Source organism: Amblyomma maculatum, unplaced genomic scaffold (assembly GCF_055883805.1).
Source record: "Amblyomma maculatum isolate TAMU_Amacu unplaced genomic scaffold, ASM5588380v1 scaffold_13, whole genome shotgun sequence".
Taxonomy (NCBI): Eukaryota; Metazoa; Arthropoda; class Arachnida; order Ixodida; family Ixodidae; genus Amblyomma; species Amblyomma maculatum.
In genome coordinates this window covers 38,187,907-38,255,255 of record NW_028146738.1, presented here as the reverse complement: position 1 = coordinate 38,255,255, position 67,349 = coordinate 38,187,907, and the positions used below count along the sequence as shown (strand labels likewise).

The following is a 67,349-nucleotide window of genomic DNA, read 5'->3' as shown; positions in this document are numbered from 1 at the left end:
GCTGGCGGTAACACAGGACGTTCCACGTCCGCCGCTATGGTTGAGGGTAGCGCTGGTGAACACTCTCAAGGTTCGTATACAGAGAACATTAATACCCAAGAAAGTAGCAGGGGGGACAGCGGCCGATGTAGCTCAGTTGGAAGAGCTCCGGACGCGATATTCGGAGGTCGTGGGTTCGGTCCCCACCATCGGCACGTTGTTCTTTCTTCTACTTTGTGTTTAATTATCTTTCCCTTAAGCAGATTACATTACTAATTTCTGTGATTATCCAAGTAAACATTAAAAAAAATACAATACCCAATGCTTTCCTCGGCCTCTCCGCCTGTTGACTTCTTTCCTTCAAGTATTATATCGAGCACCCTCATTTCCCCTTCATTTATCTGCTTGTAGCTTACGGGGGTCTCGGTTCTGGCAGTCTAGAGGTCATACATAGGTAGTGTAAGAGGGTTCTAGCACAGCTTTCGCCCTCGCTCTTGATCACGTTCTACGTGACGCTGGCGGTAACACAGGACGTTCCACGTCCGTCGCTTTAGTTGAGGGTAGCGCTGGTGAACACTCTCAAGGTTCGTATACAGAGAACATTAATACCCAAGAAAGTAGCAGGGGGGACAGCGGCCGATGTAGCTCACTTGGAAGAGCACCGGACGCGATATTCGGAGGTCGTGGGTTCGGTCCCCACCATCGGCACGTTGGTCCTTCTTCTTTGTGTTTAATTTTCTTTCCCTTAAGCAGATTACATTACTAATTTCTGTGATTATCCAAGTAAACATGAAAAAAAATACAATACCCAATGCTTTCCTCGGCCTCTCCGCCTGTTGACTTCTTTCCTTCAAGTATTATATCGAGCACCCTCATTTCCCCTTCATTTATCCTCTCTCTCTCTCTCTCTCTCTCTCTCTATATATATATATATATATATATATATATATATATATATATATATTAGCAGCAGTCCTTCGGCCGCAATTCACAGTACTCTTGAGTGTTAACTGCATATAAATTAACTCTTGCTTGCTGAAAAGAGTGTTGCACACAAAAGAATGGCCACTCACACTTCTTTACATACTGACAGCTTGTTTAACCAAGGTTCTTTCAGCTTATTTCTCGGGTAGAAATGGAAGCATACGCCGGATTCTGTGGCGTATACAGAGCAGTAACGGTCATGCCAACTGCGTAAATAAACTACAGCAACCACAGCGACGATGGAATAAAAAAGTGTGCGATGCTGGCTCTCGTTAAGAAAAAAAATGGATACAATAGAGATATTTAGCTTTCAAAACGCACGAATTCAATCCAGCGCCTGCTTCAATCCAGAGACGCCGCAGGGGATGGTACCGGAAATTTCGACCGCCTGCGGTTCTTTATCGAGCGCTGCCATCGCACAGCACAGGGCGCCTTGCTTTTCGCCTCCGCAGAAAAGCGGCGACCGCGGCGCGAATTCGATCCCGCATCCAGTCGAGCGCCCAACCACTACGATATATACATATACCAGTGTTCCAGCTAACTTGAACCAAGAATTAAAAAAAATAAGTATTTGAGACAGCCCAGCGAAACCAGTTGTATACAGCGGCCAGCCGCCTTGCGCACCACAAGCAATTTTTTTTCGGTAATAATTGATTTGTTCATTAGAGTCATCTAATTCACTTAATATTGATTTTTGCATTTCAAGAATGTGCCAGGTAGTGATAATAGCACGTGGTCTCCGTCATCCCTTCACGAGAGCGGCGAGAAAAACAGGGACGATTAAAACTGTTGCAGGGAGAAGGTTCGTTTGTGGGGCTTAACGTCCCAAAGCGACTCTGGCTATGAGAGACGCCGTAGTTGAGGGCTACGGAAATTTCGACCACCTGGGGTTCTTTAACGTGCACTGACATCGCACAGCATACGGGCGCCTTGCTTTTCGCCTCCATCGAAAAACGGCCGCCGAGGCCTGGATTCGATCCCGCGTCCTTGGGAACAGCAGTCGAGCGCCGTAACCACTGCGCCTCCCCGGCGGGGCTGTTGTAGGGACAAGGGTGTTATAACGTCTGCGTTGCGAGTTGTTCCGAGAGTGACCGTCGGACATGCCATGAGTCAATTGCTTCCCTATAGTGCTTCATTATTGCATGAAGAATCGCCATCATGAGAGATTCCACCTTGAGGGCAACGCTCTGTGTGCGCGCGTACGTGCGTGCGTGCGCGCGCTTGTATGTGCCTGTGGGGTCCATTGATAATATGGGAAAGCAAGCGGCATATGTTCGTCTCTGATACCTCCTGCGCGTTTACGAGCCTTAAACATTCGGTGTTCGAACATTTGCATGGCGATCCTGTGTTGGCTGCGTATTGGCCCAATGGCGGCTGCATACACTCGCTTCTTGCCTTCCGGCCCTCGAAAACCGAGTAGTGGACATAGCCTCTGGTGACGTCCAGTCCAGAGTTCCACTCCTATTCGTGGCCTTCTTCCGGCGCCATGATATTTACCTGCTTCCTGCGCGATTGGGAAGAAGAAGGCGTCCCTTTAATCAGCCGTAATTCACGTTTACATTAGCTGCTTTCATTTTCACTATACTGACGCTGACGTTCGTATTTTTATTAGTTAATGCTTGATTTTATTTTTGATAACAATTTCGACCCGCCGTAATAGCCAGTACAGCACATTAAGACTGAAAGTTGCCAATTACCACAGGTGTTTGACTTCTCAATAGCACCGTTTTCACCGCTTGATGTGCTTCATTGTAATCTGTGCACTAAAATAGGCAAATTTCCTCGTCAAAACGTTTTTTTAATAATCCCCCCTCTTATGCATTTACGTTTTGCCGCTCAACCTGGCTTTTTAGGCTTTCTATTCACCAGTACTATATATTCATTGCAGCTTGATACCATACGCACCACGAAACTCTGTTCATATACGTGGTATGAATTATTGCATGGTATGATGCATGTGCGTTTTAGATGTGCCAGAACAGATTGGGTTGTTAGGGATGCCATAGTGGACGCCAGAAGATTTAATTTGAAGGTCTAGGTTACGTTTACACGCACTGGCATGGGACGCTACATGGACAACTTGTGTATCACCTCTGTGGAGACAAGGCTTGGTGCCTCTGGGTTCGAGCCCACAACGCTGGTCTCATCTGTCGAAGGCTATAACCACTAACCTAACGCAGTGGGCCGATGTTGGCGCGATGCTCTCAAACAAGATTCATGTAGTGAGGTGTTCCGCATAGATAAGAATGCTTTAAAGCTACAGTAGGATGACTAGATGTAACAATGAGAATAGAATATATGAGTCTTCATATCAAAGGGCAGACTAGTCAAGCAATTTAATATCAGACCTATATATCACATGTATTGCAAGAATAGTGAAGCAGCAGTCGCAATGCCAAATGAGGTCTATAAACTACAGAGTCGATCACACTTGTTTACAGTGCTCGGTGGCCGTGAAGCAAAAATCCACAGGCTGGGGCGCTGGTATTTACTAGTAATACTTATGCTTTAGCGCGGTCTCAAAGTCATGAAAGCCGCCCATAGACACGTGCGTCGCCCTAAACAAAGCTGCTCGGTTAGGATTTGATTTGACTTGATCCTGATCACACTGTTCTATCGGTCTAGGCAAGTGTAATCGAACCTGTGCGTCTTTCCTGCATTTGAAATAGCTGAATAGTGTAATCTTTGACGGCAAATTATTGGAAATACTCGCATCCATCAATTATATTACCCGATCGCTGTAAATATGCATATGTAGTTAAAGTTAAACTTTGTAAGCGATGTTCTTTGTAAATCATGATGAGTGATACAAACGAGCTCTAAGGAAATAGTCATCTGATGATGCGTCTTTGAAGAGGTAGCCGTTTTTAATATGCACTAAGATTTAATGGTCGAATATAAAAACTATATAGGGAAACTCCCGTCCAGATGTCTAGTGTAGATGATCGCGATTTTGTGTTATATTCCTATTCAATATGTATATATTGTTACGTGCTTAGTACGCACAGGGGGGTTTATTTACAGAGGGATCGTTGGAAGCAGGACCGCGACTACAAACGTCCTTCTGACCCTCGTTCTTCTTCTTTCTCTACCGATCGTCTGACCATTCATCTTCTTCCGTCGATATGCGGTGGTGCGTGACATTTCCCTCCTCGCACACGAAGTACGTCGGGCGAGTTAAATAAATCATCTGGGATGGAACCGCTTGAGGCGGGCTACATGCATCGCCTGAGACTGGCGTGAGCGTCGACCACTTGAAGTTAGGCGTGCTATAACGTAGTTCAGGTTACTGATGCACTTTAACACAACAAACGGTCCAGTGTAGTGTGACAGCAGTTTCTGACAAAGACCACGCTTACGTAGAGGTGTTCACAACCGCACAATGTCACCAGGAATATAAGAAACGTTTTGGTGTCGCGCGTCGTAGCGATTCTTAGAACGCTCTTGCGTAGATAAAATTCGAATGCGGGCAAGCTGGCCAGCTTCTTCAGTTCTGCAGAGTGTGGTAGCAAGAGAAGGTTCATCATGTATGAAAAATGGCAGTATGTGTCGAGGCCACAGCGCGGCGAGCGAGCATAGAGAAGGTAGAAGGGGCTGTTGTCTCATATTGCGCTGAGTTGTATGCACGAGTAATGAACGGTAGAACGCCATCTCAGTTCTTATGATCTGCAGCGACGTACATAGCCAACATGGTGGTAAGCGTCCGATTAGTGCGTTCTACCACATCGTTTGTTTGGGGATGATATGGTCTGGAGTGGCGAAAACTGTGGGCGCCGAGGCGAAGATGTTCTTCGACAATGTCCGCTGTGAACAGGCATCTACGGTCACTGATGATAACTACAGGAGGGCCGTGCCGAAGAATGACCAATCTAAGTAAGAAATGAGATACTTCAGACGCAGTAGCGGATGGTATCGCGGCTGTCTCACAATAGCGGGTTAAATAATCTACACACACAAAAATCCATCAGTTTTTATTAGAAGAACGTGAGAAAGGTCCAAGAAGGTCAATGCCAACTTGCTAAAACGGGGCTATTGGAGGTGTGACTGGCCGCAGTTTTCCCGGTGGACTTGAAGTCGGCAGCTTAAAATACAGGCATTGCACACAGTGGCTACATATCGCTCGATAGTTGAACGCATCTTCGTCCAGTGAAATCGCTGCTGTCTGCGGTGGAGTGTTAGGGCCACTCCCTCATCATCATGCATCATTTCTAGAACTGTGATCCCTAGGATTTCCGGAACGACAAGACGCATGCCTGCTCCTCCAGAGCCGAAATTCTTCTTGTAAAGCAATCCTTCGCGAATGCAAAAAAAAAAAGGTGTTCTTCATAGGATCTTTTGCGAAATCAAAGAGGTTAATGTTTGGTCTTTGCATTGCCTGGTTCGGGAAACTTGAATATTGGGGAAGGTTTGTGAAAGTGGAACGACGGTGAAAGCATTCCCGTACGGATAGGAGCGGAAGCGCTGTATAGGGAAAACAACGGCGAGATATTCTTGCTCAGTAACCGTGTAATTTCTTTCGCACTTACTCGATGAGCGGCTGGCATATGGTATTACGTGCTGATCGCGGCCATGGCGTTGTATAAGTACAGCGACGATACCAATACCACTTGCTTCAGTGTGTACTTCAAATGGAGCTGATAGGCAGAAGTGGCGTAGGTTGGTACACGAAGTCGAATGAAATTTGAGATAACAGAAAGTTGCGTACCATTAGCTGGTCCAATTGAATGGTTCATCTTTGTGCAGCAGATACGTGAGTGGGTAAGCGATATCTGCAAATCTTGGTATAAAGCGTAGAAAGTACGAACGTAGACCAGATAAGCTCTGCAGCTCTTATTACTGATTGGGGCACCATAAAGCTTTTGACAGCTTCATTTTTCTTGGGATCTGGTCGAACATCTTCTTTGTCAACTAAGTGACCAAGGACAATTGTTCAGCGATCTCCAAAATAACACTTATTTTTGCTTTCGAGAAGTTTGCCATGAGGCATAGTGAAAAGAGAGCAGGCAGTAGGAGGAAGCTCGAAGAAGGAGTGCAAGCAGGTCTACCTTAGATAATCGCATAGGTTGCCGATAAGCTGATTGTTTAGCGTTCACTTCCTGTAGTCACAGTCAAGGTCCCACCGCAGGCCTACTTTCCGTAGGTAGCAGTGTCTCACGGATGCCGTAGCTGGGCAGGTATACAATAGATGCTTCACATCGCACAGTTCCGGTGAAGCACCACTTTGCCGTCACTCGAAAACGTTCGTCACGCCACCGATGACGCACAGATGGTGTCAGAGCCGCTACTCGGATCCGGCGCATAGATACCTCCTCCTGAGTGAGATTACGGGGGAGAGGTTACGAACACGGAGGAATTAGAGCGCGTCTTCGCTGGCGCAGAGATTCTTTCTCGGGAATATGGGACAGAAACAGGTCCGATTGAAGAGGGGAAGATGGCTGGATGTCTAATGTATCAAGGTGTGTCATTAAATGTCCACATGAATATTATGTAGATCATTAGCATGGCCGCGAATCAAGTGTGTACGCACAGGACAGGGGTATTTGTTTGCAGAGCTGGTGAATAGATTGTGCAATTTTGAATGTGTGCCGAACAGCCTTAAGCTGCTTAAGGGCGGCTAGGAAGTCAGTGCAAATATGAACAGTATGAAATGTGGCTTCGAGTGGGAGGGAACTAATTACACTGTGTGTCGCCTGAAGCTCCAATGCAAGGGGGGTGCATGTATCCACGATATACGCAGCGCGAGAGTTAAGATGACGATAGGTGGTACTGTACACAGCGGTAACTCCCTGCAGAGCTGTGAGTCATGTATTGGTATATATTATGCACCCTGGAGGCAAATGCGCGGCTGTTATCGGCGGCGAAGCAGTGGAGCGATTGTCTGTGAGTTCACAGTACGACGAAGGAGGAAAAGTCTGTAAGCGATGGGAGCTGAAGCGACATTTTCAGTGCTCTGCTTGTCTTACGCTGGTCGATGAGTTCAGCTAATGTATTAAGTTGAGCGTACTCTTGCAGAAGGTGTATGGGGGGTAAAACCATGGATATAGGTTATGGCGTGCATAGCCTCACGATTGATAGCTTCAAGAGAGTCCCATTGACGATGGGTGAGGCGCTGAAATTGTGCCTGGTACGCTATTCGCGCCTAAAGGATGGAGCGCACGAGCTGACAAGCAGTATCAGAACGCGCTCCGCCTGAGCGCATAGCTATGCGACGAATCAGACCAAGTGTAGCGTGAGCCGATTTACGGGTAGCGTTTAGCCAAGGTGTTCTAGTCCCAGATTTATGAAGAAGACGACCTATCACACGAACACCTTCCACTTGATGAAATTGAGAATTATGTACAGTAAAAGTGATGGGGGCTGCTTTCCGTAAGCCAGATTTGTTTCCAACTCGAATGAAACGTGATTTATTACACGATATGGACAGACCCAAAGCGGGGAGCTGAGATGTTAAAACATCCAGTGCATGCTGGAGCGTCGACTGTTGTACCGACGCATCTGGATGACAGGACCACAAGGCCACGTCGTCGGCATACGCAAGAATGCGTACAGAAGGCATGTTTTCTAGGGCTCGTACAAGAGGAATAAAAGCCACGCTAAATAATGTGGGGGCGAGAGCGGAGCCCTGGGGCCGAATTCAGTATAAGTCCAGCTCGTTCCATGCAATCAAACACGATATCCAGACGACTGTTGTGCTCACGAAATGTTTTGCCTAAAATTACAATGTCGTCCAAATACCATAAACAAATTTGCCACTTTAGTCCACGCAGGCATGTATCCATGAAACGCTCGAATGTGGTAAGCGCATTACGTAATCCGCATTTTGCGCGAGTTCTATGTGCATGCGAGAAGCCCCAGCGGCGACTGGTGGAAACATATTCGACGGCGTCGACGGCGTTTCTCGTCGCCTCCAGTGCACGGGAGCTGGCGGCACGGTGACCGTCGCAGGCTTGGCAAAGCGATGCAAACCACATCTGCAGCGTATGGTTGCCACTCTCGAGGCGTGCCGGGGTGCAAGACGAGGTTTTTCAGGTTCCCTTCGGCGAGCCACGACCAACAACTACGTGAAGCTTGAATTCGGGCTACCAACGTCAAGATGTGAATGGGCGACCTCAGCAACCGACTGCGTACTCTCGACTGTGCGAAAAACACTTTGTTAGAGGTATGTATGCATCCAAAGGAAATGTGCATGATGAAATGTACCTACTGAAGTTAGCACCAAGCCTGTAACCCAAAAGTGATAGCCGCAATAAGGATTTGCTAGGTGCGTGTTTGGTTTATGAGCGACGGGGACTGATCGCGATCTATTTTGTCATTTGTTTTCTTTACGTGCAAAGGGGCCGGGTAGCACAAGTCGGCTATGTGCGCTAGACCGTAATATGTAGCATGTGTTATCGCGACTACCACCTGAAGAAAAAAAATATACGACATTTGTTATGATGCACCGACGCGTTCGCGAGCCGAGTGGCTGAGCTGGTCATGAGGCTCATCACAACAAACACCGTATTTTTTTTTGTTAGTCAGGCGTCACTCACGATAAAACATGCTAAATATTACCGTCTAGCGCACACAGCCGCCTGTGATATCGGCGCTATCTGGCCCTTTCGCACATAAAACAAACAAACGACAAAATACATCGCCATCAGGCCCCGTCGCACATAAAGCAAACACGCACGGAACAAATCCTCATTGCAGCTATCACTGGTGCGTTACAGGCTGGGTGCGAACTCCGGAAGGTACTCTTCATCATGCCTATTTACTTTAGTGCATGCATACCTTTAGTATCTGTGTTTTTGCCGCTCGGAGCATATGACGCACTTGACACTCTTACACGACGCACAGTGCTACTCTTTTTTTCCTTACAAGCTCGCCTTCGTTCTCGCCAAAGCATTCGGATTTTGTTCCTTCGCTGTACGCAATCAGCTGCACTTTGTTAGGGACCTTGAAAGTCGTCGTCCTCGTCTAAACGTCTGCAACGGCACGGGAACCGCTGGGCGCAAATGAATCTTCTGGAGGATTCATGCTCGTTCACTTGCGGAGTGGATCGCTCTGGACGTAGAACAGCGTTGGTTCCTGATCGAGATGCGCATCCGATATCTAGGAGATGCGCATGTGTCACCATGGAGTCGTTGATTCCGCAGAAATCTCTGCGGAGGCAGAAAAGTTGATCTTTTCACAGCAGAATGACCATTTTCTGTGTATTGTGAACCTTTTCACCACTGCGACCATATCCGTTCTGGGGGCAGAAACCGGCTACAGCTCTGAATTATCCATTGCCAGAAAAATGCCGCGAGTTTTCTGCAGGTGTGCATTCTGGCCGGGACAATGCCCTGTTCAGGGGGTATGGGAGCTTCGTAGATGAAATACAAGCTGCACACAAGTAGATGACGCGAGGAGGAAGCGATGCCCATTGCACCATGCCGGTACCGCGGTAACCGCATTGTGCGCAGTAACTCAAGACACCCCGCGCATATGCGCCACTCGGACGTCACAGGAGACGATTCCACCGAGCTCTGCAGCATCAACAAACCCCTGAGTACTTGGCCCTTTTAAATTCCTCTCACTCTGCCTCTGCGCTATTATTTCGATTGTGTTTTTATAATAAATTTAAGTCGGTCATGAATCTGCAGGCTGAAAGAGTCTCATTCTGTCACGCTGAACATAGCCCGTGCCATGGCCCGCGCTACTCGCTTTTGCAATACGAAGACAGTATATGCATGCGCTTGAGTGGATTGTGAAAACGCTGAAACATTCCCCAACACTGCGTGAACATGAAACTGCAATCACTGTTACTAATTTCCGCCCCGAGGGCAAAAAAGGGGGAGCTTCCGCTTTCTACCTGCGTTGGCTTGCCTATTTCGCATGGTGCGCTTTCGTGTCGTCTGCTACACTGCTGTCCAATGTGTTTCCCATCGCTTCCCGCATGATGGCGCCACATTCTCCCGCAAAAGGCGGATTCGAAAGGCATAACATCTAATTCATAGAGACCATCTGGTGTTACGAATGCCGTTTTCTCTTTATCTGTAGTGTGGATGGGGATTTGCCAGTAGCCTGATCTCAAATCCAGAGAAGAAAAGTATGAAGCCGAGTGCAACAGTCTATTGCGTCATCTATACGTGGAAATGGGTAGACATCTTTCTTCGTTACTGTATTTAAGCGACGGTAGTCAACACAAAACCTCCATGTGTCATCGTTGTTTCTAACAAGAATAACTAGAGCTACCCAAGGACTAGAAAATTCTTGAATAATTCCACGCTTTAGCATCTCTTGAATTTGATCATCTATTACCTTACGCTCAGCTGCTGAGACTCGATAGGGCTGCTGACGTATCGGAGGTGCGGGCCCGGTGTTGATCGTGTGATGAATACGACTGGTAGGCAGCGGAGTTGAGTCGCCCTTGGCAAAGTCGAGCACTATCACGTGCTTCTGAAGTAGCTCCACTGGAATGTGACGCTCGGATGTAGAAAGAGACTTATTAATCGCTGCCTGAACTTGGGTCTTCATAACTGGGTGCACGTGCTGCTCTGTGATAGTGCTGTTTAACGCCGCAACAGAACCTGAGATGCCTTCTTTGAAACGGGCGAGCTTCAGGCCTCGAGGCAGCATAGCTGGCTCTTCAGAGCGGTTTACTGTCCACAGCTCAGTGCGGCCTCTAGTCACGGGAACGACGCAAAGAAGCACGAGGATTCTCTTCTAAGAGAGAGTTAGCGGTGGTTTTACTTCTTGCAGCTTCAAACGATTCGCGTTGATTGCGAATAGAGAAAACTCGCACGAGTGCTGTTGATACAGCTGGCAAAATTGTGTCTTCTTTCACCGCAAATCCTCCAAAATAAGGTGTCGAATCATCCACAAGAGCCGAAAGTAGATGAAAATTCAAAATAATCTTTTCCGTACGACAGTCTAAAGTTGCACCACACTCTTGCAGAAAATCAATTTTCAGAATCGCACCATGTGTTGACCGAGGCAGCACTTCGAATTCTGTTCTAAACTTTAGGCCACCAATAGCAACATCTGAAGCACACACACCAAGTGAAAAGAAAGGTTCACTGCCGACACCACGAAATAATGCACGGTAACCACTAAACCTTACTTTCCTACCTAAACGGTTCTTAAAACTCAAACCCGTAACTGATATTGTAGCTCCAGTGTCCACAAGAGACATTGTTCTCACACCATCAATAAACCGATCAAATTGGTTCTTTATATAATACGGGTAGAGGTATGAACGTCATCGACGCACTGGTGGCCTCACCTCCATCGGCCGCGCCTTCTAGTTTCTCGGATTCGGAGGGGAAGAAGGACGTCGCGGCGAAGGTGACTGCCGTTGGCGTTGGGGAGCGGCGTCACACAGATCAGATGCAGCTGATGAACTCCGCAAATGTGTCGAATGGTAAGTCTCCCAAGCGGACATAGTCTGGGATTGCTGCTGTTCGGTGTCCCGTCGTCCATGAATGTTCGCCGGGGGTCGGCACTCTTGAGCAAGGAAACGGCGGCGGCAATATCTAACGATGTGCAATGCGATGCCACACCTTTAACACACAGGTTGAGGGCGCCAGCTATCAGCATAAGAGTCTTGACTAACAAAGTTGCGACGTTGATTGTAGCCAGGCTCTCGCTGCTGGTAAACCCCGTCTTTAGGGTAGGCGGGCCTCCTTCCCGTCGTCTGGTGGGCATAACGTTGGGCAGAACTGCTACGATCGTCCATATCCAAAGCGCCTCTAGGTTGGAGCCACGGAGTAGAAAGCGCGGCGACATCTGCCTGCAGTGTACTACTGTGTCGCAGATATTCTTCACGGCAGATGGTGTCCCTGGACTTGGACAAGTCCTCAAGCACAATTTCTCGTATCATATCAGCCATTGGAAGGGGAAAACAGGCTTCAACACTGGCTACAGAGGTCAAATTGGCCACTCTTCCGAATTTAGTTGTGATTCGATGCAGCCTGAGAGCTTCAAGTGTTCTGCGATATTTTATAACGTCGGCGGTAGTGTTCGACGTTCTTTGCTCACTAGAAAATTATAAACATCGTCCGCTATTCCATTTAGGAGGTGACCGGCTTTGTCTTCTTCATGCATACTGGGATTCACTAGCTTGCATTGCTTTACAATAGCCTTGATGTATGCAATGCATGTTTCTCCGGATACTTTCGCCCGATGAAGCAATGTCTCTTCCGCACGCTTCTTCTTTGTAGGTTCGTCCCCAAATTTTTATTTATCTCGCTTGTAAAAGTTGAAGTGTAGTTAGTGAATCCTCATGATTGTCGAACCAGTCGAAGGAAGTGGCAGCAAGCCAGTAACCAGTTTAGTAGCCGCGTTCCAGCGATTATATTTGCTCACCTTTTCGTAGTGCTTCAGCCACTCTTCCGCGTCTTCCTGAGGTTTTCCAAAAAAATGTCCGGGGCTCTCGGCAGTGTGGCCAATTGTTCGCCGTCGATGGTCCCAATTGCTCGGCATTTACTCTTCAGTCATGAACGTCCAATGGCATTGGTGACAAGCCAGCGAGTCTACGTCTTCTTCGATAGATATAACGCTCCGTGGTCGATACCCCGCACCTCCACCTCAACTGTTAAGTGCTTAGTACGCACAGGGGGCTTATTTACAGAGGAATCGATGGAAGCAGGACCGCGACTACAAACGCCCTTCTGACTGTCGTTCTTTTTTCTCTACCGATCACCCGACCGTTCATCTTCTTCTTCCGTCGATGTGCGATGGTGCGTCACAATATACATATATATATATATATATATATATATATAGACATGGATTGCTTGTTACTAATGGGCCAGAGTTAAATTCAAACAGGATGTCACACACCCTTCCCGATTATCTATTTTATTCCAACAGTTTCGGACGGTGGACCGTACTTCGTCAACGTAGAATTGAGAATGGAGAATAAGTCCGCACATTACGCCACTGTTAGGAGAGGGAGAAAGAATTCTCGCTCTCCGTCTTTGGAGAAGCAAACATTACTGGATAATAGAAAGGGCGAAAAGCTCCAGTTGATTATTGGCTGGTAATGCAGCAAAGACGGAGAGAGAAGGAAAAAAAAAGAAAAAAATGGGGGGGGGGAGAGAGAAAGGGGCAAAAAGAGAAAGTGGAGAGCCGACGAATGTTACATACGCGCCGTGCTTCCACGAAGACGACACTAAAAGCAAGACAAGTCTCCCTCGAAGGAAGCCAGAAATTGAGCAAAGGTTCAGAATAACATAAAAATAATAAAAAAAGTGAAAAACTGACAACGCGAGCATGCACACCAGGACGGCCTGCTCCCCAGCGGTGCAGGTGTTCAAGAAACCGTTGGGATAAGAGTTATGTGTTCTAGACGGAGTTATTCCACCCCGCGACGCGCCAGCGATGGGAGCCAGGGCGGCGCGCCGCCGCGGCGACGAAAGAGCCGTCGGCCAGACGCGCTTTCCCGAAACCCGAAACCCAATGCCGCAGCCGGGCATTCGCGTCAAGTGGTTCCCGCGAGCGTGTCCTAAGTGAAGACGTTTGTTGCGGGATAGAAAACCGACCAGAGGGGGGAGGCCAAGGAGCTAAATAACGAACAGTATAGTTTGCGTGAGAAGGAGGAAATTCTTAGGAGCGGGCAAATGGGGGGAGATAAAGGCCTTGTCTATTAGTTATGTAGGCTTTTCAGAAAAGCAAAGTTGCCCAATGTTTAATTAATTCCATGGGTTAGAGTCTGAAATTTGTGTATGAAATACAATTCTCTTTGTTTTCTTTGTCGATTTGTTTGGAAGCCTGATTGAAGGAGAATGCCCCGAATGTTTTCGAAAGTGTGGTTTGGAAGGCATAGGTGCTTAGAAAAAGGGAGATTTGGCAGTGTGTGGACGTGGGCCTTGTGGTTATTGAAACGAAACCTGAATGGTGTTTTGGTCTGGCCGACGTATTCCATGCCACACACACCACAGCTTAGCATGTATACCACATTGGCACTGTCGCAGTTCAAGGATTCTTTGATCTTAAAGGAGAAATCAGAGAAGTTGCCCTTTACAATATTTGTCGCCTGCACATGATTGCAAACTTTACAGCGTGGTTTTCCGCACGGTTTACATCCGGGGTTAGGGTTAATATTGGCGGTCGTTTTAGATTTAACTATCATGTCCTTTAGGTTTCTAGAGCGCCGATACACTGCCCTCGGTGGCTGTTTGAAAATGGAAGACAAGTGACTGCTTTGCTGCATTATATTGAAATGTTTCGAGAGGATATTATTAACCCGTGGCATGTTTGAGGAATGTGTAAGAACGAGGTTTGTTGGCCTGTCGTTCTGCTGTGATTTTTCAAAATTGATTATTTCATTTCTGTCTAAGCCTCGAGCTTTCCCAAGGGCATCATCAACAATGAAGGGGGGGGGGGGGGGGGGGGGTATTCCTTTTGCGGAAGATTTGTTTTTAGTTGCTCCGCATGGCGGTCAAAGTCCTCTAGCTCAGAGCAAATCCGTCGGAATCTATGGGCCTGTGAGTAGGGTATGCTGGTTTTACAGTGGTGTGGGTGGCTGCTTTTGAAATGTAGGTACTGCTGGCGGTCGGTAGGTTTCCGGTATAGGGTAGTCTTAAGAACGTCGCCTTTTCTCTGTATTGTAACGTCCAAGAAGTTAATTAAGGATTTAGAAAAGCTGTGAGTAAACGATATGGATGGGTGAAATGAATTGTAATTTTGTATAAATATTAACAGGCTGGCTTCGTCGTGGGGCCAAATGAGGAAAATATCGTCAAGAAAACGTTTATAGAGGAGGGGTTTCAGAGTCTGAGTGTCCAGGAATTGCTTCTCGAGGGCCGCTATGAATATATTGGCATAGGCCGGTGCCACCTTAGTTCCCATCGCCGTACCGTTAACCTGAAGGTAGTGTCTTCCCTCAAATTCGAAGTTATTGTGATTAAGCACCAGGCTAAGAATAGTGGAGAGGGTTTCCTCATCCAGGTTCACCGAGGGGTCCGTCTTAAGGTATGCATCCACTGCCGCGCGTATGCCGTCTGAATGGGGGATATTCCTGTACAGGGATGTTACGTCCATTGTGACTAAAAAGCTTTCCGTCGGAATTTCAAGGTTGGACACGGCCCTCAGGAAATAATTTGTGTCCTTAATGTAGGCAGGGATAGTTGATATAATGTCCTTAAATAGGCAGTCAAGGACTGCGGAAATATTTTCGATGAGTGTACTGTTACTTGACACAATTGGGCGGCCGGGACGGTTGGGTTTGTGAATTTTTGGGAAGAGGTACAATCGCCCGGGAACCGGTTTGATGGGCTTCATTGCTTTAAACATATCCTGGGATATCTTTTGCTTTTGAAAAAGAGACTCTAATAGAGGGTTTACAAAAGTAAGTCTGGCAACCATGAGCGGCAGGCTGATCTGGCGCTGGCAGCCATATTTTGTTCGCTCCATCCGTTCGCTTTGGTTCGCTTCGTGTTCGTCCGTCAGCGCCCGCCGTTCTGTCCGCGCTTTTCATGTTGTAACCTAGTGTGCTGAGCTTGGACCTCTCTTCTGTCCCTGGCGGTGTCTGTTAGCTAAGCCAAGAAATGTATTTTGACAGCCGAGGCGTAGCGGTTACAAACTGCTCTACGAGTCATGCATGGGCCCCTCGTCGATTCGCGCTGCGTCATCCGTATCCAGGTGCAGTATCTAGAGTTTTGTAATGTGCAGATTTTTTTTTGTCTCTGTGCCTTTGCTATTTACTTTAATGACTATGAGAGACGATCGCGAGTTTGCTTGGTTTGCGCATCACCGTCGCTCATCCCACTGCTACCAGTGGGATACTTTTTGGTGAAATGAGCGGGGGTGCAATTTATTTTGAGATGAAAGAATCGTGCGTAATTTGACGTAAGTCGGAATGGCGCTTAGCACTTTCCTGCCTGCGTCGTGGACGCAGTTATTGGCACGGGTCTCGGAAATAATCGCGGGGCTGCGTAAAAAAAAAAAAAAAAAAATGTGTCATGGTAATTTCTGCTTCCAGTGAGCGAAGATTGATTGGTGTGCAATAGGCGATGATGAGATAATAAAATGTTTGTAATTAATTGACCAATTGATGAAATAAAATAACAAAAAAGAACAAAATTGGAAATTAAGAGTTTAAAGGTGACAAAATGGTCAGAAGAAAAAACGAGTACTTGGTGATGCTAATGAAGAAAATTTAGAATGTGTAATTGAATAATTGAAATAACTGAATGTGTTTAAAGGTGTCAAATTGTTGATAATGGTAAGGTGATTGTTACTGACCCTGAGTATTGGTGTATAAAAATATAACATTAAATAAAATAAAGAAACAAATATTCGAAATATAAAATAAATAAACGCTAAAAATTCAAAATGGGAAGAAAGAAAACGTGTGTGTGTGAGAGAGAGAGACGCTATCGCATCATACCTTTAACGGCGGAGCTTAAGTGTCTCTCTAATGTTTTATAACAGTATTATATAATATAAATCTAACTTTATGAACACATCCAGTTGCACCAAGCACTGACACATCGCAGTAATATGAGTTGACTTTTCAAATTTCTTTTCGTTTCAGCCGAGTTCCTCTTCCTCCGAGTTCCTCGAAGCTTCCCATGACAGCACTTTCATATGAGTTTAAGGCTTCAAATGTCTGCTATCTGACAGAGGGAATAAATAAGAAATCGGCATATTTAAAAAATCAGCTGAATTTCAGGTGGATGTCAATTAGCGAACCATCGGGCGACTCGATAAAACGCACAAAAGTGAAAATCAAACTTCGTTATTTTATCGGCCGCACTAGCAGGTATGAAGGCACAGAATGCAAGCCTGAGCTGCGCGCTCTGGGCGCGGACCGGACTTCGCATGCATTATCACGTGATAACATCTTTCGAAACGGGCTGGACATTAGCATATTACAACACACTAGTGGGATGTCATCTTCGCCTGCTTTACTAGACGCCGCGGGTTTAGCAGCCGTTTTTGCAGCATAAAACCCGCACCTCGGGCGCACTAGACAGCCGTATTGCTCTCTGCACCAAGCACTACAATTTCGTACGACTGTGAAATTAGTTTCAGTAATCATGCCCTTGTCTTAAATCAAATACACAATGGTAAATGCAACATACGTACAAAAGGTTTCAAAGAACGTATTTGAACTATAGCGTTCGGCATACTTGTATTGCTCCTTCTCCCGTGTCCTCCACCGAAGCATCAGCTTATCCTTCGAGTTAACAAGGCTCCATAGCACGCAAAACAACCTTGCTGTTTTAGGTGATAGCATGTTCTGTGAGCTAGCTCCCAGTCAGAGGGACGTGCAGTAATGCTTTACATGATGCAAGGGACACTTGCAAAACCGTGCGCATCTACGACGGTGCGCTTGCTGCAGAAGGGCACGCAGCAACATGCTGGCGTCATTCCGAATAGAGCTTGGTGGTAGCAGCGACTGCTGTGATGTTAAAAAATGAAACAATCGCTTGTGATCATTCCAATGCACCTTGCGGTGCAAGCACGGGTTCCACAAAGGCGCACGTTGACAACGCACTCGATGGGAGGCGCGGGCGGGTCTTCCTCCATGGCGGGCGGACTGAGCAAAATATGGCCGCCGCGCACAGTTTCTGTCTCTTTCACTAGATGGCGCTAACTTTTGCAAAGCCTCTATTGATTGTTGATTTTGGTTTCAAAATCAATTGTGGGATCGCTATCCAATTTAGTGTAGAAACGTTTATCTTCCAATTGTCGGAAACCTTCTGTTAAATATTCTGCCTTGTCCATAACAACAATAGCGCCGCTTTTGTCCGCAGGTTTGATGATTATGTCCGACGGAAAGCTTTTTAGTCACAATGGACGTAACATCCCTGTACACGAATATCCCCCATTCAGACGGCATACGCGCGGCAGTGGATGCATACCTTAAGACGGACCCCTCGGTGAACCTGGATGAGGAAACCCTCTCCACTATTCTTAGCCTGGTGCTTAATCACAATAACTTCGAATTTGAGGGAAGACACTACCTTCAGGTTAACGGTACGGCGATGGGAACTAAGGTGGCACCGGCCTATGCCAATATATTCATGGCGGCCCTCGAGAAGCAATTCCTGGACACTCAGTCTCTGAAACCCCTCCTCTATAAACGTTTTCTTGACGATATTTTCCTCATTTGGCCCCACGACGAAGCCAGCCTGTTAATATTTATACAAAATTACAATTCATTTCACCCATCCATATCGTTCACTCACAGCTTTTCTAAATCCTTAATTAACTTCTTGGACGTTACAATACAGAGAAAAGGCGACGTTCTTAAGACTACCCTATACCGGAAACCTACCGACCGCCAGCAGTACCTACATTTCAAAAGCAGCCACCCACACCACTGTAAAACCAGCATACCCTACTCACAGGCCCATAGATTCCGACGGATTTGCTCTGAGCTAGAGGACTTTGACCGCCATGCGGAGCAACTAAAAACAAACCTTCCGCAAAAGGAATACCCCCCCTTCATTGTTGATGATGCTATTGGGAAAGCTCGAGGCTTAGACAGAAATGAAATAATCAATTTTGAAAAATCACAGCAGAACGACAGGCCAACAAACCTCGTTCTTACACATTCCTCGAACATGCCACGGGTTAATAATATCCTCTCGAAACATTTCAATATAATACAGCAAAGCAGTCACTTGTCTTCCATTTTCAAACAGCCACCGAGGGCAGTGTATCGGCGCTCTAGAAACCTAAAGGACATGTTAGTTAAATCTAAAACGACCGCCAATACTAACCCTAACCCCGGATGTAAATCATGCGGAAAACCACGCTGTAAAGTTTGCAATCATGTGCAGGCGACAAATATTGTAAAGGGCAACTTCTCTGATTTCACCTTTAAGATCAAAGAATCCTCGAACTGCGACAGTGCTAATGTGGTATACATGCTAAGCTGCGGTGTGTGTGGCATGGAATGCGTCGGCAATCCAAAACACCCTTCAGGTTTCGTTTCAACAACCACAAGGCCCACGTCCACACACTGCCAAATCTCCCTTTTTCTAAGCACCTATGCCTTCCAAACCACACTTTCGAAAACATTCGGGTCATTCTCCTTCAATCAGGCTTCCAAACAAATCGACAAAGAGAACAAAGAGAATCGTATTTCATACACAAATTTCAGACTCTAACCCATGGAATTAATGAAACATTGGGCAACTTTGCTTTTCTGAAAAGCCTACATAACTAATAGACAAGGCCTTTATCTCCCCCCATTTGCCCGCTCCTAAGAATTTCCTCCTTCTCACGCAAACTATACTGTTCGTTATTTATCTCCTTGGCCTCCCCCCTCTGGTCGGTTTTCTATCCCGCAACAAACGTCTTCACTTAGGACACGCTCGCGGGAACCACTTGACGCGAATGCCCGGCTGCGGCATTGGGTTTCGGGTTTCGGGAGAGCGCGTCTGGCCGACCGCTCTTTCGTCGCCGCGGCTGCGCGCCGCCCTGGCTCCGATCGCTGGCGCGTCGTGGGGTGAACAACTCCTGTAATGCCATTAAGGCTATGCGCAAAAACGACAACACAAAAAACAGAGGCAACGACAGGACGAGCGCAAACTAACAACTAGTTTATTCAGAAGTTTAACCTCTGAATATAAAACATATAAGCGCATGCGCAGCGGAAAAAACCACAATATGCCTGATAAACGCGAACCACCGTCATACCCTACAAAACAGAATTCAACAAGGCAGACTCGCTTTTGTATAGGCAATAGACGTATCACTGACACAGTTGTGCGCTTTGTTTATCAAAAACGACTCAGATATTTCGCGCGCCAAGAGCATTATTTCACCAATTAGTTACCCAGAATATAAACGTGTAGAACAGTACGCTGCACGGTACACAGAATGCACTTCATATCGTTAATCTCTGTCTATTGGGCTGTTAAGTGCGGAAAACAACTGCGCCTCCGACGGGCCCGTTGGTCTAGGGGTATGATTCTCGCTTTGGGTGTGAGAGGTCCCGGGTTCAAATCCCGGACGGGCCCTCTTTTATGCCGCTTTCTTTTTTTCGTAAAGGTTTATATCTTCCATACGCTATGCCTAACGTTACGGGTTTGGCTACCCTCGAACCAGCTGCCGCACTAGATGGCCTCAGAACCTCTGGCTTAGATTGAGGGGCTTTATGGCTTAGTACATTTTCTACGTTTAATAGTATGTCTCAAAAACGATTTTTTTTCCTCCTACGCATTAGTAAACAGCATTATGTCACCAATTAGTTACCTAAAATATAAACGCGTAGAACTGCACGCTGCGCGGTGCACAGTATTCACTTAAGATCGTTAATCTCTCTCTATTGGGCGATTAAGTGCGGAAAACAACAGCGCCTCCGTCCGGCCCTTTGGTCTAGGGGTATGATTCTCGCTTTGGGTGCGAGAGGTTCCGGTTTCAAATCCCAGACGGGCCCTCTTTCATGCCGCTTTCTTTTCCGTAAAGGTTTATATCTTCCATACGCTATGCCTAACGTTGCGAGTTTGGCTACCCTCGAACCAGCTGCCGCACTAGATGGGCTCAGTATCTCTGGCTTAGGACATTTTCTACGTTTAATAATATGTCTCAAAAACGATTTTTTTTCCTCCTACACATTAGTCAACAGCGTTATGTCACCAATTAGTTACCTAAAATATAAACGCGTAGAACTGCACGCTGCGCGGTGCACAGTATTCACTGAAGGTCGTTAATCTCTCTCTATTGGACGGTTAAGTGCGGAAACCAACAGCGCCTCCGTCCGGCCCTTTGGTCTAGGGGTATGATTCTCGCTGTGGGTGCGAGAGGTGCCGGGTTCAAATCCCGGACGGGCCCTCTTTTATGCCGCTTTCTTTTTTCCGTAAAGGTTTATATCTTCCATACGCTACGCCTAACGTTGCGAGTTTGGCTACCCTCGAACCAGCTGCCGCACTAGATGGGCTCAGTATTTCTGTCTTAGGACATTTTCTACGTTTAATAGTATGTCTCAAAAACGATTTTTTCCCTCCTACACATTATTCAACAGCATTATGTCACCAATTAGTTACCTAAAATATAAACGCGTAGAACTGCACGCTGCGCGATGCACAGTACTCACTTAAGATCGTTAATCTCTCTCTATTGGGCGGTTAAGTGCGGAAACCAACAGTGCCTCCGTCCGGCCCGTTGGTCTAGGGGTTTTTTCCACTTCCGGCCACCGAGCGTGACGGACGTGTTATGACGAGCTCCGTTGGAGCGGCTACAGCGGCCATGTCGAGCCGCGGTGACAGGATTTTTGCATCGGGTGAAGAATACGAGGTCGCAATGCCTACAGGACGATTCGTTCTAAGCACTGTTTTCTTGCACGGAGACATCAGGGTTCGCCCATACCGGGTGGAAGATTTCCGGGATGCGCTCGCTCCCCTATCGCTCCTGCCGGAAGTTATCGCCCTCGTTGCGTACCGCATGAGCCACGTTTGGGCCGTAACCTTTAAGGACGACGTGGGCGTAAAGAAGATTGTGCAAATGGGTGAGCTGAAAGTGAAATCTGCTCGATGCCTCGTGATTGACCCGGCGAACCGAGACATCCGAATGAAGCTACATTGGCTGCTGCCCAGCGTACCGGACGAGGACGTGCGGCTCGCTTTCGCGCCGTTCGGCAAAGTGACCGACATATCTAAGGAGCGGTGGTGCGCACAGGGTGTGGCGGATAAGAGTTCGACCACGAGGCTGGTGATGTCGAAGTTGAATGCCGGCGTGAAGCTGGACGACCTGCCCCACCAGGTGAACGTCGCTGGAGAGCTAGCCCTTGTGGTCGTTGCGGGCAGGGCTCCCCTCTGTCTGCGGTGTCGAGGCACGGGCCACATTCGGCGCGACTGCCGCATTCCATGGTGCGGTTCCTGCCGTCGCTTCGGACATGACGAGACCCAGTGTTCTCGGACGTACGCCAGCGTCGCCGGGCCCGTGAGCAGCGTAGACGCTGCCGAACTGCTCATGGATGAAGCCGACGCGGAGGAGGCATCGAGAGCGGCTAATGTATCGTCGCTGCAAGAGACCACGGTGTGCGCCCCACAGACGGATCAACTGGAGTGTCAACCTGTCGCTGGCGCAACGCCCGAGAAGTCTTCCCCAGAGTCTGCATCGGCCGTCGCCGTCGTGCCGAATGGTGCGGCTGTGACATTATCTGACTCTGTGGTTAGCGACACCCAGCCCATGGACGTTCTCGGTACAGCGGTCAGCCAAACGGTCGGAAAACGGCCGCACGAGCAACTCGCTCCGAATGTGCCGCAACTTGGTGCCAGTGGCGGAGACGAGCCGCCGACTAAAACATCAGGTATGAGGCGTTCGACCTTGAAGCCGCGTCCGAACATTCCTGTAGAATCACGGCAGGCGAGTAAACCGCCTCCGTCGTTTTGTGTAGTTCATGCCATACAGAGGTGGCATGGGGTTCCAGGGTTTGTCGTTTAGGTAGACACCATGAGATAGGGTCCTTTCCTTTCTTCGACATGGCAATCAACCTCCCTGAAGCGCTACGTGTAGCTACAATAAACGTACGGGGCCTCTGAGCAAGAAGGCGACAGTGCCAGCTTAACCGCCTTTTCATTGAGAACGATCTGCACGTAGTAGCTGTTCAAGAAACCAAAATTGATAGCCAAGAAGCGACAGATCGAATGGTGTCCGCTTTCCGACTGCATTTCGACGTTTGTGTGTGTCATTCAGTTAGTTCCTCTGGCGGCTGTGCCCTTTTCATACGTAACAATGTTGGTATAAATGTGCAGTCGCTGTTTTCGTGTCAAAGTGGCCGGCTCCTGATTGTTGATTTTTCACATTACGATGTAAACTTCAGAGTTATGTGTGTGTATGCACCTAATATAGCTTCTGAGAGAATAATGTTTTTTGAACGTTTCCAGACGTACCTAGATTGTGAAAAGGTCATAGTTATGTTGGGGGATTTCAACTGTGTTTGTCGCGCTGAAGACCGTGTAAAATGCTTGACAGTGAAGGATAAGAGTGCGGAGATCCTGAATTCAGTTATTCACGGTCACAACTTGGAATATGTTGGAAGTGTGTTTGCAAATGCTACTCAACTGCAATTCACTCATTTTCAAGGCAGTAGCCACGCACGACTGGATCGGTTGTATGTATCGCTTGAATTAGTGCCGCTGTGTACATCGTATGAGGTTAGACCAGTGTGCTTTAGTGATCACTGTCTAGTGATTGCAAACTTCGGCAGAAATCAAAGCAAAAACAGCTTTAATTGGTACCTATGGAAACTCAACACGAAATTGTTGGAGGACGAGGGTTATGTTAAGGACGTTGAGGAGGAGCTAAAAAAGTTGCTCTCAGAGCAGCCGATAAGAGTTGCCGTGGGCTGGGAAGAATTTAAACAGGCAGTAAAACTGAAGGCAATTGAAAAAATTAGTAAACTGCGATATGAACAGAAACAAAACGAAAAACACCTGTGTGAGCAACTAGAATTCCTTACTGGTATAGAATGCGCTCAACCAGGTACATTTTTCAAAGAACTAAGGAGCATCAAGATACAGTTGGAAAGATTAGATACAGATAAGTACAGAGCGGCGGTTATTCGCGCACGGTCTGAGAAGCTGTGGGCCGCTGAAGCACCTACAAAGCGTGCTTTATCGGACGAAAAGCGATACGCGAGCCGTAAGGAAATACGGAAAATACGAAGTGGGAATGATGTTTTGTCGGACGGCAGTGTTATCAAACATGTAATTGCCGGTCCTTTCAAAGACCTACTGGTCACCCGCGAAAAATGGTAGGGGATTTTGAAGCAGAATTTTTGCCTCTAATGCCCAATCTTGATGATGAAGAAAAGGAGCGACTAGAGAGAGAGAGAAAACTTTTAATGAGCATGTAATCAGTAAAAATTCGCAGGAGCTGGGTGGTCGGTGCCCCTAGTCCAGGGCTCCGCTGGCAGCAGCTGACTTGCGGACTAGCTGGATAATCCAGGCTTGCTGGTCCAGGTTGTCGCTGGTCAGGGCCGCCTCCCACTGCTCGTGTGTCGGGCATGGCACTATTAACGTTGGGTCAGGTTTGTCCTGGCATTCCCAAGAGATGTGAAAGAGTGTGGGGCTTGCACCGCACCAAGGACAGTAACTCGTGTATTTTGTTGGGCTTATCTTATTTAAAATTTGAAGATTAGGAAATGTGTTTGTTTGTATTTTTCTCCAGTCTATAGCGTCCGAGGAAGGAAGGTGTTTGTGTGGTGGTGAGAAAATTCTTCTTTCTAACCCTAGGTGTTCCAGCCTGTCGCCGCAGGGTCCTAGGAGAGGGGTGAGGTAGGGATGGGGATCCACCCGGTTTGTCCAATTTGCGTCGAAGAAATAGAGGACGCAATAGACGCTCTGCCAGCTGGTAAAGCACCGGGCCCTGACGGATTAGGGGCGTCCTTTTATAAAATGTTTAAGCCAATGATAGCTCACCTCCTCCTGAAGGTTATCAATGAAGCTTATGAGCAAAACCGTGTTCCACTGTCCTTCAGAACTTCTCATATCACACTGATTCCGAAAACTGAGGAGCCGGAAAAGCGTTTGCTGGTGGGGTCTTATCGCCCGATAAGCCTCACCAACGTTGATTATAAAATATTTATGAAAGTGTTCGCAATACGACTGCAATGTGTGATAACAAAGCTGGTTGGCACGCATCAGACTTGTGGCATAAAGGACGGAGCATCGCCACGAACATTCACGTAGCGCGAAGCGTACTAGAATGTTGTGACGCACTTGGTGACCGTGTGGCAATGATCCAACTGGATCTCGCAAAAGCATTTGACCGGGTGTCGCATGATGTGCTGTTTGCCATATTGGATCACTCCAATGTTGGGGATTTAATAACAGACGGCGTCAGAATGGCGTATGCCAACTGCACAACGCGAATTATAGTGAACGGAGAACTGACCGAAAGCCTGCAAGTGCGGTCGTCAGTTAGGCAGGGCTGTCCCATGTCGCCCCTGTTGTTTGCACTCTACCTTGAGCCTCTTTGCTTGGCTATCCGAAATAATGAGAGCGTAACGGGCTTCAGGCTACAGTCAGCGCATGTTAAAATATTGGCCTATGCCGATGATATTGCGGTCTTCTGTTCAGATAAAGATAGCATCTGTGAAGCCACAAATGTAGTCCACAAATATTGTCAGTCTACGGGGGCGTTGATAAACTGGGAAAAGAGGTATGGCTTCTGGCACGGCAGTTGGGAAGACACGCCAGAGTACTACTCTCGACTGCAGAGGTCAACGATTCCTACAATGTATCTAGCTGTACCTCTCCAAGCATACCGGGACCCTGATTCGTATTGGAGAGATGAAACTTTAAATGCAAAAGAAAAGGCTGATGCGTGGCAAGGAAGACAATTATCTGTATTTTCGCGGGCTACCGTGTGCAATTTATTTCTCACTGCAAAAATATGGTATGTCATGAATGTGCTCAGTGCCTCTCGGATCAGCATTCAAAAATTGCACCGTGTTTTCGCCGTTTTTATTTGGGCATCGACGTGGGAAAGAACCAGTCGGACAAACTTGTTCGTGTCTGCAAAAAAAGGTGGGCTAGGCCTTGCACATTTGTTTTTGAAGCAAGTCGTCTCACGATTTATGTTTCTGCGAAATCAAAATGACATATTCCTGCGCACAGTTGTGCAACTCCGACTGTGCAGACTCCTTTTAGGATATGTGGTATGCTCTTGTCATGCTATGGGTGGGGCTGTGAGAGGGTACCTACGCGAAGTGGTACTTGCATACGGGATGCTGCATGCGCGATTTTCGATGCAATACTTGAGTGATGCCACGCGGAAAAAATTGTACTCAGATTTATTGGATGCAATGATTCCGGTTCCACTTTACCGTTTGCCATTGTGTGGAGGCCCAGGAGGAGATGTTTTGCACAGAGCGAAGAGAATGCCGGTGTTACCCTCGGTCAAATCCTTTTTCGTTAAACTTCATACTAACACGTTATCAGTAAAAACATGGCTTCATGAAAGAGGTCTTTTTGTACCCTGGACAACTAACTGTTACCCATGTAAGAAAGCTGAAACCATAGAACACGTATTCCTGGATTGTTGGGATCCCATCTTTTTCTGGGATGTGCTTCAAAGGACTTTGAAAAAAGAATTACCCCTAGATATGTACGGCATTAGATTCCTTCCGGTTTTACACGCTGACAATAGTCCACTGGATACGATCATGCTCCTCGGCCTCCACAGCTTGTGGAAAACGCGAATGCAGTTCAACAATGCAGATGTTCATGTGCGCCCTGTGCGGGAACATTTTATAGAAAGTGTTGTACGTTTGGGGGAAGTGTATCGAACACTCCCCGAACCACCAGAATGGATAGACCAGCTTAACAGCTCGGTAGAGATGAATAAATTTTAACGCGTCGTGTCCGCTAAAGGTTTGCTGACACGTTTTATCCCTTTTGTATGTTGTGTATTGTGTGTCGAAGCCGGCAATAAAGAAAAAAAAAGCCCGTTGGTCTAGGGGTATGATTCTCGCTTTGGGTGCGAGAGGTCCCGGGTTCAAATCCCGGACGGGCCCTCTTTTGTGCCGCTTTCTTTTTTCCGTAAAGGTTTATATCTTCCATACGCTATGCCTAACGTTGCGGGTTTGGCTACCCTCGAACCAGCTGCCGCACTAGATGGCCTCAGTATCTCTGGATTAGGACATTTTCTCCGTTTAATAGTATGTCCCAAAAACGATTTTTTTTCCTCCTACACATTGGTTAACAGCATTATGACACCAATTATTTACCTAAAATATAAACGCGTAGAACTGCACGCTGCGCGGTGCACAGTATTCACTTAAGATCGTTAATCTCTCTCTATTGGGCGGTTAAGTGCAGAAACCAACAGCGCCTCCGTCCGGCCCGTTGGTCTAGGGGTATGATTCTCGCTTTGGGTGCGAGAGGTCCCGGGTTCAAATCCCGGACGGGCCCTCTTTTATGCCGCTTTCTTTTTTCCGTAAAGGTTTATATCTTCCATACGCTATGCCTAACTTGCGGGTTTGGCTACCCTCGAACCAGCTGCCGCACTAGATGGCCTCAGTATCTCTGGCTTAGGACATTTTCTACGTGTAATAGTATGTCTCAAAAACGACTTTTTTCCTCCTACACATTAGTCAACAGCATTATGTCACCAATTAGTTACCAAAAATAGAAACGCGTAGAACTGCACGCTGCGCGGTGCACAGTATTCACTTAAGATCGTTAATCTCTCTCTATTGGGCGGTTAAGTGCGGAAACCAAGGGCGCCTCCGTCCGGCCCGTTGGTCTAGGGGTATGATTCTCGCTTTGGGTGCGAGAGGTCCCGGGTTCAAATCCCGGACGGGCCCTCTTTTATGCCGCTTTCTTTTTTCCGTAAAGGATTATATCTTCCATACGCTATGCCTAATGTTGCGGGTTTGGCTACCCTCGAACCAGCTGCCGCACTAGATGGCCTCAGTATCTCTGGCTTAGGACATTTTCTCCGTTTAATAGTATGTCCCAAAAACGATTTTGTTTCCTCCTACACATTAGGCAACAGCATTATGACACAAATTATTTACCTAAAATATAAACGCGTAGAACTGCACGCTGCGCGGTGCACAGTATTCACTTAAGATCGTTAATCTCTCTCTATTGGGCGGTTAAGTGCAGAAACCAACAGCGCCTCCGTCCGGCCCGTTGGTCTAGGGGTATGATTCTCGCTTTGGGTGCGAGAGGTCCCGGGTTCAAATCCCGGACGGGCCCTCTTTTATGCCGCTTTCTTTTTTCCGTAAAGGTTTATATCTTCCATACGCTATGCCTAACTTGCGGGTTTGGCTACCCTCGAACCAGCTGCCGCACTAGATGGCCTCAGTATCTCTGGCTTAGGACATTTTCTACGTGTAATAGTATGTCTCAAAAACGACTTTTTTCCTCCTACACATTAGTCAACAGCATTATGTCACCAATTAGTTACCAAAAATAGAAACGCGTAGAACTGCACGCTGCGCGGTGCACAGTATTCACTTAAGATCGTTAATCTCTCTCTATTGGGCGGTTAAGTGCGGAAACCAAGAGCGCCTCCGTCCGGCCCGTTGGTCTAGGGGTATGATTCTCGCTTTGGGTGCGAGAGGTCCCGGGTTCAAATCCCGGACGGGCCCTCTTTTATGCCGCTTTCTTTTTTCCGTAAAGGTTTATATCTTCCATACGCTATGCCTAACGTTGCGGGTTTGGCTACCCTCGAACCAGCTGCCGTACTAGATGGCCTCAGTATCTCTGGCTTAGGACATTTTCTCCGTTTAATAGTATGTCCCAAAAACGATTTTTTTTCCTCCTACACATTAGGCAACAGCATTATGACACCAATTATTTACCTAAAATATAAACGCGTAGAACTGCACGCTGCGCGGTGCACAGTATTCACTTAAGATCGTTAATCTCTCTCTATTGGGCGGTTAAGTGCAGAAACCAACAGCGCCTCCGTCCGGCCCGTTGGTCTAGGGGTATGATTCTCGCTTTGGGTGCGAGAGGTCCCGGGTTCAAATCCCGGACGGGCCCTCTTTTATGCCGCTTTCTTTTTTCCGTAAAGGTTTATATCTTCCATACGCTATGCCTAACTTGCGGGTTTGGCTACCCTCGAACCAGCTGCCGCACTAGATGGCCTCAGTATCTCTGGCTTAGGACATTTTCTACGTGTAATAGTATGTCTCAAAAACGACTTTTTTCCTCCTACACATTAGTCAACAGCATTATGTCACCAATTAGTTACCAAAAATAGAAACGCGTAGAACTGCACGCTGCGCGGTGCACAGTATTCACTTAAGATCGTTAATCTCTCTCTATTGGGCGGTTAAGTGCGGAAACCAAGGGCGCCTCAGTCCGGCCCGTTGGTCTAGGGGTATGATTCTCGCTTTGGGTGCGAGAGGTCCCGGGTTCAAATCCCGGACGGGCCCTCTTTTATGCCGCTTTCTTTTTTCCGTAAAGGTTTATATCTTCCATACGCTATGCCTAATGTTGCGGGTTTGGCTACCCTCGAACCAGCTGCCGCACTAGATGGCCTCAGTATCTCTGGCTTAGGACATTTTCTCCGTTTAATAGTATGTCCCAAAAACGATTTTGTTTCCTCCTACACATTAGGCAACAGCATTATGACACAAATTATTTACCTAAAATATAAACGCGTAGAACTGCACGCTGCGCGGTTCACAGTATTCACTTAAGATCGTTAATCTCTCTCTATTGGGCGGTTAAGTGCAGAAACCAACAGCGCCTCCGTCCGGCCCATTGGTCTAGGGGTATGATTCTCGCTTTGGGTGCGAGAGGTCCCGGGTTCAAATCCCGGACGGGCCCTCTTTTATGCCGCTTTCTTTTTTCCGTAAAGGTTTATATCTTCCATACGCTATGCCTAACGTTGCGGGTTTGGCTACCCTCGAACCAGCTGCCGCACTAGATGGCCTCAGTATCTCTGGCTTAGGACATTTCCTACGTTTAATAGTATGTCTCAAAAACGATTTTTTTTCCTCCTACACATTAGTCAACAGCATTATGTCACCAATTAGTTACCAAAAATAGAAACGCGTAGAACTGCACGCTGCGCGGTGCACAGTATTCACTTAAGATCGTTAATCTCTCTCTATTGGGCGGTTAAGTGCGGAAACCAACAGCGCCTCCGTCCGGCCCGTTGGTTTAGGGGTATGATTCTCGCTTTGGGTGCGAGAGGTCCCGGGTTCAAATCCTGGACGGGCCCTCTTTTATGCCGCTTTCTTTTTTCCGTAAAGGTTTATATCTTCCATACGCTATGCCTAACTTGCGGGTTTGGCTACCCTCGAACCAGCTGCCGCACTAGATGGCCTCAGTATCTCTGGCCTAGGACATTTTCTACGTTTAATAGTATGTCTCAAAAACAATTTTTTTTCCTCCTACACATTAGACAACAGCATTATGTCACCAATTAGTTACCTAAAATATAAACGCGTAGAACTGCACGCTGCGCGGTGCACAGCATTCACTTAAGATCGTTAATCTCTTTCTATTGGGCGGTTAAGTGGGGAAAACAACAGTGCCTCCGTCCGGCCCGTTGGTCGTAGAGGGGTCGACTCAAACAGCTTCAAGGCAGAATTCCTGAATTTGATGCCCAGAATTGATGACAACTCAAAAGAGAGGTTAGAGCGCCCGATTACAGCCGATGAAATAGAGTTGGCAATTGACGACTTAACACGAGGGAAATTCCCGGGGCCATATGGATTAAGCGCCTATTTTTACAAAGCTTTTAAGCAGGAACTAGCGCCTATATTGGTTCGAGTCTTAGATTATGCTTAGGAACGAAAGCGTCTACCGCCTTCATTCCTGTCCACTCATACAGTTCTGATCCCCAAAACAGATGATCGAGCCGCATTAAGGCAAGTAACTGCCTATCGTCCTATTAGCTTAACCAATGTTGATTATAAGATATGCATGAAAGTACTCGCTAAAAGACTTCAAACGGTTATGAAGGATATAGTTGGACCACATCTGACGTGCGGTATCAGAGACCGATCAATATTCACAAACATCCACACAGCGAGATGCGTGCTGGATTGCTGCGATGCTCTACACATGCGCGTCGCAATGCTCCAGCTCGATTTGGAGAAAGCGTTCGACCGAGTGCCACATGAAATTCTGTTTACCATTTTGCATCATGTAAACGTCGGAACAGTCATCACAGAGGGTGTCAAAATGGCGTACAGTGGTTGCACGACGCGGCTAATAATCAACAAGTCGGTGGGAGCGCGCATCGAGGTGCAACAATCTGTGCGCCAAGGTAGCCCCCTCTCGCCTGTACTCTTTGATATGTACATAGAACCCCTTTGCCTCAGTATCATCAGGACTTGCTATATCAAAGGCTTCAAACTACAGCAAGCCGAGGTCAAACTCCTTGCATATGCCGACAACGTTGCGGTTTTCTGCGTTGACTATGAGAGCATTTTGAAAACTGTGGATATTGTGAAGCGTTTCTGTGCTGCCAGCGGAAGTGCTGTCAATTGGGCTAAGTGCCTTGGATTTTGGCATGGTACTTGGCCAGAGACCCCTGGTACTTTCGCCAACATGCAATGGCTTAGTACACCCGCGAAGTACCTAGGCGCTCCGTTAGAGTTTTACCGCGACAGTGAGCCCTACTGGAGGAATCAAGTTGGGGAAATGCGTGATAGGATGGAGAGGGTGAAAGGTTGGGACTTGTCCATGTTCGCACGCAGCACTGTGTGTAATGTTTTTTTTTGTTAGTAAATTGTGGTATGTGTTAAGTGTTCTGCACTGCTCGCGCGCTAATGTGCAAAAGTTTCACCGCATATTCGCGGTCTTTGTGTGGGGGTCGGTATGGGAGAGGACAAGCCGTACAAACCTCTTCCGTAGTGTTGGTAATGGAGGCCTTGGCTTGTCGCATTTATACCTGCAGCAGGTAGTTAATCGTTTCTGTTTCCTTCGAGACGTGAAGGACCCTTTTTTACGCACTGTGTTACAGATCAGATTAAGCAAACTCCTACCCGATTTTGTTGTTTCTACCGAATACGTAACCGCACGTGTTGTTGGTTTTCTCAAGGAGGTCGTAGCGGCCTGTAATTTCTTAAGTGCGCGATTCTCACGCGATATTTAGCTGTAGTAAAGCGCAAAAAGTTGCACAAGGACCTTGCAGACGTAGTTTTTCCTGTACCACTGTATCGCACCATGTACAGTGCCAATCCCGGTAGCGACGTTTTAAAGCGCGTAAAGAGAATGCATGTGGCTCCAGGCGCAAAGTCTTTTTTCTTTAGGCTCCACACCGGAACCTTAGAGGTAACAACCTGGATGGAGGAAAAGGGACTGTACGTTCCCTGGGGTGTGCATTGTTTTTTTTATGCTGAAAGCCCGAAACCGTCGAGCACGTCTTCTTGGAGTGTTTGGGTGGCGTGTTCTTGTGTGACATACTGCAAAGAACAATGAAAAAAGACCTGCCACTAGACCCCCGAGGAATTCGTTTCCTAGCAGTGGAAAATGATGAAGGCGTCCCTTTCGACGCAGTAATGCTGATGGGATTGCAGTGTATATGGAAAGCCTGCATGGCAGTGCGACACGCCGACATTGATGCAAGGCCAGTACTTCTGCGAATCCGTTGCGGCGTTCGTGGCAACCCACAAGAATGTGTACCCGGTGCCCGAATGGGTATCGAGAATTGAGCCCCTTATGCACATGAAGAGTTTTTGGCCCCTTTACATCAGTCAAGGTTTGGCTGGAAGTTTTGGCTACCCTCGAACCAGATGCCGCACTAGATGGCCTCAGTATCTCTGGCTTAGGACATTTTCTACGTTTAATAGTATGTCTCAAAACGATTTTTTTTCCTCCTACACATTAGTCAACAGCATTATGTCACCAATTAGTTACCTAAAATATAAACGCGTAGCACTGCACGCTGCGCGGTGCACAGTATTCACTTAAGATCGTTAATCTCTTCCTATTGGGCGGTTAAGTGTGGAAAACAACAGCGCCTCCGTCCGGCCCGTTGGTCTAGGGGTGCGCTTGCAGTTTTGATAGCTAAAAGCTTTACTCAAAACAGGCAATAAAGAAAAAAAAAAAAGCCCGTTGGTCTAGGGGTATGATTCTCGCTTTGGGTGCGAGAGGTCCCGGGTTCAAATCCCGGACGGGCCCTCTTTTATGCCGCTTTCTTTTTTCCGTAAAGGTTTATATCTTCCATACGCTATGCCTAATCTTGCGGGTTTGGCTACCCTCGAACCAACTGCCGCACTAGATGGCCTCAGTATATCTGGCTTCGGGCATTTTCTACGTTTAATAGTATGTCTCAAAAACGATTTTTTTTCCTCCTACACATTAGTGAACAGCATTATTTCACCAATTAGTTACCTAAAATGTAAACGCGTAGAACTGCACGCTGCGCGGTGCACAGAATTCACTTCAGATCGTTAATCTTTCTCTATTGGGCGGTTAAGTGCTGAAAACAATAGCGCCTCCGTCCGGCCCGTTGGTCTAGGGCCATTCTACTTCCGGCCACCGGCGTGTTCGGACGCAGGATCATGGGTTCCACCGGAGCAGCGTATAGCGGCCCAGGCTGGCCGCGGTAACAGGTCCGATGTAAGTGAAGATAGTGATTATCTGATTGTTTTGCCGCAGCTGCCCACAGGACGTGTTTCTTTAAACACGGTTTTTTTGCATGGTGACGTTCGAGCTAGGCCCTACCGCGTAGAAGACTTTCGGGATGCGCTCGCCGAGACTGACGCGCTCGCCGAGGTTGTAGCCTTGGGGGCGTATCAGGCTAATCACGTGTGGGCTGTCACCTTTAAGACTGCTGAAGCCACGAAGCGTATTGTGGCTTTGAAAGAGCTGAAAGTGAAGGGCCGACGGTGTGTTATTATCGACCCTCAAGACCAGCAAGTCCGACTCAGACTACACTGGATGATACACGGTGTCGCAGATGAGGACATTCGCACGGCGTTTGCCGCATTCGGGAACGTGACGGAGGTCTCTCGAGAACGGTGCCGCGTCCAAGGCGTCAGCGAGAAAGGCTCGACAATGAGGTCAGTACTTCTCAAGTTGAAGGCCGGGATGAAGGCGGACGACCTGCCCCATCAAATAAGGGTAGCAGGTGATCTGGCCCTCGTCGTCGTTCCCGGAAGGCCTATGCAGTGCCTACGTTGCCATGGTTGCGGCCATGTACGACGCGAGTGCAAAGTACCGCGTTGTTCTCGCTGCCGACGCTTTGGACACACGGAAGTCGACTGTGTCCGCACCTACGCTGCGGCAACAGTGACCGCTCTCAGAGAGGAGACGCCTGAAGATGTAATGGATATTGTCGAGGCCGAGGAAGCAGCAAAGGGAAGCGAAGACGTGGGAACGTCTGCGGCATCCGTCAACGTGGAAGCACCGACCATCACCGGCAAAGAGGCGGTTGATGGCACAGGAAAACAACAAGAGTCGGCAACCGGGGTGCCAGCGGCGTCTGCGAACGAAAACGCACCCTTTCAAGACGCAGGTTCTTTGGAGCCTGCGACGAAGGTGACCATTGTTACGGGAAACGGCGTTCGGTCAACTAGCGCCGGCGGCGCACCTAAACGCCCGCATACCAAGGCAGGAGACGGGAGCGAACAGCAGACCCTTAAGAACGACGAAGAGCCTCCTATGAAAGCGACCCTGAACTGGCGACCTTCTTTCAAGCCACGGCCCAACATCGCGGCGGACAGGAGGGCCTAGGAAAAGCCACCCTCGCAGCAAGTCGAGCCCGTAAAAGATGATGGAGGTGGGCATTCTGAAAACGTCTAGCGCCATGCTAGACGTGAAAGGTAAGCGTCATGCTCCCGGCCTCCTTCTAATGCATGATTATGGCGATGGATCAGTGTCTGAACGTTGCATCGCTCAACGTCCGAGGGTTGGCTGGTAGAAGGAAGCAAAGCCAAGTACTTCGCCTTTTAACAGAGGAAGACATAGACGTGCTAGCAGTTCAGGAAACTAAAGTGGAGAGGAAGAGACAGGAGCATGGCGCAGCGTTTCACGTCGCGGTACGAAGTGGCTGTTAGTCACGCAGTGGGCACGTCAGCTGGGTGCCTTCTTCTTGTCAAATGGTTGCCAGGACTTATAGCGCAGGCCGTGATTTCGTCTAGGTGCGGAAGGTTGATTATTTGTGACATGGTCTTGCATAACAGTGAATGGCGCATTCTCTGCGTTTATGCACCAAATGCAGCTGAAGACAGGCTCATTTTCTTTAAAAACATCGAACGATATTTAGATTCAACAAGGCAGCTGATAATTATGGGTGACTTCAACTGTGTTTTAAGCGCCCGAGACAAAATCTCTAACCGCCCCTTTAAAGATGCAAGCCCCGATTGTTTGGTGCAGATGATTGCAGAGTTTTCATTAGAGGATGTTGCTGAGTGCTTGGAGGGAGCACGCAGCGTGCAATACACCCATTTTCAGAGTTCTGGTCATGCTCGACTTGACCGAATTTATTTATCGTTGGATGTGATACCGAAGTGTAAAAATTATTCTGTTATCCCAATGTCCTTCTCCGATCATTGTCTGGTAAAATGCACTATAGGAGCTAGAAGCCCAAGCAAAAGTTTTGTGTGGGACCTTTGGAAGCTGAATTCCAAACTTTTAGAAGACGATAACTTCATCGAAATTATTGTACAGAAGCTAAATGAAATAAACGACCTAACAGCAGCATTGGGGAGCAATGGGAACTGTGCAAGCAAGAAATTAAAATGAAAGCGATAGAAAGAGCCAGCTGTACTCGCCATAACGAAAAGCGAGAAGAAGCAGGCCTAAGGTCAACATTAAAGAAGTTAATAGCACAGGAGTGTAAGGAGCCGGGGGTTTACAAAGAGGACATCAGAAAGATAAAAAAGAAAATAGAATTATTAGACGAGGAGAGCTCGTTCGCGCCAGGGCCGAAAGACTGGTCGCCGGCGAGACGCCCACTAAGCGGGCTCTGGGTCTTGAAAAAGCACAGGCTCATCGAAATGACATAACCGAAGTAAAATGGAACTGAAGCCTCGTGACAGATAAGAACGACATTGCACGTGCGTTCTTCGACTATTGTCAGGAGCTGTTTGCTTTTCGGGACATGAAGTTGGAGACGTTTAAGCAGGTGTTTCTTCCCTCCTTGCCACGACTGGATGCCACCACAAAATAAAAGTTAGAGCAGCCGATTTCCGAGGACGAGGTTGAACGCGCCATTGATAATCTGAACCCAGGAAAGTCGCCTGGACCGGATGGTTTGAGCGAAGCATTTTATAAAGCATTCAAGCTAGATCTGTCCCATTGTTAGCTGCAGTATTTAACGAAGACTATGAACTTGGTGCACTCCCTCCTTCGTTCGCATCCTCACACACAGTGTTAATTCCTAAGTCAAATCAAACAGAGAAACTAAAATTTGTGACGTCATACAGGCCTATTTCTTTAACAAATGTGGATTACAAAATACTGATGAAAGTTCTGGCAGCCAGACTACAGACAGTGATAAAACATATCGTTGGCTCCCACCAGATGTGTGGTATAAAGGGCCGGTCCATTACAACAAATATCCATAAGGCGAGGTGCGTGCTGGAATGTTGTGACGTTGCTTGCGCGAGGGTCGCGCTCCTTCAGCTCGACCTAGAAAAGGCGTTTGACTGTGTTCCACATATGCATTGTTTGCAATATTGGATTATATCAATGTTGGTTCCATTATCAGAGAGGGCGTAGCCCTGGCGTGCCGAACCTGCACAACGCGATTGATTGTTAATAAAGTACTAGGGGAACCCATAAATGTGCGACGTTCGGTACGTCAGGGTTGTCCCTTCAGCCCTCTTCTATTCTGCATTTATATCGAAACTTTATGCCTGTCTATTATGCAAAATCCATCTGTTCGGGGCTTTCAACTGTACATGTCTGAGGTCAAACTTTTGGCGTACGCTGATGATGTAGCAGTGTTTTGTGCGAACAAAGAAAGTATTCGCGCCGCAGTTGAAGTTGTGAAAGATTTTAGTGCGATCACAGGAAGTCCAGTAAACTGGGGAAAGTGTCTTGGCTTCTGGCACGGGGCGTGGACATCAACGCCTGACTCTTTTGCCAACGTTACATGGGTTACAACACCCGTGAAGTATTTGGGCGTACCTCTAGAATTCTATGAAGAGAGCGAGCCATTTTGGCGCGCCCAAGTTCAGGAAATACGGGAGAAGGCTGACAAGTGGAAAGGTGTGCCGCTGTCTATCTTTGCACGAGCCACTGTGTCTAATCTATTTTTTGTTGCCAAGGTGTGGTACGTCATGCAAGCACTTCATTGTTCTAGGTTGAGTGTTCAAAAGCTACACCGAATCTTGTGTTTGTTTGGGCATCAAGCTGGGAAAGATGTAGTCGGGATAACCTGTTCCGGCCAATTAAAGACGGAGGTCTCGGGCTTGCTCACTTATTCGCGCGCCAGCTTGTAAACAGATTTATTTTCTTTCGCGACGTTACCGACCCCTTTTTGCGCACTGTGTGCCAAGTGAGGCTCGCGCGGGCGTTGCCCAATTTCGTTGTTGCCACCGAAAGCATGCCAGGGCGTCTTTCTAGTTTCTTCAAAGAGGTTGTCAGCAGTGTTCGAATTCTCTCAGCTCGCTTCTCGACAGAATACTTAAGTTCAGTGAAAAAGAAGGACCTGTATAAAGCTGTTCGTGACGACTTCTCTGTTCCTTTGTACAGAGCCTTGTATAGCGGCCGTCTAGGTCAAGACGTACTGAAGCGTGTCAAAAGAATGCCAGTTTCTCCTTGGGTAAAGACGTTTTTCTTTAAGTTACATACAGGAACATTATCGGTACAACCGTTTTTTGAAAGCAAGGGCTTTTATCTGCCACGGGGTTCACTTTGCTTAATATGTAAACAGCCAGAGACAACAGACCATGTATTTCTGCACTGTTGGGAGGGCGTCTACTTTTGGGATGTGCTGCAACGAACTTTTAAAAAAGAATTACCATTAGACTCATACGGGATTAGATTCCTGCCAACTGAAAATAATGATGGAATTCCACTTGATACGGTTATGCTAATAGGCCGGGACAGTCTATGGCGGTCCAGAATGGCGGGTTTTCACTGTGACCCTGACGCCCACCCTGCAAGGCTCTACTTTCGCGAGAGTACACACGCATTGGTTGAAATGCACAAATTGAAGACCACTGTGCTAGACTGGATTTCAAGAGTCGAACCACTATGCGAGCTGAAAGAATTTTAACTTGACAAAGGCAACTCGTATGAGCCTGCCGGCGTCTGTATTAACAGTGCCATGCTTGTGGTAACCGCTCTGTTGTGAGCATTCTGTTTGTAGCGCGTTTTTGTTGGTTTCGTTTTGTTTTATGTTGGTGATGACCGGCAATAAAGAAAAAGGAAAGCCCGCTGGTCTAGGGGTATGATTCTCGCTTTGGGTGCGACAGGTCCCGGGTTCAAATCCCGGACGGGCCCTCTTTTATGCCGCTTTCTTTTTCCCGTAAAGGTTTATATCTTCCATACGCTATGCCTAACGTTGCGGGTTTATCTACCCTCGAACCAGCTGCCGCACTAGATGGCCTCAGTATCTCTGGCTTAGGACATTTTCTACGGTTAATAGTATGTCTCAAAAAACGTTTTTTTTTCCTCCTACACCTTAGTGAACAGCATTATTTCATCAATTAGTTACCTAAAATATAAACGCGTAGAACTGCACGCTGCGCGGTGCACAGAATTCACTTCAGATCGTTAATCTCTCTCTATTGGGCGGTTCTATCGATTCCAGGAGTAGCATTTTTAGGCTAGAAATCTGAAAGACTTCGTTTGGTGAAGTAGGACGTAAGTAGACAGAATGAGGGCATCGACTAGGGCCACAGAAGCTGCTTGGAGGCAAGGAACCGCAGCGCGAGAAGAATGAATTAAATGTATTGACAATGTCGGATTGATTAGTTAAGGTACTCTCGCCATCAGAAACTTTTGTTATGCTTATTTTATGGTCAGCTAGGTTCAAAAATTCTTTGTTTCCCAATTCTTACGAGTGTCATTTCCATTTCTAAGTATCTCATTTTGATAGTATTGTTGTTTACAGCGTTTAAGTGCTGCGGAGAGAATATCTGAGTATTTTTGAAAGCGCTGTTTTAGGTGAAAGTTAAATGGCTGTGTCCTAACCTTTTTGAGGAGGTTATTTTTTTTTTCTTCATACAGTTTAGAAGGTTGTTAGTGATCCATGGGTTCCGCGGAACTGAATACCAATGAGTGATGGGACAATTATTGATGTCCATGAGCTAATTATTTCTTTGAGCTTCACGAAACATTTACTGAACGCGTTAGTGGTGCATGTTTCTTGTAGTGTGCTGTCCCAGTTAGTCTCAGATACTATCTCAACAAACCGGCATTTTTATGAATGATTGCTTATGGCGTATTCTGAGAGTCAACTTATTAGGGAATTCGATTAACAGGAAATTAGAGTAATGGTTCGTGATATCAAAGTTGATAACTCCTGCGATCTGAGGCTTAATAACATTTCATAATACATGATCAATGAGAGTGCTTGAGCCTTGGTAATTAATGCGCGTAGGTGACTAATAATGACTACAATCCGTGGCCGAGCAAGCAGTTTGTGTATAATGAACAAGAGCTATCAGAATTGTCAGCTATATAAATATTATTGTCACCTTAGATGACCATGTCCATGTAGTCAACATTCAAATTTAGAAGGATTACGTCTAGTTCATGACAAAAGTGCTCGTAGGATGCGGAAGGTGGGCGATAGATGCTACCATGTGCTTTTGTTTGAAGCAAAAATGGATTTGTCAAATTCGAGCCAGATTGATTCGCACTTTTCTGTATGAAACATGATGTCGTGACAGCTTTTGTAAGATATAGCGTTAGAGATAAAGATTGCAGATCCGCCGTGCCTATCAGTTAACCTATGACAGAGGAAACAAGAGATTCCAAGCTATCTAGCTTTTTCTGAATATTTTAGATCATATATTTTTTTAGGTATGTATTGGTACGATACATATGGACCACTATTTCCCGAAAAAAAAAACATTCCCCGGCAAATATAATGAACATGACCTGACGGTACTGCAGAAACGCATCACTTTGCCATTATAACTATCGAGTGAGAACTGCACTTCATTATCCTTGTAAAATACCACTTCCTTTATAAGATGTTAAACATTAACCTTATGAAACCCCGCCCTCTTGAAAACTATTATTACCACGTCAGTTGACTATACGGGCTCCAAGAATTGCTGGAAGCACTTTGTAGGTTTAGCACGTATTAGTAACTTCACAGTCCGCTGAACTTCAGTGCTCTGAGAACTGGATAAAGAAGGTCTTACGTAAAGCGCTTAGAATGTTTTTTATGCGCACATTAAAAACCCTTCTCCCATCGCTGGAAGATTTCAGCATTCGGTAAGATGGTGCGAAGAACGTTTCCATCTGCAAAATTTCCTTGTAGTAAAAATACAAGCATGATAAATATCATTGATATAGTGTAAGGAAATTCGCTAAGAACCAAATTCTCCAATGGAAACATTGAATGTATGGGTATAGCCTTGGATAAAGATATACAATCCAAGATCGTTTGCTCCTAACCAGGGTAGAAGCTGTTTTGCAGTATCCATGGAAGTGCCAGGTCTCGGAGGGGTGAGGACGAGGGTTGATTTCACCGTTGAAAGAAATTCGAATTCTGGCGATGCATTGCGCGCCCCATGTATAGCAAGGTCTAAAACAAACAAAAAACACTCTGGGTCAAACGTTTTTAACAGGTGTACGTAGTTGTACCTAAATAGAGAGGTTTAGCTTGCCGGAGACGAACTTTTGTTGACGTATACCGCTTTACCGGACCTCTCCAACACAGGCGCAGTGGCCGCGATTGCACCCACACCTGTCAATGCGCGTGCTTAAAAGGGTTCCGGCAAACCGCGGTATACGTACACTATAGTACCTGTCCGGCAAGCTATATCTCTCTAATATGACTGATATGCCCGAAGCACGCGAATTTTTTCAACTTTACTTTTCCTGTCGCAGACGTAGCAACACACTGAGACGTTATGTCATTTGCTAATTTGTGGACGGCAAACCCGAATAAACTGAAATGCCTTCGTGGAGAATGCCCTAAACTCGACGGCAAGCTCACCTTTCAAAGAAAGTGTACTTAAAGAACGGGACCAAGCCCACAACGCTTTTATGTGATATTAAATCAATGTTCAAGAGAAAAGTTAGTACTTACCAGGAAAGAAGTAGTCCGGAGTGAAACACTTCGAAGAAAATCGTATAGGATTGCGCGCACCTTTTTTCCCGTCCGGAGTCTTTTGGTCCATAACGCTCTGGGAGACGCGTCGTCAGCTTCTCTTGGCTAAGGATGAAATGATGCCGTGTGGGGTTTTCAGCAAGACGACACACGAAACGGAACAAAGCCGGATTAACTTTTCCGACTTTCTCTTTTTTCGCTGTCATACCTAGGCTTGGCAGCATTACGACGAGTCAAAATCTGAGATGCCGTTTCACAAGCAATAGTCAGACAGCTGTCGCGCACCACTGCGGCGACCCTGTTTCAAACGTTTCTAGCGGAGGTCGCTAGGTGGCGAAGAATTATCTGAATTCGCAAGGGGCCTCGAGAGTACCGAGTTTCTCCGTTCTGGTGGTGACACTGTAGTATACAAACACAGTCTAGTGACACGCCGGGCAGCGCCACCATGTTGGTACATCGGCTGAATGTAGGCTCACCGTCGCGGTCAGTTGTGCGCGGCTGGAATTAGTTAAACGGCACAGTGACACGTCACTTCTCTCGTTCATCCTTTACACATTCGCGGTGTGTGGTCGTTTAGGAAAACTTTACGGCAAAGCAAAAAGCAAGGATGTCGTGAGAAAACAAGAACACGCGTAAAAGGGGGCTTTCATCTAGCCATTGCTTTTTAGTGCGGTTTCTTTCTAGGACATTGGATAACCGCGTTAACAACAACTAGACACCAAACTCTGAAACACACGAGTTGGCACAAATAAAAAGGCCACTTTTCCCGCGATATGAGCGTCAAGAGCATAACGCTAAAAAAATTTCATTCTCTTTTTGTTCCAAACTAATGACACAAGCGCCGAAAGGACGCTGGTCTGCAGTATGGCTTTTCTGCAATCCACCTTTAGTATGGAGGTATTCTACCGGAGACACGCCATTAAGACACTTTTAATCCAGTCGACAACTTTGTCATCCTCAGAGACGGAAAAAACAGCAGTGTAAGATATATGCGTGTGGTCATCTTCCCTGCGCTTAGATGTTCCGATAGGATACCAGAAAAGCCGGTTCTTCCCTAACAATCCCGCTGTGTGACTCACTGAATCTACAATGCTGACAACAGTGCCAAAGCGATACGGGCCGGTGAACAACGTCGCGCACTCATTTCCATCCTGTTACGTCTGCATTTATTTCACTTTGAATATTTAACTCCCCGCGCAGGTCGTGACTGGCCCTTGTATTGCTGTGTTCGTCACTTTAACGATGAAATTCAGAAAGAATTCCCTTGCCGCATTAAGTTGGTTTAAAACATTTAGTTTCTCCGAACCTTCACGAGACATCGTGGAGACGCCGAAGGGCATGGACGAAAAGCCTGCACACACCACCGTGGCCGTCAGCCAAGCAGACGCCGACAGCATGGACACTGCGTTCGGAGCGGCTAACCTCCTGGCAGGGAAACGGCCGCACGATGACACCGACAGCAAGCAATTGCATCAAGAAGGGATTGGTGGAGAGGAACCACCAGCGAAAACGCCAGGACCAGGTATGCGGCGATCACCCTTCAAGCCGCCTCCGAGCAATCCCGCCGATGCTCGGCAGGCGGGCAAGCCGCCACCGCAGTTTTTTTGCTGTCAGAGTCGTAAAAGGGTTGGGGGGGATATTGGGGACAACAATGGCTGAAACACTGTATAAATTAGTATTTGAACGGATGCCGGAAAAAGGCGTTTACGTTCCTTTTAAATCCAAGGCAGAATTTTGGTTGGGAAGCATGCGGTTCCCATGGTATCGCAAATGTATCAAACGAGAAGCATGTTTCATTGTGATGGGCACCATTCGTTCGTGTAGCCATGACAAGCATTCTTGAAACAGCCTTACGGGTAGCCACTCTAAACGTAAGAGGGCTTTGTGCAAGGAGACGGCAGTGCCAACTTAGTCGCGTTCTTCTTGACAATGACCTGCATGTAGTTGCCGTCCAGGAGACAAAAACTGAAAACGAAGAAGCGACTGATCGAATGGTGTCCAATTTCCGTATGCAGTTTCATGTATGTGTACGTCATGCAGATGGTGGATCAGGTGGTTGTGCCCTATTCATACGCAATAACATTGGGATTTCTGTGGAATCAGTGCTTTCTTGTCAAAGTGGGCGCCTTTTAGTGGTTGATTTCACCTATTCTGGTCTGTCTTTCCGTGTCATTTGTGCCTATGCACCGAATGTTGAAACAGAGCGTCGATACTTCTTTGAGCGTTTTGATGCTTACATACACTGTGACAGAGTGATAGTACTGTTGGGAGATTTCAACTGCGTGTGCTCAGCTTGGGATCGCGCTACGCGTGCACGTGTCCGAGACAAAAGTGCAGAGGTGCTAAATGCAATGTTACATGAATGCAACCTCGAAGACATAGGAAGCGTGCTGACCGGTGAAAATCGCCCGCAGTACACTCATTTCCAACGTGAAAGTCACGCGAGACTAGACAGAATATATGCATCACATGAGTTGGTGTCCTTATGTACTGCCTACGAAGTCAAGCCCGTCCAGTTTAGTGATCATTGCTTGGTGATGGCAACGTTTGGGGAAAGACGGAGGAATATTCGATTCAACTGGGACCTATGGAAATTAAATGTGAGGCTGTTGGAGGATGAGGTATTCGTTAAAGCAGTAACGGAAGAATTCGAAAAGTTACTTGAAATGCAGCCCCCCTGTTTTGCAGTCGAATGGGAGGAATTTAAACAGCGAGGTAAAAGAAGCAGCCTCATAGCATACCAGCAAAGAGAGAACGAAACAAAACTCCAGCAAGAACTGGAGTTCTTGATAAGCATGGAAAACATTCAGCCAGGTAATTACACGAGAGAAATAAGGGAAGTTAAAAGCCAGCTGGAAGGTGTGGATGCGAAAAAATACAAAGCGGCGATTGTACGAGCTAGATCAGAGAAGCTCTGGGCAGGAGAAACGCCAACTAAGCGAGCGCTATCTGACGAAAAAAAGATATGCGTGTCAGAAAGAAATACGCCAGTTATCAACCGGGAACGCAATCACATCGGATAACACCGTTATCAAGAAAGTGGTTGCCGATCATTTTAAGGATCTGTTTAGTTGCTCACGCGAGGCAAAAGACGGATTCCAGAAATTTCTTTCGCTTATGTCACGTCTCGATGAAACGGTCAAGAAGCAACTGGAGCAGCCAATTACTGAGGGCGAAATAGAATGCGCAATCGACGCCCTCGCCCTAGGTAAAACACCCAGGCCTGACGGTCTAGAAGCGGCTTTTTACAAAGTTTTCAGAACGAAGGCAGCCCGCATGTTGCATAAGGTTCTGGATGAAGCTTACGAAATAAAAAGAGTGCCCTTGTCTTTTACAACTTCGCACATTGTGCTCATACCAAAGAGTGATGATGCGGATAAACGTTTGTTGGTAGGGTCCTATCGTCCGATCACTCTTACCAACGTAGACTACAAGATTTTTATGAAAGCTCTAGCCAAACGCTTGCAGTCAGTGATAAAAGCTTTAGTTGGACCGCACCAGACTTGTGGAATAAAAGGCAGAAGTATAGCAACTAATGTCCATGTTGCTCGGAGTATTCTTGAGTGTTGCGATGCATTTGGTGACCGAGTGGCTATGATGCAGCTCGACCTGGCGAAGGCGTTCGACTGTGTATCGCACGAGGTTCTGCTATGCGTTTTAGCATTCGAACGTCGGTACTGTTATAACCGAGAGAGTGAGAATGGCCTACACGAACTGCTCAACGCGAGTCATAGTAAACAGAGAACTCACTGGCAGCCTGCCAGTTTTGTCGTCCGTGAGGCAAGGATGTCCGCTGTCACCCTTGCTGTTCGCTGTTTACTTCGAGCCACTCTGTTTGGCCATTGCAAATAGCCAACTTATAACAGGTTATAGACTGCAGGCGGCCCATGTTAAAATCTTGGCTTACGCCGATGATATCGCCATTTTTTGCTCCGACAGAGACAGTATTCAGCATGCCACAAATGTTGTGCAACAATTTTGTGAGTGCACCGGGGCCCAGATAAACTGGGAAATGAGTCATGGCTTTTGGCATGGAGACTGGGAAGCCACGTCGGACAATTTTTGTCGGCTCAATTGGGCATCTGTTCCAAAACGTTATCTTGGTGTACCGCTTGATGCCTATCGCGACCCAGAGCCATATTGGGCTAACCAAGCGTTGGCTGCAAAAGAAAAGGCTGACGCGTGGCAAGGAAGGCAATTGTCGATGTTTTCCCGAGCCACAATCTGCAATCTCTTCCTTGTATCTAAGATCCGGTATGTAATGAATGTGTTGGGTGCCATGAGGATCAGTGTACAAAAAGTTCATCGTGTTTTTGCTGTGTTTATTTGGGCTTCGACATGGGAGAGAACAAGTCGAACCAATCTTTTCCTTTCTGCCAGGAAGGGAGGACTAGGGCTTGTGCATTTATTTATGCGCCAGGTTGTATCGCGCTTTATTTATCTACGCGACCAAAACAATCCATTTCTCCGGACAGTGATTCAAGTCAGGCTCAGCAGACTCCTTCCAGGGTTCGTGGTGTCGTCATGTCAAAATATGTGCGGTGCCGTGACTGGATATTTGCGTGAAGTTATGCTTGCTTATAGGTTGTTAAATGTGCGTTTCGCTCATGAATATCTGTGCAATGTCACCAAGAAGAAACTCTATAGAGACCTCACTGACATCATGCTTCCCCAGCCATTGTACCGTTTGCCCTACCATGGAGGCCCCGGCCAAGACGTCCTTAAAAGAGTTAAAAGAATGCCGGTAATATCTTCAGTCAAAACTTTTTTCTTTAAATTGCACACTAACACGCTACCCTTTAAGACATGACTTCATAGCAAAGGCATCTTCGTACCCTGGACTACCAATTGTTTTTTATGCAAAAAACCTGAAACAATAGAGCATGTTTTTCTTGACTGCTGGGACCCAATATTTCACTGGGATGTTTTACAGCGCACGCTTAAGAAACAGTTACCACTCGATCCATATGGAATAAGGTTCTTGCCGATAGGAACATCACAGGATATACCATATGATTTGATTATGCTTCTGGGCCTGCACTCAATATGGAAAACGAGGATGCAATTTGAACATGCTGATCTTGTCGTGCGTCCTGTTCGCGAGCATTTTGTTGAAAGTGTCGTTTCACTAAGAGAGTGTTACCGAGCACTCCCTGATCCACCAGAATGGATTACCTTGCTTGATGTTTTGGTGTCGCTGAGAGAATTTTAATCCGTGTTTGCCGAAGCCTGGCTTACGCGTTTTATGCACTGTATTTCTGATTTCACTTTCAAATGTCAAAGTCGGCAATAAAAAAAAAAAAAAAGAAAAGCCCGTTGGTCTAGGGGTATGATTCTCGCTTTGGGTGCGAGAGGTCCCGGGATCAAATCCCGGACGGGCGCTGTTTATGCAGATTATTTTTTATTCTCTGAAAAAAGATTATATATTCATTTACACATGCCCAACGGTACCTCTACATTCATGATTTATGTATGCAAGATAAACGCAGAGCCCTGAACATTTCTCGGCGCACGATGTTCACCTCTATCACTGCATATCTAGCGCCAAGAATGAAGGGAGCCGTTCAGAAGGAAACCAGGCGTTGTTATTGCGGGTTTGTGTCTTTAAAATACGGATTGGTCCTCAGTGTTGTGAGGTCCTCAAGAATTGAAATTGGTTTATTCTTTGATTACCACGGCAAAACAGGCAAGTTTCGTTCGGTGAGCGTAAAACAGTTTTACCCCTAATTTTTAATCGGTCTCTTTATTCCAGGACATGAAAGTGTAAGTAAAATAATTTTTCTATTTAAGACGTATAGAAGAAACCGCAATACGCATTGATTTTGAAGTAAAATTTATTTGATTGGCAAAACTAGTAACTGACGCCAAGATTTACAAATTTATCAGTTATCCTAGTTAGGGAAATTGGAAATGATTAATCTAAATATATTTCTGCGCTACTATGTCAGAAACGAGTTATGGAACACTTCATGCGGAATTTTTCGGTTAGCAAAAGAAGAAAAAAAAAAACCTACTTGCTCGCTTTCGGCCTTCCTGACTGACATACTCAGTATGGAAAGGTCAACTTCTAGTAGTCTTGCGAAAAACTGCGGCCGCTGCTCCCCTGGCGGCACGGAATCGCACACAACACGCCCCCTACTTCAGAGAGCACGAAAGCAGTATGTATACATTTTTGGGGCAATGAACGAGACGACAGTTACAGGCGGGCACTTATCGACAGCCCATGCTGGCCGAGTCATGCCGCGCTGTTCGAACTAGAATAAAAGGAATGCATGTTACCGTTTTGCACAAAGCGGTCGTTTACGCCTTCAAAGTAAAGGCGTAGTGCGGGGAAATCGATCGCAATAACACCGTAGTTGCCGAGCGGGATCACTGTGAGACGAAGTCCCAACTTGGTAGCTCTGGATTGATTTGTGCAGAATGGTGCATACTGTCTGTAATGACTGGCGAAAAACCCATCCAGAGGCTCACAAGCACACTAATTCTACAACGTACTGAATGGTTTACTTTCTCAAAAATGGCAAGGATTTCTCAGAATGGGGTATTTCGCGTCATACATTAAAGTGAATATGAAAATGAGTGGTGAGCAAATCATCATAGCATCAGATAAATATGGTGATCCTAAGGTAGCAACGTGACTCAAAAGTCATTAGGACTTGTAAGATTATTTGACCTGAAAAGAAAATATGGCCACCCGATCGGAATCGAAACGGCAACCCTCGCGGGCAACGGTCGCGAGTCAAACAAGTCACCGATAAGACAGCAACATATATCCGTTCGACTGTTCGAAAGGCAGGCGCTGTGTGTCTGGTGGTAAATTAAATATTAGGCAGATACTAACACTGCTTGCGTGTGAGAATACGACAGCCTATTAATGACTATCCAGCTGCGGTGGGGCAGTGGCCGCGTGGCTGCTTTAGCCTTTGCAAGGATGCGGGATCGAATCCTGGCTACGGCAATCGCTTTTCAATGGAGGAGAAAAGGACGACGCCCGTGTGCTGTGCGATGTCACTGGACTCTAAAAAAGCCCGGGTGGTCGAAATTTCCAGAGCCCTCGACTATGGCGTCTCTCATAGGCTGAGCCGCTTTGGGACGTTAAACCCTGGACGCCAAACCTAATAACTACATGTACCTCTTTTCTGCAAATTCTACTAAAGCGTTCGGCAATGCTACGTCGCACAATGCGTGGGATATACCTGTAGAACGCTACGCGTATACGTTTCATTATTCCCGAGTATACATGTCCTCTCACATATATGTTGTTGCACCGTACACCGGCGTGGTGACATCGTCGGAATGTCGTGCCATTCGAATTTCCCGCCATGGACGCCGCCGTCGCAGGCCCACCATTCAGTGCCCGACCATGCCACTCTGCCATCTACCACCTGTCCGACGCACACTCGTGAGGAGAACCGCACAGATGTAAAGATATGCCACCTCTGATCCAGATATACATGCAATTTTGTATGGAAAGGCACGCTACCCTAGAACATTTTGGCGGTGTCTGAGGGAGTGCCAACTCGGGCCTCTCCTTTCATGTGGCGTGAACTTAGAATCAGCCTACATACCACGACGTTTGAATTCACGTTACCCCTATGCCACGCAGGCACGTTCAAACGACTTAGTTAAAGTGTGGCTTTATATGTGGGCTTGGAGCATACGCTGTCGCGTCATGCCTTTAAAAACGAAAACTATAATTTTGACGCGAAAGGTACACAATGCTACCCTTGAGTATTTCGCCGACAGCTGAAAGAGCGTCCCGTTGCCTAACAACCGGTTTCGTCGCTGTTGCAGAGGAACAACGGCAACAACAAGAACAAGACAAAGAAACCACTGGTGATAGCAATAACAACTCTGTAGTTGCCACCCTTGTGGAGACGAACGACAAGAGCGAGTTGCTAGGACAGAAGATTCGTCCGAACGTTGTGGCTTCGGTGTGCCCCCGAGCTCCAAGTAGAGACGATGTCATACCACTGGAAGACTTCTAACATCCGAATTTGAAGGGTTAACGAGAGACAAAGGATGCTTATGCGGGAAGTGATTAACCGTGCGACGAACCGAGAAGCGAAGCCGTTGCGCAAGGGTATAACAGACGTGAGAAAATAGCTCTTCAGAGAGAGAACTCAGAAACAGAGATAAAATGAACTCCGAAAGGCAAAGCGGGCAGCAGACGCCCGAAGAGCGAGAAGAACGACTCTTGGCACAGCGGGGTTAAGCCACAGCCGTTTTTTTTTTCATTCTTATCATCAGTTCGCGCATGAAATCGTTTTAATGCGAGACCTGCTCACTTAATTCTCACTTAAACACTTACAAGCTTCAAGAATAAAAATAAAATTTAGATGGGTCCAACGCTGTTGAACCGAATGTGGAGCGAAAGCTTTGGTTGCGGAGGACCGAGCGCTGCATCGAACACAACCAACGTTTCGTTGAATGCGTCAAAGTTCATCGGCTTTAAAGGCAGAATCCACTTTTATGCCGGGAGCATGCGATGCCGGCAGACGCTTTCCTGCTCCACTCGTTAGCTCTCCGCGGCGGTGCGCGCACCTGCTGGGATGCCGCTCAGTTGTATTAACTCTATGGTGTCTCTATTAACTCTATGGGTCGTATTAACTCTGTGGCAGCTACTCTCCTCCCTGTCCTCTGTAGCGTACGCAGGCAGCGCAGAACACGCAACGAACCTGTGGCGAAAACCGGTCTTGGCGCATGCGCATTGACACTTTTTTTTTTTTTCAGTCACCGCAAAATATGTAACGGCTTCGCCTCTCGGTTCGTTGCCCAGTGACTCACTTCCCGTATGAGCACCCTTTGCCTCTCGTTGACCATTCTCATTCGGGTGTAGAAGTATTCCAGTGGTATACATCGTCTCTACATCAAACTCGGGGGCACACCGACGTCCCAACGTTCAAACGAACCTTCTCTCCTAGCAACTCCGTTGTCGTTCGTCTCCACAAGGGTGGCAACTACCAAGTTGATATCAACAATGGTTTCTTTGTCTTCGTCTTCGTGCCATTGTTCCTCTGCAACAGCGGCGAAACCGGTTGCTAGGCAGTGGGACGCTCTTCCAGGTACCGGCGAAAGGCTCAAAGGTAGCGTATAGTGTACCTTTCGCTACAAAATTTTGGTTCACACCTAAGCTCTGTCTTTAAAGGTATGACGCGATAGCGTAGGCTACCAGCCCACATATAAAGCCCCACTTTAACTAAGCTGTATGAACGTGCCTGCGTGGCATAGGGATAACGTGAATTCAGATGTCATCGCAGGCTTATTTTTATGTCACCCTCTCACATGAAATAATATAATAATAATCATTGATTCAGAGGAACCGAAGGCCGCAGTATCTCTCACACTTGCTCTGTGGAAACCTTAACCGCGCTGTAAGGAAAGGGAAGAAGGTGGGAGGGAAAGTGATGATAGAGAAAGAGGAGCCATAGTAGAGGTGTACGGAGTAATTTCGACCACCTTGGGATCTTTAACATGTGCTGACTTCGCACGGCACACGGATGTCTCTCCGTTCCGCCTCCATCGAAACGCAGCCACTGGCGGTCCGGATCGAGCACGGCTACTCCGGCACAGAAATTGGGCGTCTTAACCACTGCACCACCGCGGCAGGACACCCACATGAAAGCAAAGGCTCGATTTGGCGCTCTTTCAGGCGCCGGGAAAATGCTCAGTGGTAGCACAGGTCTTGTGTAAAAGCTCTTCGAGCTGGGTTGAGAGCCTCGGGTCTCGGAGACGTGAGAAACAGAATTCATCTAATAGTTGAAAGATCGGAAACCATGGCGATACCTTACTTGACTCACAGGAAGATCCAGAAAGAGACACTGCGCTGCATAATTTTTGACAACGGGTGTAAATAATTTTACTTAAATGTGACTGATACGTGTCCTTGCAACTTAACTTTACTCTTTTCACAGACATAGTAATATAGTGAAGCGCTATCCTATATAGCTAAGTTGTTGAAGACAAACATCCATAAACCGATTCACAGCCGCGGATAATACCACAATCTCAAGGGGGGCATAGCTCCAAAGGAAGCGTACTTAGAAAATGGAGCCGTGGCCGCAACCAGATGATGTGACATTTAATGTGTGTTCACGAGGAAGGTTTGTGCTTAGCGGGAAACAAGTCGTCCGGAGCAAAACGTTTCGAACAAACTTGTGTATGTGTTATACAGTGTGTATGTTATGTTGATCTGTATATTGTCAGACCAGGTGGTTAATACAAATTGCGAAAAGGAGTAGGTGGAGCCTTTATGCGGTACCAAAAACTCAATTATTGTTCACATAAATGAAAACAAAATCTTCTATACACACGCTCAGATTTCTTTCAATCCTGAGGTCTTTGATCCATAACGCTCTGTAGGGGTGCATCTTCGCTCTGCTCAAGATGAAATGACGCAGTGTGGTGTTTCCAGCGAGACGATACTCGAGACGGAATACAGCAGAAGTCTCAGATTTCCCGTTTTCGTTATTTTACCTTCACGTGGCGGCTTTAGGACGAGTCACAATCGGAGATGCCGTTTCATAAAGCACTAGTAACAGATACATATCGCGCACAACTGCGGCGACCCTGTTTCGAAGGTTTCTATATAGCGGAAGCCGCAAGGTGGCAAGGAATTATCTGATGTGCTGAATATCACCTGTTCCGCACTATACGGTCGGCTGCTAGCCCTAAGACTCAATGGCATCAGGGTTATGTGCAGGCGCTGTAGCGCAACTATTTCCTTAAGCGCAAAGCGCACCACCACGGTGGTGCAGGGGTTAGGGCGCTCGACTGCTGCTGTGCCCAAGAATGTGTGATCGAATACCAGCCGCAATGGCCGCTTTTCTACGGAGGCGAAAAGCAGAGTACCCGTGTGCTGTGCGATGTCAGTGCGCGTTAAGAAACCTCAGATAGTCAAAATTTCTGGAACCCTCTACAACGGTGCCCCCCCCCCCCCTTCCCCCCCGCCTAAGTCGCTTTGGAACGTTAAAACCCATAAACCAAACGCTGCAAAACTGTGCTCACAGCGATATTCATCCCTGTTCTGAAACTCTCTAGGATTACTGTCAGCCGAACACAATTCAAGAGGTTAGACATATTGTCCCCAGTATTATATTCGGTAAATATAGAGGTAAATATTCTTGTGTGCGCCATTTCCTTCGTCATTTTTAACAATAACAAAAGGCACGAAAAAAACAAGCGAAAGTTTAACCTTACTTAAGCTATAGATAACGAGCAAAAGCACTCGCCGCTGTGGCTCAGTGGTTACTTTTTTTCTTCTTTATTGTCCAATATATGGCCAAAAGAACATTACTCCACACACACACACACACACACACACACACACACACACACACACACACACACACACACACACACACACACACACACACACACACACACACACACACACACACACACACACACGCACGCACGCACGCACGCACGCACGCACGCACGCACGCACGCACGCACGCACGCACGCACGCACGCACGCACGCACGCACGCACGCACGCACGCACGCACGCACGCACGCACGCACGCGCACACACACACACACACACACACACACACACACACACACACACACACACACACACACACACACACACACACACACACACACACACACACACACACACACACACACACACACACACACACACACACACACACACACACACACACACACACACACACACACACACACACACACACACACACACACACACACACACACACACACACACACACACACACACACACACACACACACACACACACACACACACACACACACACACACACACACACACACACACACACACACACACACACACACACACACACACACACACACACACACACACACACACACACACACACACACACACACACACACACACACACACACACACACACACACACACACACACACACACACACACACACACACACACACACACACACACACACACACACACACACACACACACACACACACACACACACACACACACACACACACACACACACACACACACACACACACACACACACACACACACACACACACACACACACACACACACACACACACACACACACACACACACACACACACACACACACACACACACACACACACACACACACACACACACACACACACACACACACACACACACACACACACACACACACACACACACACACACACACACACACACACACACACACACACACACACACACACACACACACACACACACACACACACACACACACACACACACACACACACACACACACACACACACACACACACACACACACACACACACACACACACACACACACACACACACACACACACACACACACACACACACTGCAGATGATCTCCCAACCTGCAGTCGGAAATTGGGGGCGAGAACATACCGTGGCGCCACCGCTCGGAAGCGCCCGTGTGAAGAACTAAGTGGGATAATGCCCTCCTAGGCAGTTCAGTTGCGCGTTAACATTACATACATTTATTTATTTAATATTGCTACGAAGATGACGAAGCGGGCAGTGGCGCGGGGCGGAGCGCTCGCGCCCGGCCGGCTGGCCATTAAAAAGCATTTTTCATCGTTATGTCATCACGTCGTTCTGTTTCTGTTGTGTCGCCGTGTTACATCGCTTATCATGCCACCTCGTAACAATATACACCTCACTCTGGGCCTGTATAAGCTTATTTTGAGGTATTAGACCCATTCATTCGGCAAGAAAGCACTTCATCGAGTCAGAGTTATCGAAATTGGCGAGCTCTACATACGACGACCCGCACCGGCAGCAACATTGCTGCTGTTATAAAAAAAAAAAAAAAACAAGCTGCCACACAACCAGTCACATTTAAGCAGTCACTGAACAGGTAATAGGATTCCTCTGCAAGATCAGAGGACTGTCAGGAGCCTCACAGAGGTTGAGCGCCTGCACATAGCGCCGCGGAAGCGGCACCGTTAGCCTGCTCCATTGGACCAGACAAATGTGACTGTGGGGATGACGTGGAATTTTTTTTAAGTGGTGTGAAGTTGTGCATTTCACGCAGCGAATCCGTGCGCAGTTAATACCGTCATTGGCACTTTTGGTTAGAGCGGATATTTATTTTCCCCGCGCACAGTAGTTTTTTTTTCCCGCACACCTCGGCTCCATCAGCACATCACCATATGCATGCAGTGCTTTATATTTCGTTTGTTTACGGACTTTGTCAATTGGCACTACTAAAGCACTGTAAATGCTACCTGAGACAAACCATCATTCATACCGCTGCCCAAGGCGGCAGAATCTTTTAGCTCACTTCAGTGAAACTTTCTTGTCAACACGTTTATTTAGAATAATTTGAGACCTTTCGGCTTTCGCACGATCCTTTCTTTCTTAGGGAGCGTAGCGCTCCATGAAGGAGCTAACATCTTTCCCATCCTTCCAGCGATAGTATCGTTAGCTTCACAAATGACAAGAGCAAAATAAAACGCGCGCCGTTTTTTCTGCCGCTCACCGAACTGTTTAGCGCCAACTCTATGGACGAAATCTTGCTCGCTGAAATGTCCGCTGCATCATGAGAATAATCACTCGCTTCTTTTCCCATTCAAATCTTGATTAATTAAGATTCTCTGGGCTTATATTTCGGACAGCAATGGGAGTTTGCGCCTGGTTTACTCGCTTACCTCCGGGTACAGAGCAGTGACGGACCATAGGAACAGCTTAAGTAAACCTCAGCAGCCTCAGTAGCGATGCAAGATCAAAAAGTGCAAGGCTGCCACCTTTATCAACCAAAACTACATAAATAAACGCGACTATTAGCTTTTAAAACGCACAAATTCACTCGAGCGTCTGCTTCAGCAGCAGTAAGAGGAGTCACGTGTGACTCCTCTTACTTACTCCCCACTTACTCCCCTTACTCCCCTAGGACGACACTAGCGCCGTTCGCTCCAGTGGTGGCGCTCGCGCCCAATATTGCTGCTCACCTTTGCCCACGCGCGGACATCCTGAGTCGTGTTACGGGCGGCGACGTTGCGTCGGCGACTTCCGCGATCCAGGGTCATGGGAAACGAACGAAAAGGAACGCACCGCGTTCCGGCTCTCAAGTGAACACAACACCGCCGCTGCGCTCTTGACGAGCATGCGCCAGTCCAGAAGCCGGCGGTGTGGTACGTCGCGTTGATGAGCTCAACAGGCTGCATGTCGCGTTTGACTCTTTTTACCGTTTAAGGTAGTGCTCCAAGGCCAGGCTTAAAACAAAGATCGGCAATATAAATGGTTTGGGGACATTGCGACATTAGCCACGGCATGCTGTAACGTTTTCGATCCGCTCAGCGCTCCTTAGGAGGCCAATGTGATAGTGGTGTATTTTGTTGCCCTTGCCCACTGATGGAGATTGATAAAGAGGGCCACACGCACTGCACGGCGAAACCGAATCGTAGTTCCAAAGGTGAGGTGTTCAGCTGCGGCGGTGTCGTAAGGCTCTGCTGCAGGGGCTAGCGCAGTTGACAAAATCTTGTTGCAGCGCAGACGCGTCCATATTCCTTTCGTTCAGTTTTCTCAAAGTCAGTGGGAGCGCAGTCAGCCAAATGCCTTTCGGCTGAGTGGATGACTTAGTGCTAGAGCGCTAAAAATAGACGCTTTATCTCGTCCCTAAATGTTGACGTAGTAAGCACAAAATGCCTTGCAGGAAAAGCATAATGCATTCTGGGTCGCCTACAGATGTAAGTATAGCAGCACTTGCCTTGTGGATCCTCGTTATCGGTAGATTTTCCATGCTGCATGTGGAGCTCGGCTTCATTCGCCGCATGGGAGTGTAGCGACTGCTGTTACGAGCACGAGTAAGTATGGAACAGTGAATCGGCGCGAGAATGCGCTGGACAAAAACGCCATGACACTTCAATCGTAATTTCGTCGACGCAGCTGCAATTATTGGTGTTACCAGCGAGTAAATGAACATGATTGCAACCTTCCTCTTTTCTTCTTTGCACTGAAATTAAACTTTTACGTTGTTGTGGTCGCCCTGATAACAATGGTGCATAGCCTCAAGGGAGATGGGCCATGACCAGGTGATGATTACATTTTCTTAGATTCCATGCTGTAGAACTGATATTACAAACTTGAGAAAATCAGTTTCACTGATAGTGACGGTTGAACTTTGTACATGGGCTTAATGAGCTTTTACTTATTGAAATGAAAAATAATATTTTATAGATAAAAAAAGGAAAACATACTTCGGAGTAACAAAAAGAATAGCGAAGGTAAATGACAAAGAATTATAACTAGTGTGGGGATTCTCACGGGGCGGCGGCTCCGCTCTGAGAACCGAGGCCACACCGCTAGCTCTGACCACAGCCGTGGCCGTGAAGAACGTCACACCGAGGCAAACATAGCCAGCGGGCCAAGTTGTTTATTGGGAACGCCCAATATTCTTCCTCAGTGTCATAGCAGCATCCGCGCGCTACGGCGTCGCGGCGTCGTCTCTCTGGGTGCTGTCCGCTGAGATCAGAGGGGAAGGAGGGGCCGTTCTCTCATTCCCGCGCTCTCCGCCACAGCACCGGAGCAAGGAGGCCAGAAGGGGAAAGATGAGGGCTCCCCGAGAGAGAGAGAGGGTGTTCGCCGCATCGTGCGGGCGAGAGAAATGTTGAATTCCCACACCAGTTATGATAGAAAACGTTGTGATGCTAGTGGCAAATTTTGTACGGCAGAGTAAACATTCCCTTACTTTAAACTTGTAGTGCATGCAAGCGCCATCTCCTCTTCTTCAGCGTATGACAGGCGCTGAAGACATGGGTTGCAGGTGTTGAAATGTCGGCGTTTGCAGTCATTGCTTAAACCATTATTAAGGAATAATATAACTCCCATAATATAACTCTTCTCGACCGACGCGAGGTGGTGCTTGGCAGGAATGTGTCACTCTGAAATGTGGACAAAGCGAAATCATACACATAGGCCACCTATCGCAAGGTGTCATCTCGCTGCTTGAAGAGACATCGCGCTCAACTGCTCTCCAGAGACACTCGTTTTGCGGTCAATCTGGAAAGCACTGATGAAACAAATCATCCCAAGTGGCACACAACACAGGCCCCCCCTCGAACCCGTATGAGCAAGTTGGTCTCGGGCAACCGCAATAACACCACGAAGGCCCTAATTTAGGGATCAAGCGGCAATCAAAAATTGAGCTTGCCCATGTTTTCCCATTTGGGAACAGCAGGAGCAGCAGCCTGGCGAGACCATTGAACAAAGTCAAGCCAGACAAGCCCTTTGTCAAGAAAAAGCCTGAAATCGAGCTAAGATGAAGCGGCAGCAGTGAAAGCGGCGCCTGCCGAAGGGTAACGCTCTTTCCTTGGTTCAAGGAGAGTTTAACGGCTAGTTTTCAATTTAACCGCAAGTGTGCCGCACTCTACGTCAACGGTTAATTGCATTCAAGACTAAAACATGTAACTACTTATGATAAGCATTTGTAAATATATAAGTCGTTAACCTATCCGGAAGACGGGAAAAGGTTAACGCCAGAATGCACCGCCTGTGCTCTGTTCGCCATCGAGTGTTGATAGACAGAAAACAACCAAAAAAGATCTCACTACCTTGACAAGCCCTAATCCGGTATAACAGGCGGGATGAGGCGGAGTAGACACATGGTGGGTAGTTTAAGACATTGGGATTTTCGGTGTTTTATTGATGGCAAGACAGTTCACGAGGAGTTGCGTTGTTCAGTCTCCTATGTTTGGAACCAGCAAATGGTATCCACAGGGTGTGCATGTGTAGCCGTTTGTCGGAATTTTAATATCAGCTGCCCTCGCGTTTTCCGCGAAGTTTACGCTCACTTACAGCACTAACACGTGTCATATAAACCCCATGCCAGCGCAGAACTCTGCCTTGATGAGTGCCTTCGTGAGGGAAAATCGGTGAGGCATCATGGTGATGCGCTGCCCAAAGGAAACAACGATGAAAGACAGAAGGAAAACAGGAGTACCGCGGGAAAGCAGCCTCTGCTAGTGCTAACATCCTTAGGTTCTGACATCCTTATTTCGTTTGCGCTGCAGCTCTTCATGATCGCGTTAGTTTGTTTCTACGTCGCACGTCACAGGGGCGCAGTTTGCGTTTCGCCTTCACCCGAGCGCGGCAACGGCGATTCTGATTTAACCCACGTCTGTGGGCTGAGCAGTCGAGAACCTAACCGCTGAGCACCATAGTGGCCCCTCAATATTACCTCGCCAACATCATTAATTGATTAAGTTTCATTTAATTGTTTGACATGATACCCCAAAAGGCAATCAAAATTTCTTAGATGAGGTTCCGTCACCCTAAAGTTTCTCAGCAGAATGACATTTCAACATATAGTCAAAGGACAAATAACTCGAGTACGCAAAGCTAACAAAAGCGACGACATCGCAGACTTAAACGTCTTTAGAAGAAAGCGAAAAAGCAAAAATCAATCCCACACGAAAAGAGATTAAAAAGAAACCATGTTATACAAACTAAAAAACCAACTGTATTCCGAAGATGGAGACAGAAACTACTGTTTTACAGCGTTTTTAAATTATGATAGGAACGAGTCCTGTGCACAAGTTCAGAAGTTCTACATTACATGAATTTTATTAAATAAATCAGAAGTTAAGTAATCAAGGTTCTAAGCGCCATAATTTCTTCTCATCAGAATCAAAAGAAAATGACAACCTGAAATTGTGCGATTTGTCGCTGGGAATGTATAAATTATAAAATGAAACCTCTGCACGAGTAATTTCATTTTAGACATGTATTACAGTATTTATATAAAATATTCGTTTATCTTCAGTAAGTTTTGCTTTAAGAAAAATGTGAATTTATGTTGTAAATAATCTGTATTTTCTACGCAATGCAGCGCTTTTGTAATGCCTCAAGCCCGTTCAAGTTTGTCTTAGTCGCGGCATCCTTCATAGGTACCTGGCTAAAGGTACGATTCGTCCTCAAAGTCTATAGGACAAGAAAATTTTCGAACAGTTCGACCTACTAGATACAACCAGTCAAACTGTGATCGCGGGTGTATTGATGAAAGGCAAAAAGGAAGAAGATTGCGAGAACGTGACTGCCACGCGGTGCATTCGAAACGTGGCTCGCGCAGGATCTCTGGCGAGGGTTAAGGGTCTAGCAGCGGGCTGACCGTTCGAGAAGACCAGTTCTCAAGGCTGCCGGGGCTGTCATTGCTAACTAACACCCTGATTTCTGTCCAGGCGAGACAACTATGCCCAAGAGCACGGACGGCCCACTCGGGGTGAGCGACATTGCCGTAGCTGACGAGGTGGCCTACTTTTGCCACAGCGGCCCCGCAGCAATCCCAGCTGAGTCCGATCTGGAAGAATTCTGGGGAGCTCGAAGTGTTACTTCAAGATCCATGAGACCGCAATCCATACGCCGCGCACAGCGAGAAGGGGTCGCGCTCATCCAATTGGCCAACTCGGAGGAGCCGGCTGCTGTGGAAGGATCCCGGCGTGTTATCCAGTGTCGGCGCCGGCGCGGACACCCGGGGCTCAAGATCAGCGCCGAGAAGTGCAATCAGAGCCGGTAAGTTTAGAATTTAGACTAGCTACTGTAATTCCGCAACACTGCTTTGGTTTACACAGGAGAGGCAGCTGTAGAAGCGGTAGGATATCTGCTGAGCAATACAGATTTTGATTACTGCAGTGTGGGTCAATGGGACTGTAATATTTTACTTCCGATGAGTGGAAGAAATGAGTTTGGATGGTGAGCTTAAACTCCGGGTTAACCGTGTGACGCCACAAAATTAACGGGCGTTGTCTGTGGCTTCACATGCGAATTCTCTTTAGCGTTCATGAACGTTCCCAGCGGCTTAATCCCTAAACTATGTTATCTCTGTTATCTAAGAATTATTTTCCTGGAATACAGCCATGAGCTACGATATTATGGCAAATTACACATTACAGAGATATAATGTAAAGCTTAATAAGCCGTTAGAACTCTATTGCGAGACCTAGGGGCAGAATATATCAGATTCGGAAACAAGGTCCCGAAGGATTACATTCCCCTTCAGATTCTTGCTTTTATTAACAGCCTGATTTAGCAGCCCCTAGCAAATCGGCTATGTCAAGTTGTCGCGTGACGTCGTTAAGCGCTAAGGTTTATCAGTCCCGTCTGTATCAGCTGCCATACCAATGCCCGTGATATTTCTCACACTGCGCTGACGATGACGCTGGCAATGGGAACGACTGAAGTTTTATTTCTGATAAAGCGGTTTTTAACGCTGTTGTGGTAAGAAGCAGATGCATGATGTTGTCCAAAGCATGTTTTGCTATATCAACATCTAAGCTGGTTTTTAGTACTTACTGGTATGAGCTTCACAGAGCTGCGCACACGTTTCCCGTAACCGATATTGTATTCATGAATTACACACAATCCTTTTCGCATAATCGGAACACCGATGGAACTGTGCGGGCCACCAGTAGCAGATTCCGCGGAGCAGGCTGCGCGTCGAGTACAATTTTAATTACAAAAACATGACACTTATAGTTCAGTCGTGCCAATGCCTACAACTTCTTAGCGCACGTTATCTAATGTTCATCCATGAACGCAAGAGTAGTATCGTCCGTTTCGAACATAGATATCTTGAACGAAATGTTTCGCGTTCGCTGTCTTGCCGCCCGGACCTTTTCACGCCGTCAGTAAAGCAGCGCAATGTACTCGCGGGCTTTCAGCCGTACAGCGATAGACTCATCCTTAAAAACTCCACTTCATTCCGACCAAGAAAGCATTTACATCACGTGGCAGGTGTTTCGGCTGCGGAACGTAAAATCTAGAACGTTGGCTAAATGACGGCGGGATAGGATAGGATAGGATAGGATAGGGAATACGTTAGTTTCTCTAGGAAGGTCTTGTGCTAGTAGCAGAAGAGGTCCATCTTCCGTCTTCTCACAGGGTCGGTGCCCCTATTCCAGGGCTCCGCTGAGCTTCGCTGCTCGCTGGGCGTGCTGGATTAGACATAGTTGGCAATCCAAATCGCCTCTGGAGAGCCGGCTCTCCCACTGTTCCGCACGCGGGAAAACTCAAAGTAAATTTGGGTCGTTAAACTCTATAAACCAACTATCCAACCAACAGAGAAATCTGGCAATAAGTAACAGGTGGGCCGTGGGCCGGCGAGGATGCTTCCCGAGCAGACAGATTTCGAAACTAAATGCAGCTTACATGTTAACTTTCTGCATATGCTATTTACGCACGTCTTGCAGCTAGTATAATATAAGATCATGTCATTACTTTACCTTGAGTACTCCGCTGAGTTTCTGGGATCTCACAAATGCTCGCTGGCATTCGTGTGGCAAGCCCTATAACGACCAGCTAAAAAAGCGCGACTGTTGCCTACTTTACGGCTCATAGCTAAGACGACTTAGGACGCGCGTAGCGTCGCTCTATTCCGCGATCATTTGTCAGAATCATTAAATGAGGTGTATTTGGACCGATGAACGAATATAGACTTTAGTCGATCACTGCAAAACATTTGTATCCGTTTAGACCTCACAGTAAGTTCAAAAATGTATTCAGAGTTGCATTCTGACTTTTCTGACTTCTTCGTTTTCTTACTTCAAAGGTGTAGCGATAAATGCTTTGGCTTTTATGCAATCCGCGGATAATATTAGACACAGTCAATTGGCTGGTCGGAACAGTTTCAATGAAAGCTTCCTCGCGCGTTGTGTACAGCGTTCGTCCCAGATTCTCGTAAGCATCTAAGTCATACCTGAACGGTTGACCTTCAAAGATGCCTGATATCAGCGACATCACTGAAAAAATAACTTAGTCACAATAACCTCATTCATATTTTCTCATACCGAAGTCATACAGTTGTCATAGAATATCGTATTTCTCATATGCTGAATTAAATTTGTATGAGGTAGAAGATTTATTCGAGTACACTACCCACGGGAGGTAGAATACGCACTTTAGCAATAGTGCTTCTGAAGGCCGAAGCTATATCGCTTAGAGATTTGCACTCTATTCTTCGCGGAGGGGGGGAGGAGCTACAAATAGGGCGAGGTGGGGACTTTAAGGTCCGCTACAAATTGCATGACGTGACAGAAATTACGGCTCCCGTCCACGATTCCACATGAATATTCGCATTAGCTTTCATCCATTTTGGCGCTGGCTTATTCACGAATCTCTCCATTTGTTACCTTTATTACATCGTAAGTGGTCGCCAGGATGTTTTTTCCAGCTGCAATATTATGCGAAATACCGCTCGACATATTGATCATACTTCGTTTTTAAAAGGTGCCTGCGTGGCATATGAGTGCCCAGTCTAAAGACACTACACAACTGAGCAAAAATTCGACAAAATATTCAGTTCTGTCGCAAACGCTAGAGTTTTCTGTATTTCTGTAGTGCACAATAGTAGTACTGCAGTTTTATTTCTCTAGACGTTTCTGTAGTCTGCTGTTCTAAGTTATTAAAAAAAAAAAACGACCAAACGTATTTCGTGACAACAGGAAAATGCATGTACCGTCTTTGCCAAAAGCAACCAGGCTGCCCGATTTGCTCCTTAGCCCCGTAGTTAAGCGTTTTACAGGACATGCCAAATTATTAATCCCCTGGGCGGAAAAAAAAGCCAATCACTCTTATCTGTAAATACAATTTTTTTCCTTTTGAAACAGATCAAGGGCTCCAAACTACGGTTGAGAAGGAAACCCTGCAGCTTGGTTACTTTTTTCAAAGACTGTACTTTTTTCCTACAGGGCGGCATGTCAGACTCGGAATTCAAGTGTCCTGAAGGGTTCGATTACCCTCACTGTATTATCTGAATTGGCAAACCAGTTTTGTGAACTCCTGCGTAATTGTCATTGTCAGGTTGTCACGTCACGTCGTTGAAATCTAAGGCTTATCGTATTAGATGCCGCAGCCATGCCATTGATTTTTCTCTGAGAGCGCCGGAAATGATGCTGACAACGGGAACGCCGAGGTTTTTGTAGAAGGAGGTTTTCAGCGCTACCATGTTAAGAAGGAGATAAGTGACCTTGTTGGCGGTTCGTCTTGCGACGACAATATTCAGCTCCCCTCGTGCCGGCTCCTCCTTACAAGGCGCTTCGCGAGGTCTTTCTTCAGACCTGGTGTGTGTTCTTTGCAGCATCCAAGTCGGAGGGGTTCGCGAATGCCGTGCTCGAGAGTCTCCGCAACCAGCCTCCCTGCATCAGACAAGTCTCCATTGTGTTCAGCGGGGGAGTCAATGGCTTTAGATGAAGACAGTGAGGATCGCCGGCAAGTGGGGCTGAAGCTGACAGAGGGCCAGAATGGATGCGGACATAATTTGGCACTAATTACTGGATGCCGCTTTTGGCCGACGTCAGGCGGCTCATGCCGCTTTGCGACACTTTCAACTGGTGGCTGCGATACGCTTTGTCTGCTGCATCCACGAACGCCACGGCCACGGGCTCCTAGTCAAACTGATGTCTCGGCTTACCCACTTTACGTGCTGTGTTATTGTTTGTTACTGTACTGTGTTGATGTTGCATTTTTCGATTCGATTTAGCTCTCATAACACGACCAAAATGTCTTGAGTGTTCTAGTGTTTCTGTTTTGTTTCCATATGCAAAATGTGTTGAGAAAAGCGTTGGGTTTTATAAGTTCCGCGGAAAACATTTGGCAGATGCAGTTAGCCCGTGCGAAGAATTTTAATCTTAGAATCCTCACTCATCACGCATATAGTTCGTTCGATACAATATTCGTGAGAAACTAAGTCACACTCGAATAGCTCAAATCTGCCCGATGATGTCCCACACGAATAGCTCAAGTATGCCCCATTTAAGTTGCACATACAAATAAACCAGCCTAGCACACCACGCACGCCTGTTTGATCATCGAGGATTCTGCTGCGCAGGACATTTTTAGCGGTGTCCTTCACATTCATCCCTTTAGTTCCCATCAATCATACCTTCTACTATAAAGGCTACGAAAATAGAATTAAGTTTCGAAAAATATGCCTACTGCGAAAGAATATCATGTGTTCAGTACGCAAAAAAAATTTATTTCACCATTGCATTACAAGCCATGCCTGCCTGCAAGCCGCCGGAGATACCGAAAGCGTGTCCAACGATCACATACACCAAAAAATCACCTTCATTGTAACTCAACGTATTATTTGCGAACCGCTGCTACAAGGACCCACACTTGACTGTTTTGATGCCTTGCCACTGGTGAAATTGCACACTTTTTGCAACTGGTGCACACTTTTTGTTTCATTTGGATCGTGCAGCTAAAATATGTTTTTAGTGCGCCATTTTAGCATTTCTACAACTATGAACAGGTTGGAAACACATCACTAATATGTGAACAGCTATCCCACCATCTACGACAACGGCAGCGAATTATTGCCTCCTGTAAGTGCAGAGTAAAGCTAGGAAGGTAAACATCCCTAAATAAATCATTTAATACCTGATCACAGTCACCTTCCGAGTTATGAGTTATCCGAAACCTTCTTTGGTTAATGCAGTATGTTTTCAATTCCCAAGAGCTTTATCATTCAAATAAATGATTTCTTTATTTCACTCCGCGTCTATGCAAGGCTAGAAATATTGATTTAACGTACGTGAATTCTCTTCCGTATCCTTCCTAGCACATGTGTAGAAACGCTGCTTAGTTTAGTGGTATGTGCCCAAGACATGTGCGGCATGAGGCATTTCACGAGTGTCGTTAGGTGTGTGCATGGTCTCCTAAATAACACAGACCACAAGTGAAACCTCACTGTACTATGACATCAGCCTTCATTTGCACTCTACCTCTCTTTTAATTCCTCTCTCCCCCTTCACCAGTGTGTAGTAGCAGGCCAGGGTCTCTTTACCGCCTTCCTACCTCTCCACCTTTCTTCTCATTAAAATTCTCGCTCCCTCCCTCCCTCTCTAGTGATCAAAGCAGTCTTTTGAATAAAGGCAATATTTAGTATGATGCGTGTGCCATGGACACAACGTGCAAATCCCGTGATGCGGCAGGGACGAAGGAAATTGTACTTTATATTGACACACGGCGTAGAAGAAAGCGAAGAAGGATACGCGATAGAGGAAGACGGCAAAGAAGTGAAGCGGTATCTCCGCTTGTGCTCGTTTGAGTTCATTGGTTGCTGAATACCATCTGAGAAAGGTTTGGTTAGAAACCTGGTGTCCAGTTCGAACTAATTTTGACGGTTTTAAGATCGCGCCACCAGATTTGTAATGAAAATTTACTCAGAAGGTAAATATGGAAGCGATGAACTCCAACGAAAGATGAAAGCGGGCACGAACGGAGCTACCGCTTCACTTCTTCGTCATCTTATTCTGTCACAGGTGTCCTTCTTCGCCGTCTTCTTTGGCATGTGTCCATATAAGCAACTTCAGCCCACAGTCAGTCAAATACATGCGAGCCATCACTTCTGCACAACGTCGTCAATAAGGGCGTCGCAGACATCACTAGTATTAGGCAGTATACGCTGGCCGGGTAGCACCGAATGTACAGCCGGCCGATTCTTGAAAAGTACAGTCGGCAGCCAGGCTCTGCTGCATCGAAAGACCTAGGAGATGGAAAAGCACGCGAGGGCAAGGCATGCCCAAAATTCCTGCTGTTGCAGTGACCGTCGGCTTCTCTGCTGTCCTGATTAGTGCGAAGAAAAGCCTACCTTTAATATACTGTTACGCATCGGCACACCAAGAAGCTGCCTCAGCTTGTTTTTATCCGTTGCATATATTGATGATAATAGATAGGTTTAGAATACGGGTCCCTATCGTTTAGGGAAATAGGATAATAGCGGTGCGCTAGTGTGCATGCCCATGGTCATTACAGCACCTCTAGCCTATTTACCGCAGCCCCCCGCGCGTGCGCATTGTCGTCCCGCATTTATCTTATCCCCTGAACCGCTACGGTTCGCCTATTCTTAAACTCGCTGCTGTCTGTAAAAAAACATCTGCAATAAAAAAAATTACCATACCCAATAACTTATTGCAATCATTTGTTTCTGAGCAGTTAAGGGTCTACGACGCAAAAATATCAATGTAATATAGAATTTAATAAGAAACATTTTCGAAACAGTACCCGCAGATGGAATATACGACAAAGGTTTTAAATGGAACGTTGAAACTTTGCTGTTATCAAATCTACAAGCAGACAGTAGCTAAAAAATAAGTACCCTCATAACTAGGACCTAAATCTTGAGTGGCTGCTGCAACGAAGCAGATCAGACAAGCAGACGGCACAACCTAGAGAAGCATGATTACATTCCCCCTCCATCTCGTCCCCCCCCCCCCCCCCCCCCAGATTTCCGCTTCAGCTCAGCTGTGACGGCTCGCGCGCGTGCACGAGGCTGCGGACGCCGGTCAGTGACTCTTGGACACTGCTGACTGCGTCATGCAAGCTTTGAGTGACCAAACACTAGGCATGGTCATATTTGGTATCGCTGCCCCAAAACCTGCCCATATATGGGCAGCCACCGACGACTCATTTCAAACTGGACCTGCGAAAGGGCGAAAGCGATGGTGGAGCTAAGAAAGGCAGCCGGCGGTCGCCGAGACCGGTCAACCCGTACTGCAGGAAAAAGAAAACGCAACAATGGAGCGAAAGGGCTGAAAAGAGGAGGAAAATCACCATTGTCAAGTGGTCGCGTGACGTCGGTAAACTCCACGTCTTATCAGGCCTCGTCTATGTCAGCTGCCAAACCCATGCCCTGATGTTTCTCTAACAGCGCTGGCGATGACGCCGACAACGGGAACACCGGATTATTTTGAAGAACGGGGTTTTTAATGCAGTCATGTTGAGAAGCAGGCACACGAGCTTGTTGACAACTCTTTTTGCTACGACATTAAGCTTGTCTCCTTGTTTCAGTATTTGCGGGTAGGGGCTTCAGAAAGCAGCGTAAGGTTTTCGCGTAAGAGATAATTCCTGAATTAAATGCAATGCTGCTCGCATAACTCTAAGCTTCTATTGAAACCTATGGGCAACCTGTAGTAGGTATTGCGTGTCAGATGGCGGCTCTAGTAAAATTCTAATTAGAAGCGCGTGAGACGTACACAACGGCACCGACACCAAGAATTCGTAGCGCACGTTGGGGCAATCTTCACCCGCAGCCACGCGAAAAGCATCGCCCGCCGCGACCATGCATCTCTCCAAGAAACACAGTAAAGCCTCGTTAACACAAACACTCATATCTCAAAACGTCGGTTAAGTCGAAAATTTCCCACGCCCCGCTTTCACCTCCCACAGGTGTATTCCTGTTTATCACGAAGCATTTTTCGGGCATAATGCGGGTACCTCAACATTTTGACCGGAAGCACAGAAGGCAAAGGTCATTACCGAAAGGTGATAGGGGCTCCGAGCGAGCGCTTTGTTCCTATACTAAGTCCCGAACGCGGTCACGTTAAAAGAGCGAATACAAAATTCTCGCAGATATATACAGCCGTTTTTCGCCTTGGGAGCAGTCACATGAGCGCCGATCGAGCGCGGGGGCTGATGGCTCTTATCGAGCATGGTTCGGTCAGCTGCCCTCCGCACGTGTATACTGGCAAGAGCCATTTAGTGATTGTGTGGTTCTAGGTCGTCGCGCTATGTGCACCAAGCATTGACTGTGATTTTTGTTGTGTATGTGGTGTCCGCAACGAAGTTGAATGCAGCGGCGGCAACCAATGGCTTATGCGACGCGTTTAGCAGCTCGAGGACACTATTGTTGGGCCGAATGCCAACGCTAAGCGGGCAAGCATTACCAAGTTATTTCTTCAAAAATATTAAACTTCAGTTTTTCCTGAGAATATTTTCTGTTTATTACAAAAGCTCCCTTCGTGCAGTGCAGCGT

General features: G+C 47.0%; 1 protein-coding gene and 12 non-coding genes across 13 annotated transcripts; all 13 read left to right on the top strand.

The window, feature by feature from the left end:
• Positions 1 to 19,838: 19,838 nt before the first annotated feature.
• TRNAP-UGG (transfer RNA proline (anticodon UGG)) lies at positions 19,839 to 19,910 on the top strand. Its single transcript has one exon. It is a non-coding gene; the product is annotated as a tRNA-Pro (tRNA).
• A 1,191-nt stretch (positions 19,911 to 21,101) lies between these two features.
• On the top strand, positions 21,102 to 22,335 carry LOC146172600 (uncharacterized). Its single transcript, XM_084585813.1, has one exon. It carries the CDS (start codon positions 21,106 to 21,108, stop codon positions 22,333 to 22,335), a length of 1,230 nt encoding a protein of 409 aa, XP_084441939.1. The 5' UTR covers positions 21,102 to 21,105.
• Positions 22,336 to 26,341: 4,006 nt separating this feature from the next.
• On the top strand, positions 26,342 to 26,413 carry TRNAP-UGG (transfer RNA proline (anticodon UGG)). Its single transcript has one exon. It is a non-coding gene; the product is annotated as a tRNA-Pro (tRNA).
• Positions 26,414 to 26,738: 325 nt separating this feature from the next.
• TRNAP-UGG (transfer RNA proline (anticodon UGG)) lies at positions 26,739 to 26,810 on the top strand. Its single transcript has one exon. It is a non-coding gene; the product is annotated as a tRNA-Pro (tRNA).
• A 323-nt stretch (positions 26,811 to 27,133) lies between these two features.
• TRNAP-UGG (transfer RNA proline (anticodon UGG)) lies at positions 27,134 to 27,205 on the top strand. Its single transcript has one exon. It is a non-coding gene; the product is annotated as a tRNA-Pro (tRNA).
• Positions 27,206 to 27,530: 325 nt separating this feature from the next.
• On the top strand, positions 27,531 to 27,602 carry TRNAP-UGG (transfer RNA proline (anticodon UGG)). Its single transcript has one exon. It is a non-coding gene; the product is annotated as a tRNA-Pro (tRNA).
• A 323-nt stretch (positions 27,603 to 27,925) lies between these two features.
• TRNAP-UGG (transfer RNA proline (anticodon UGG)) lies at positions 27,926 to 27,997 on the top strand. Its single transcript has one exon. It is a non-coding gene; the product is annotated as a tRNA-Pro (tRNA).
• A 325-nt stretch (positions 27,998 to 28,322) lies between these two features.
• On the top strand, positions 28,323 to 28,394 carry TRNAP-UGG (transfer RNA proline (anticodon UGG)). The gene has a single exon. It is a non-coding gene; the product is annotated as a tRNA-Pro (tRNA).
• A 323-nt stretch (positions 28,395 to 28,717) lies between these two features.
• TRNAP-UGG (transfer RNA proline (anticodon UGG)) lies at positions 28,718 to 28,789 on the top strand. The gene has a single exon. It is a non-coding gene; the product is annotated as a tRNA-Pro (tRNA).
• A 325-nt stretch (positions 28,790 to 29,114) lies between these two features.
• TRNAP-UGG (transfer RNA proline (anticodon UGG)) lies at positions 29,115 to 29,186 on the top strand. Its single transcript has one exon. It is a non-coding gene; the product is annotated as a tRNA-Pro (tRNA).
• A 325-nt stretch (positions 29,187 to 29,511) lies between these two features.
• On the top strand, positions 29,512 to 29,583 carry TRNAP-UGG (transfer RNA proline (anticodon UGG)). The gene has a single exon. It is a non-coding gene; the product is annotated as a tRNA-Pro (tRNA).
• Positions 29,584 to 32,423: 2,840 nt separating this feature from the next.
• Positions 32,424 to 32,495, top strand: TRNAP-UGG (transfer RNA proline (anticodon UGG)). Its single transcript has one exon. It is a non-coding gene; the product is annotated as a tRNA-Pro (tRNA).
• A 13,375-nt stretch (positions 32,496 to 45,870) lies between these two features.
• Positions 45,871 to 45,942, top strand: TRNAP-UGG (transfer RNA proline (anticodon UGG)). Its single transcript has one exon. It is a non-coding gene; the product is annotated as a tRNA-Pro (tRNA).
• The last annotated feature ends 21,407 nt before the right edge of the window (positions 45,943 to 67,349 follow it).

Bases quoted from the DNA above. Each gene is read 5' to 3' on its own strand.
- LOC146172600 (XM_084585813.1), top strand. From the start codon at position 21,106: ATGACGAGCTCCGTTGGAGCGGCTACAGCGGCCATGTCGAGCCGCGGT.